This window comes from Dipteris shenzhenensis, chromosome 6 (genome assembly GCF_047967505.1).
Source record: "Dipteris shenzhenensis isolate YYH24624 ecotype China chromosome 6, Dip_SZ_1.0, whole genome shotgun sequence".
Lineage (NCBI taxonomy): Eukaryota > Viridiplantae > Streptophyta > Polypodiopsida > Gleicheniales > Dipteridaceae > Dipteris > Dipteris shenzhenensis.
The window spans coordinates 21,310,542-21,382,630 of NC_141601.1; the positions used below are offsets into that span (position 1 = coordinate 21,310,542).

General features: G+C 40.2%; 1 protein-coding gene and 1 long non-coding RNA gene across 2 annotated transcripts; both read left to right on the forward strand.

The window, feature by feature from the left end:
- Positions 1–30,743: 30,743 nt before the first annotated feature.
- Positions 30,744–31,098, forward strand: LOC147900920 (uncharacterized). The gene is made up of 2 exons (XR_015541187.1): positions 30,744–30,797; positions 30,905–31,098. It is a non-coding gene; the product is annotated as an uncharacterized LOC147900920 (long non-coding RNA).
- Positions 31,099–31,259: 161 nt separating this feature from the next.
- Positions 31,260–39,187, forward strand: LOC147900921 (protein TAB2 homolog, chloroplastic-like). The gene is made up of 5 exons (XM_087376397.1): positions 31,260–31,805; positions 32,198–32,267; positions 32,375–32,502; positions 38,390–38,595; positions 38,750–39,187. The coding sequence occupies exons 1-5, from the start codon at positions 31,264–31,266 to the stop codon at positions 39,007–39,009; spliced, it is 1,206 nt and encodes a 401-aa protein (XP_087232523.1). The 5' UTR covers positions 31,260–31,263; the 3' UTR covers positions 39,010–39,187.
- Positions 39,188–72,089: the final 32,902 nt, after the last annotated feature.

Consider the following 72,089-nt stretch of genomic DNA (forward strand, 5'->3'; position numbering starts at 1 on the left):
AAGGATGGGGGCTACAGGAGGAGGGAGCTTCTGAGATAGAGGGGGATCGCACTGGTGAGTGAGGAGACTCTTCTTGATAGAGCAAGGAGGCTTGTAGTGGAGAGGGAGGGAGTTTGAAAAGACCATAGGAAGGAGCTCCATGAGCAAGGGGGGAGGCGTGTGAACTGAAGGAGGTTCTAGGAAGCAAAAAGTCAAGGGAAGCACGCTGGGAGAAGAAGTAGACAGGGGGATCATGACTGCATGCTGAGAGGGAGGGAGAACAAGGTAGTTGGCTGGCATGGTATGTGGGATGGTGGCTATAGGAGAGTTCAGGGTGATGATGCTTTCCTTCAAGAATTTTGTTCACGGTGGATACTCGGTGGATTTTTTAGCATAGTTTCGATGCAGAGATCAGCCACCACAGTGGAGCAAGTTATAGCAGCCATAGTGGGGGTTATTTTTGGAAACACTATTGGAAGTTCAAAGAGTAAGCTACAAGACCTTACAACAACTTTATGATAGGGTTGTGCATGAGCTTGCAGTGACTTTTGAAAGTAAAGCAGTCCATCATCGTGAGAGATTTCCAAACTAGAGTGGAAGTCCTAGAAACAGCCCTTGATGTTTTTGAGCTTTTAAGCAGCTTCAAGAGATGTTGAGGGAATGAAGGAAGGAACTAGTCCCCTTCAGGAAAAGAGCAAGGAAAGGAGCAAGGAAGGCCAAGCCTACAATCAGGGAGCTCAAAAAGGTGACTTGCTCAAAGCAATGTGGAATCAGCCCCCTGAAGGAAAGGAGTCCTTGAGATGTAATATGAAGGAAAGGAGTCCTTGAGATGTAATCTGAAGGAAAGGAGTCTTTGAGATGTAATCTATGTAATCTGTGTGTAATAATCTATTGCATTATTAATTTTCTCCAGGGTCTACTTGGGCAATGTATCTATTTTAGGATAACACCAAAGTGGTGGTTTTGCTTGTATTATTATGTGGGTCAACGTTTGCTTGGGTACAACCAACCGCTACACCCAAAAATTAAGTGCCACCAGCATGGTGGTTTACTTCTATTATTACAAGGATAATAACTTAATTGCCACTAGCACAGTGGTTGGTCACCAACACGATGATTGGTTGCACACTAGGAATATAATAGCCACTAGCGCAGTGGTTTGCTTCTATTATTATTATTACAAGACAAGATGAATGGCATACAATTCATTCATTTAGGAATTTTGGATTAGTTATGGGATTTCATATTTTTCAATGTAAGTGCAGTTGTTAAGATATATACATATAATAATATATGTATATGTATATATATGCAATATTATAATATCTCCAAAGTGAGTGAAGTGATGTTTTCTCAGCTATGTGACTAGATAGTGTCCTTTGACAGGCCAAGGACCATAATGCGAGACAAAAGATTTTGATTAAACAACTAATATGAGACTAAAGACTGCGATTAGACAATCAATGTGAGATCAAAGATATCGATTATTAAACAGTCGAATGATGAGAGGTGGACATGTCAGGTTGTATGAAAGAAGAATGAGAAGGCCTGGCTCAATGAACTCTCTCCCTATTTAAGTGCAGTATAGATAAACTAAGAGCCCATTATGAAATCTAGCCCCAAAACTCTATACACCGATCCACCTACTATAAATCTATGGGATACCCAAAAGACTTTGGAATGCTCATGTTCTATCTGAGAACAATGTTGGATGACCTCCTCACAGAAACAGACCCAGAGAAGGGGGAGGAAAATAGCTTACAAGGAGGACATGCTTCACAATTGGATTTATGACTTGGAATTGGCAAAGATGGTGAATATGAATTTCACTAGCTATCATTTTTCCTACTCCTTTAAGGTACTTGTCAAGCTCATGATGTAAGTTTCTTTTGGCAGGACATGATGGCGGCACAAAGTTTTATAGAGCACCAATACCTAAATGAAGATAACCCCGAGCAAAAGGAGGAGCTACTATGGGTGTACAAGTCGACAAAACAAGCAAGCAGGAGGTTGGTGGCCTGAGTATGTAATGAGGTCTGGAATAGTTTATCATACTGGCCTAAAGAGCTCGGAGATTCTTGCTACAGAGAGGTTGATAAGATAGTCAAGGGAGTTTGATATTTCCTTGAGCCATAAAATGTCATTGTATTTTTGAAAAGTAAAAATCTTGCAGGCATTTCTTGGACTTGTGGACTTTCTCAGACTACCATCATCCATGATCTATGGTGCTCATAATACCTGATTTTGTGTCAATCTGCTTCCATGTTAATACCTAAATGTTTTAAGTAGCCCGGTGGTTGAAATTCGACAGTTAAAGATAACCAGTCTAAAGGGGACTATTTTAGTGTAGCATTGTGCAATGAATTTTAGGATAGCATGGCAGTAGTGTAGGATAAGTGGTCACCAGCACGGTGGTTGGTTGCTAACTAGAATATTAACAGCCACCAGTGTGGTGTTTTTCTTCCATTATTACAAGATGAATGAATGTGTGGATTTGTGGATTCAGTATGGGATTTAATTAAACCAAGACAATGGTTGTTTGGGATATACTAAAAACAAGCATGGGATTTATTGTTTGGGATTTACAAAAACAATTTAATAAAACTAGCGCAGTGCTTGTTTGGGATATACTAAAAACAAGCATGGGATTTGTCATTTGGGAACAAGTGTGGTGGTTAGTTTGGGATTTACTAAAAGAAACATAGTCTCAAATACATTTTCCATTTTCTAGGATCAGTGGAATATTATTTCCTTACAATGAGACTACATTAATACCAACAATGATCAATGTTTTAAGATGACCATGCAGTAGTCCCACTAGTTTGGATTCCAAATTTTCAATCCATTTTGGTTTTCAACAAATCAAAAAGAACTTATGGAGCGTGCCCTCAAATGGGTGCACATCGCTTTAGCACAGCATGGTCTATTGGTCCATGCCTAATGTTCTCAATGCTCATTTATGTGTGTCCTTGGGTTGAGGAGAATCTCACGTAGTGAACTTTTGAATATTACTTGGTTGCATGATGTACATAACAAAATTTTGATATTTTTAAATAAATTGCTATATCCTATAGTCCTCTGGATGCATGTTTCACATGCAACATAGAACTTGTAATGCTTTAATGGTCTCGTTCCAAATCCTTATTCCATAATCTTTTGGTCTCATGTTCAATTTGGAATGTGTACTATGACTTGAAGACAAATTTTGCCGAATTCCATTGAGCAATGCATAAGTTATGGGTCATGCAAGATACCTATATACAGAAAATTCTGTGAACCTCACCAAAAATGGCTACACCCAAGCAAACAATGACCCTGTACCAAATATTGTAAACACTTTATTTTGCAAAAAGCAGTTCTATTGTAGTCCTCATACCCATCGGGGTTGTTAACAATATGTTGTATTCAAGACAAATTTATGTGTAAGCACTCCTTCTTAAAGGAAACCATTTTTGTCTTGTCAAAATATAATTTTTTTAGTATATGGTTTTTCAGAATATGTAATCATCCTTATCAAAATATGGTTTTTGTCAGTATTTTCATCTGAAAGTATGAAATCTTACAGATTCTAATATTACTTCCAAATTCCACACACAAGGCATGACATATAGCACGACGATGCACATAATATAAAAGATTTAAAAGTGACATCATAATTTTAGGCTTTTAAATATGAAATGACATCCTTTGTAATCAGAAATCCTTTGCGAGATATGTGGGGTGATGTGGAGAGAGGGCGGGAGAAGCGGCAATGAGTGGCCATGCAGAAAAGCTTTAAATGTTGGGTTTACATTTCAAATGGCATGTTGTCCATGACATCTTCATCCATTTTTAAAGATATTTTGTATATTTGTGTGTCCCTGTCCATAATCTGCATAGGAATTTTAATGCTTTGCACTGGATGTAAGTACATTAGGACCTCATGTTTATGTATGAGAAGGTGCTAACTATAGTCACCAATTTTTTCATAGTACAATCCCTTGACCACATGGGAATTTGCTGCAATAGTGCCACCCCATCTGTCTTTAGTTTTGTTAATGATTTGACTCTTTACTTTGGTGCATTTAATAGCATAGAAGTCAACACCTTCTTCATTTTCTAGCTCTGAATTCATAGCAAAATTGTTATCCACACAAAAAGCATCGCTCAAGCTGTCAAAAGGTTCATTCATATACAATGATCTTCTCTACTTCGTCATCCTCACTTTCATCTACAATGGGTATGATTGTGTGATAGATCCATGTCTTCACATATGATTTGCTGATGCATGTGTTGTAGTTACCTTGCATGTAAGCATTGCAATAGCATGATAGGCTTCTTACTCTTAATGCCTTGCCATCCTCTTTTGAAAACCCTTGAACATTGTGCAAGGAGCGAGTCTTCTGAATGGCTTTATAATCCCATTTGTTGTCTCTACAGACCTCGCCATCTTTGATCTCCCAAAACACCCTTGCACCATGGGACAAGTTAGCTCTCAAGAAGGCCACAACATCTGCATCACATTGTAATTTTGTCCCATTTATCTTTAGTTGCTCATCTATTAAATCTCTCTTCACTACTGCACCCGCCTCATCAAGCTCACCCTTACCATGTCCGAAAGCAAAGAAATTGATCTTTATGTTTGTGAGTCCTACAAATCTGACAACAAAGTAAAATGACCTTTTAGCCTTGAACTAGGAGGCAGCACCATCATACCAAACTAGTGCTCTGATAATAAGAGTTCTTGCCCCTGTAGCCATCCATAATGCAACATAAAGCAATGTTGAACAAAAAGAATATCATGCACTCTATCATTTGAGATGAAGAAATGCAAGGTCTTCTACACATCTACTCCATGCCAAGTATATGTGATGTGACAAGAAACTAGTCATGTATCCAACTTGCAGATACCTACTTTGTAGCCATCTTGTTCATAGGTGGCTAGTTTGTAGCTATCTAACTAGTATGCTACATGATAGTATGCAGTTACCTAGTTTGCACTATTTGCCCTTGAGGGGTCCCGTTTCATGTTGATATGGTCCTTGAGGGGTCCCCTTTAGCGGCAAGTGTTGTATCGACATGCCATATATGTCCAATGCATGTCTATATGGCCCTTTCCCCTAGAGGGGACCCCTCAAGGGCCAAATCAACAATTGCACCACTCTATATGGGAACTTGTTGACAGGTCCAGCTACCCAACTAGTATTCAGCATAGCAGTAGGCAATTCACTAGTTTCCACTTGGCTTGTTTGAAGCTAGCTAGTTTGAAGTGAGCTAGTTTGCAGCAAGGTAGTATGCACCAATCTAGCATGGAACCCTAAACCATATCTAACGATGATCAGATATAGAAAGGAATGCGTATCAACATGCATTAGATTAAGACACCAACATGTAAACTTGGAGATACCTACTTTGCAGCCATCTTGTTCATAGGTGGCTAGTTTGCAGCTATCCAACTAATATGCAGCATGGGAGTATGCAGTTAGCTAGTTTGCACCATTTGCCCTTGAGGGGTCCCCTTTCAAGTTGATTTGGCCCTTAAGGGGTCTCCTTTAGGGGCAAGGGCCATGTCGACATGCCATATATGTCTAATGCATGTTAATATGGTCCTTGCCCCTAAAGGGGACTGCTCAAGGGCCTTTTCAACAATTAGGTAGTTTGAAGCTAGCTAGTTTGCAACAAGTAGCTAGCTAGTTTAGACCTAGTTTACAGTTAAGTAATTCATTAGCTACCTAGTTTGGACCCCTCAAGGGCCTTTTCAACAATTAGGTAGTTTGAAGCTAGCTAGTTTGGACCTAGTTTGCAGTTAGGTAATTCAAAGCTAGCTAACGACATACTAGTTTGGACTTAGTTTGCGGTTAGGTAGTTTGAGCTAGCTAACAACATACTAGTTTGGATTAGTTTGCTAGTGCCTAGATAGGTAGTTTGGAGCTAGCTAGTTTGGATCTAGCTAAATTCATACTAGTTTAGACTTAGTTTGCAGTTAGCTAGTGTAATTTGGAGCTAGCTAGTTTGCATATAGCTAGTTTGAGGGTACATAGTTTGGATCCAGCTACTTGGACAAACCTAGTTTGCAAATAGTTACTTTACATTTGCATCCAGCTAGTTTGCAAGCTAGTTTAGCTACTTTGCATTCGCATGCAGCTAGTTTAGCTAGTTTGCTAGCTAGTTAGGGGATATCTAGTTAGCAGGTGCCTAGTTTGGAGATTCCTAGTTTGTAGATGGCTAGTTTGTAGCCGGCTAGGTTGTACATAACTAGCTATTGGCAACCTATATTGCAAAGACCTGTGCAAGAGAAAGCTAGTTTACAGATAGCTAGTTTGTAGCAACCTAGTTTGTGGTTTAAAGCTACCTATTTTGGAAGCTACTTTGTGGCTACCTAGAATTGTGAAAGCTACTTTGAAGCTATCTAGATTGCAGAGACCTAGCTTGTATACTACTATGAAACAACCTAGTTTCAAGAAAGATAGTTAGTAGCTAGTAAATATGAGGACTTTGCAGTTAGCTATTATGCAACTCATAATCCATGTAAGTACTATGTAGCAAGCTAGTACGTAGTCTACAATTTGAAATAGTAGATAAGATAGTGCCAAGATGATAGGCATGAAGACTAAACCTGAGGTATTTCAAGGAGATGTACTGGATTTTTCACATATGATTTTGTTGTCACTGTTTTACCCAAGTGCAAGTTCCGAGGGTGTTGGTCACGTAGAGTCAAGTCATTGCTCGTTGTAGCATAGGTGTTCACAAGTGTAGCATAGGTCCTCGGGTTGTGTTTCAGTGAGAGGTGTAAGCATATCTCATGCACGCATGAATGAGAAAGAGGGCTCGATCATAACAATTAATGGAGGCTCTCACCTCCATGAGAGTTCAAGGGTTTTTGCGGTTCAAAAGGGGGATAGGATTGAGAGAGATAACTAGGAGTTCCAAGGTTCAGAGTGGGTTGCAGGGTTTAGGAGGAGTCCAAGGTTGAGGAGTGGAGAGCTGATAGTGTAAGAGAGAATGGATGCAATGGAGATCGATCACATGAACACAATAGTGAGCTTGAACATTGAACTCCAAAGAGTGGGAGCTTCATTCCATTGAGAGATATTTATAAATGTTGGTCTCTACACAATCCATAGGTACCTCCGTGGTGGGACCTCTTTTGTAGGAGACCTTTTGGACAGGAGTCCCTCCACTTTTGGGGGGGACCTTTTGGGTCTCTACACAAAGTGGAGGGACCTTTTGGGTCTCTACACAAAGTGGAGGGACCTTAGAAAGTGTAGGCTTTTAGTCTCTCTCTCTCTATAGATTTAGTCTTTCTCTCTCTAGATCCTGATTTTGCAAGTATAATTGGATCTTTTCTAGAGAGGATTTTGTCTATCCTCATCCTTTAAGATTTATCATACCATCTTTCAAGCTCAAGATATTACAAGCAGAGCTTTGCCACCGCTACTCTACACACACAATGCTCTCATAGTTGTTGTCATAGACTGCACTTGACCCTTGTTGCCACAGGGTTAACAACTCCCATAGACCGATTTGATTACCCATCCTTGGGTTATGGTTGGGTCTACAAATAATGTTGTGCTATGGTTATCTTTACCCAATGAGTGCCTATAGGATTGCCAAGTCATTGTCATTCTCTGGAATCTGTTCAGATTGTTGCCCATCCATGCTATCCACATTGAGAGTAGGTGGAGGGTCTAATTCCCATTCTAATGATAATATCAATGTTTCAAAGTCCTCTATATCTTGTGTTGAGAGGGGTGTAGAGTCATCCTCTTTCTCTATCGCAAACCCAATTATTATGGCCAATAGATGGGCAATGTAGCATTTGCCATTATGCGTAGTGGATACATAATTGGTTAGCAGCAGCAAGGATATGTGTTGAGCCTAGTCTTGTAGTTTTGCTCTACCAAGGAGTGTAAGATATATAGTTTTTCTCTCTTGTATGATTGAAAATGTTAGCCAAAAACTTAGCTGCCTCTTTGCATATGAAATCCAGAATCATATCATGGCGTATTCCCCCGCTTTGTGACTTTGTGTTAGGTGGGAATAAATCCTAAATTTCAGAGAATCTTGCATCCAAATGTTTCTTTGGATATTCTTCTTGTGGCTCTGGAAATGAGAAAATTCCTGCATAGTCGATCTATTGAGGTAGATCTATAAGGGCTTTTCTTTATATGTTACTATGCCATACTTATCTTTCTCCAACTCTCTGCTTTTATATGATGTTATGAATTGACAAATGTATTCTGTCATAGCAGGTGTTGGTAAGAACGATTTTAGCTTCTACCTAGTCCCTTTGGCTGCAAGAAGTTGTAAGCATCAGGTGACATGGTGAACGTTAAGACTCATGGCCATACAAGTTGTATTGTTCCATCTATTGCTAGTTCTTTGTTGGTCTAGTCATCAAGGTGTTCCGCACTTGCATCCTGCATAGTCAATTGCTCTGCCTCAATTTCTCTTGCCTCTAGGATTCTTTGGTTCTGTGGCATTTCTTATTGGCATGTTGCATTTATTTGCTCATCAGTATCACTATCTAAGACCACTAGCCTTGGTCATTTCTTCAAGTTGGTGATTTGAAAAGGGCTGTTGAGGTTGAGGCTTGGGCCGTTTGGCATGGTGTCGCTTTGTCGATGGCATTGTAGGCCTTTTTCCCATCTTATTGGATTGTCTTCACCCTAGCATTGCACACATGAATCAGGTCCCAGTTTAACAGTTGCCAATATAGTGCCATGTGCTAAGAGTGCATGTTTCTTTTGTGAGTGGCTAATGCATTTTACTCTTTTTGATGAGGGTGCCATGTGTGTGGATCAAAACGAGTATCTCTTGGGGATTTTATTTGTGCAATAATTTATTTGTGGTGCTCAAAACGTGTGGCTGCACTATGCATGACTAGTGAGGTGGGCATTCCTCCTATATGCTTAATTTGCTAAGGGAATCATAAGGCAGCTAGGACACCTATGAGCCTTAGGTTGAAATCGATTGAAACTACCTATGTGCGAAGGCGTACATATGCTAGTCCTAACTATGGAAGACTTGGGGCTCCCAAATCTTCATTATTGTTAGGAATGGCTTGCATGTTGATGTAGTAGCGCTTCAGTCGGCTCCCATTTATTGTTTTTGTGAACTAGACTCCATCCAGTGTTCTAGCAGCACATCTCCGATGGGATTCATTTTTTCGACTCTATAAGGTCCTTGACCTAGAAATTTGAGCTTGCCCTTATGGATTTTGGTATTGTACAGCAGAACCAAGTCACCTTCCTTGATGTCTTTGTCTTTGAGGTTTCTATCAAACCATTCCTTCCTTCTTCATTTTTCTATTGTCATGGCATGGTAGGCAACTAATCTAGTCTCTGTATGCTTCTCTAATTGGTAGAGTCTTCCTTTTAGCGATGCATGATCTCCCATACATTCTTGTACTGCTATGTGTAGACTAGGTATTACAAATTCTAGTGGGACCACAGCTTCAAGGCCATACACTAATTGAAAAGGTGTATTTCATGTACTGACCTTGAGTGTGGTTTTGTATGCCCATAAGGCTGCATTTAGTTTCTTTGCCCAATCAGAACGCTTTGGTTCTACTACCTTGGTGAGGAAAATACATAAAATTTTGTTGGTGGATTCGGCTTGTCCATTCCCTTGGGGGTGGTAAGGTGTGCTCTTTCTATGGATCACCATAAAGCTAGACAAGAGTTCTTGGATGACCTCATTGACAAAATGTGTGCCTCTATCTGACACAATTTCAATGGGACATCCAAATTGAGTGATTACATTCTCGTTCAAGAACCTTGTTGTGCTTCTGGCATTTGCCTTTCGAACTGCTTTAGCTTCAGCCCATTTGGTAAAGTAATCAGTGGCCATAATGATGTAGCATGCATGTGTTCCCTTTGCTCTACTGCTGGATGGGACCCACAAAATCAATCCCCCATTTTTCAAAGGGTTTTTGTGCAACAACTATTGTTAGGGAATTGAATTCTTTGTGTTGTGGTTTAGAAGCTCGTTGGCATACATCACAGCTTTTGACATATTCATAGGCATTTGACCAAAGTGTTGGCCACCAGTATCCTGTGAAAAGGACTTTTCTTGTTGTTGCTTCCCCTTGGAAATGTCCACTTGCAATGCCTTTGTGTGCTTCATTGAGGATTGGCATGATCTCATGTGGCATCACACATCTCCTTAAAACCTTGTCCTTTCCCATCTTGTATAGTTGTCCTGCAATGAGTTGATATGGTGCAGCTTTTAGAATTAGTTTCTGAGCATCCACTGCTTTCATTTCAGGAGGTGGTCTTCTTGCCATTAAGTGCCCAATGATGTTTGCACACATCAAGCATAGCATCTATTTGAAATAATGTGGCATCTGGTAGGACATCTTCTATTCCTTCCAGCTCTTCTCCTATCCTCAATCGTGACATGTGATCAGCAATGAAATGTTAAGCTCCTTTTCTCACCATGATTTTGAAATTGAATTCTTGTAGCAGTAGAAGCCATCGAGTGATCCAGCCTATGATACAAGGCCGATTCACAAGATATAATAAGGCTTGATGATCTATGTAGAAGATAAAGTGAGTAGCCAATAGATAGTGCCAAAATTTCTTCATGTTGTAGATCATTGCCAAGGCTTCTCTTTCTGTTGTGGTCTAATTCACCTCTGCATCATTTAGTTGTCTGCTTGCAAAGTATACTAGGTAGTCTTTGTTGTGTTTGCCAGGTCGACATAACACACTCCCTACTGCATAATTGGAACCATCAATATGTACATGAAATTCTATGTCCCAATTTGGTGCCATTAGAACAGGGGTTGTGATCAATCTCCACGTGAGGGTTTTGAATGCTTGTTCGCATTCATCTGTCCAGATGAAGTTGACTAGGAGCTTATATAGGGGCCTTGCAATCATGGAATACCTCAGTATGAATCTTCTATAGTATTTGGCATGTCCCATGAAGACTTGGATTCCTGGCATTTAGTAGGGGGGGAAGCTCCATGATGATCTTTATTTTGTACATGTCAATTGCAAACCCCTGTCGAGAGACTATGTGTCCCAAGACTACTCCGTGTGTGACCAAGAATTGGCATTTTAGAGGATTCAAAGAGATTCCATACTCCCTGCATTTTTTAAGGACTTCTTCAAGGCATTTCAAGTGATCCTTTTTTTTTTAGTGTATGCACAAGTCATTGAGGAAGACTTGTAGGAACTTGTAGAGAAAGTCCTCAAAGGTGGTGTACATTACCCTTTGAAAAGTAGATGGGGCATTGCATAAGCCGAATGGCATGACTTTGTATGAAAAAATGCCCCATTCTATGGCAAACGCTATCTTTTCCTGATCTTGAGGTGCAATTTGTATTGGTTGTACCTGCTGAACCCATCCAAGAACCTATACACTTTAGATCCTGCTACCCTTTCTAAACTTGTTTCAGTCAATGGTAGGGGATAATGATCTCTGATTGTTGCTGCATTGACGTTCTTGAGATTCACACATATTCTGGGCTTCTTGTTTTTCTTAGGAACAATCACAATTGGAGACACCCAATCGGTAAGCTTGATTCCTATATTCCATTAGCAATGCTTTCAATTCTTTTTCTTCTTCTAGAGTGAGCTGTTCACTGATGTATACAGGCTTTTCTTCTTCATCATCCAAGGCAAGATTCAATTTCCTTGTCTTGGCTGATCCTTCATAAACTAGGGTATCCTCAATATTCTCTATTTCTTTAAGCTCTAATTCCCTGGCTGGCCTAGGCATTGTGATTTTTGCTTCTCCTCTAGTATAGTTTTTGAAGTAATCGGTAACTTCCCTTAGGCCCTCATGGCACTTTGAGGTGCTTGCTTGGCTGCTAGCTCCACTTAAAGATATTTGGTCCAATTCACCTGTGTTCCCTTGTTCTTCTTTTTTGTTTACTACTCATCATTTCACTCTTCATTCTCACATTGGGTTTGAACTTTCTAAGCTTTTTGCTTTGTGAGACCACAGTGATGGACTTTCAATAGGAGTCGCACTCCCAAGGAGTGGTTCTTCAGCCATACAAACACCTTCAAGCCCTTTAGGATCCCATTTAAAATTTGGGGACTCAGGTGCTTTTGTGGGCTTAGTTAAGTACAATTCAACCACTCTGGTCTGCATTCTTTCGAGTTGGTTGAAGTGCTCTATCTTGGCCTTTTGGCACTGGACACCCTCCTTTTTTTTTCTGGACCAATTGCTATTGGATTGTGCTAGAGGGTCGGTCTTGGGGTATTCAATGGCCATGAGTGCCTATAGGATTTCCAAGTCCTTGTCAAATACTTGGCCTTCCAAGGTTGCATTATCAACTTCTATTTCTATATCCCACTCTATGTCAGTACCATAGCCTTCTATTATGGACTCTTCAGGGTCATTGTCCCATTTAACGCTTGTCATGAAGACTGGCATTTCCACTACTTCTAATTCATCGTCCCAGAGTGGTGCTTCTAGTTGTATCATTTTGGCATCCACATCTGGCAACATTAGGTGTGTTGTTTTACAATTATCTATTGTAGCCAACGTCTATATCCAATTATTGATGTCACTTTGTGTATCCCCTTCTATGGGCTTTAGTACATTGCTAGGTACAGGGGATGCATGACTGGTGGCTGTAGTGGAAGAAGTGTCTTCAACATTTCTAGGAATAGTGGGTTTGATTTCCCCTATTCCCAGATTTACCTTGATACCGGTTTCTCTGTTTTGGATAGTGATTCTATTAGTGCCCCAATTATGGAGTACCGACACTTCCCGAAGGCATGGTCTTCCCAACAATATCTGGTATGTTGTCACTCCCTTGGGAAGATCCAAGATAGTAAACTAGAGCATGAACCTTACTCCAGCAATTTTTATTGATGCATTGTCAATGATACCCAATGGTTTCATTTTCATGTGGTTAGCTAGGCGGATGTTAAATGTGTCCTTCTGCATTGGAGGTAGGCCCCATTCTTCATATAGCTCTCTTGCCAGAATGTTTACTCTGGCTTCGCTGTCTTCTATTGCTGGGTATTGACCAAAGGCTTTATGCTCCAGTGGGATGGTTACATTTTTAATGTCATCCCTAGCACTGAATTTTACTACAATTACCTTTTCCTCTTCTTTAGGTGGGGGGCGTATTGTGAAGATTCGATACATCCCTTGAAACTCTCCCACATTGTAGGGAAATTTCTTAGTAAGGTCCCAATTGGCATTGTGACAGGGCAGCTTATCAAGCTTGCTAGTGCGGTGCCATCTAATTGGGGATGTTTTGCATGTTGCTCTATTACCTGTGGAAGTTGTTGGGATCAATCATTGTGTCAATGCTGGGTGCTAATGGTGCTCTGACCTCTATTGTTTTGCCATCCTATCTGTCTCAAATTTTTATTGTTCTTGTTGAACCCATTGCTTCAAGGCTTGGTAGCGAGTCTTTTTAGTTTCAACATTGGGGTATGATTCCTTGGCTCCTTGGGTGGCACCCTTCGTAGATGTGCTAGGCATGGTCTCACTATGTTGTGGGATTGGCATGGCTTGCTTTGCTAGAGGGCTCTTTGCTTTTTGAGCAAAAAGGAGTTTTTGCCATGCCGCTTCTTTTTGTTGTCTTGTTATGATCAAGACTGGTTGTGATGCCACACTGTGATTTTCCACACTTATCATCCCTACGGGTACATCATGTTTTACTTCTGTGGTTGGTTGAGGCGTTGTTCTTAGTGGGCAATCCATGCAAGCATGCCCAACTCCGCATTCCCTGCACACATGTTGGAATGAAGTGGGGTTACCCTTGTGTGGGCATTCTGCTATGAGGTGGTTTTCTCCACAACCAAAACACTTGATGGGTGTTCAATATTGGTAGGCCTTACTTGATTAGCATACACCGGGATGAGTCCTTCGGCACCATCCCTGTAGTACATAGGGCATTCTGTTTCATACTCATAATGAGGTTCTAGCTCTTCAGGTTGGAGTTGTTGCAACCGAACTACTAGTGGGAGCCTGTGGGTATTGTAGAGGATAGGGATTCCTCATTAGTTGAGGCACTTGTGTTCTCACTGGGAGTGGGTTGAGACGTGGCACTTGTGCATTAGGTGCTAGTGCCCGTTGTTTGTACACTAGGATTGGTGGCTATTGGTATTGTTGGGGCCGGGGTTGTGCTACCCTCATATTGTAGAAACAAGTATTTACATCATGTCCTACAACATTGCAAATGGGACACCATAACCATGGGGGCTGAGCCACTTCTGGTGGGTTTGGTCTATTCCTTAAGATTGGGAATTCATTGGTTGTATGGTTTGCCATACAATAGTGTGGGCACCAAAGATTTTCTCTCCATGGGTACTGTGGTGGCTAAGAGACACGCAACTTTTGCTCGATGGCCTACAACATTTCATCTTTGACTCTTAGGGCCATGGCTTCCACTCTGTCCTCAGTGGTGCGATCTTTGTTGGAAGTGATGCCCTTCTTTGAAGATTTCTTGTCATGTTGACTTGACTTATAGCCATCACTGTCACTCAAAATCTGTCATGCCGTCCTCAATGTCAATTGCAGCTTCATGAGTGTCGCTGACATTCTTCCTAAGTATGTTCTAACCTTTTCTTTCTTGCACATATCTATATTGCATAGTTGTAATGTGGGGTCATCTTGTAGCCTTTCTATTTGGAATCTTCTTATGAACTGCTCAGATAGCAGTGCCCATGTGGCTCTTTCCTCTACAAGAAGGTCGAGGCACCATTTTGAAGCCTCATCGATTAGGGCCATCAGGAACCAAGCGGCTTTGGTTTCATTTTGATTGGTCGCCTCCAGCACAACTTGCTGCGTCAAAGAGTTCAAGGAACCTGGTGGAGTCCCCTTGTCCATTGTACTTTGGAATTTCTAATTTACCAAAGTGTCATCTGCCATTGTTGTTGTTGTTGTAGTTGCATTGTTCTCCAAGGGGATCTGCAGGATCCAGATTATCTTTAACTATTTATTCTTCAATTGTTAGGTCCTCAATATTGCTTGTCGATGGTGAGAGGTTGAATTCTTGAAGAGCGTCAACTCTCGAGGGTGTTAAGAGAGTGGGAGAGAAGGAAGGAGTCTCACTTGCAGCTTTCTCACATACACAATGGGGGAATATACACAAAGGTGGAGGCTAAAAAATAGTTTTCCTCTTCTTAGTTGTGAAAGCCAAAAGAACTCTTCTAGTACAAAAGAATAGGTGAACCCTATATGTGGGTCTCAAACCAAACTCAGCTACCTAAGGTGGCATACTAACCGAGCCACTAACTAGAGTACATAAAGATAGCTGTCATCTAGCTATTAAGTAAAACTTAGGTTAGGTTAGTTGACAATCGATTAGGTTAGTTGACCATAGGTTAGATTAGTTGACTCTAGGTTAGGTTAGCTTGGGGTTAGATTAACATTAACTGTTGATCAGTTAGTAACTAACTATAGTTAGTTGGACTAACTATAGTCACACTAACTTATATAGTTAGATTAACTAGGTTAGGTTAAGGACCAGTTACATTAATTGAGTCCCAAATAACTAGTAGTTAGCTCACAACCCTAGTTAGGCCAAAGGTCTAGGACCATTCACACTTGGACCTAAAGACCAAAGGGCCCCTGAATTCCCCTAACTTTGAGGGTCCATAACTTGCTTATTTGGACCCGAATTGGACCCAGATTGGACCACAAATTCACACACAGAACCATTATGCTACGAGAACTTTTTCTAGCCAATCCCATGCCATTTAGGAATCCATAAAACACGTCAAATTGTGCCCCCGTGTGGGCCCCTTTTTCACACTATTTCGCCAATAAGATTCCACCATGACCTCCGATTGACAAATTGTCTGCACCGGCACATTTTCAACACGAGGGTCCCTACTACACTAATGCATCTCTCACCCCCCTAACAATTTCTACTCCTTCTTTGGGAGCCCGTATCTTGGCCATTTGAAGACCATATCGCACCTAGTCTAACGCCAAGATTCACTCACGCAATGTCCGATCTCAAATGCTAATTTTCAAATCTTTTTACCATCATTTTCAATCTCGGTAGTCGCCAGTATGTAGGCACTTATTTTGACTCGTCGATTGCATATTTTTAGCCAATATCGGGCTATAAAGATCAATTGCGAATTTCAATGTCAAAGGCACTCACTTAAAGGATACACTTAAGCATTGTGTATGCACCTCAGAACTAGATGAAGACTATCACCTGGATACTTTCGCGAGCTTTCTTCCACCCTCTGTTGAGATGTCAAGCTCCACTCGTGATATGCCATGGTGACCATTGTGCATTTATGTCACCAACTTGTTAGCTGCAAATGCGGTTGGTACACCGCCTATGAATAATAGTTGGATGATAGCTATCTTTATGTACTCTAGTTAGTGGCTCAGTTAGTATGCCACCTTAGGTAGTTGAGTTTGGTTTGAGACCCATATATAGGGTTCACCTATTCTTTTATACTAGAAGAGTTCTTTTGGCTTTCACAACTATGAAGAGGAAAACTATTTTCTAGCCTCCACCTTTGTGTATATTCCCCCATTGTGTATGTGAGAAAGCTACAAGTGAGACTCCTTCCTTCTCTACCGCTCTCTTCACATGGTATCAGAGCTTGGTTTGTGATAAGGAGCTCAAGGAAGCAAACTAAGTTCGCAGTGTCCTAGTAAGAGGATCAATGTTGCTTTCCTTTTTTTTTGAGTTTGGGAGCAAATCTCTGCAGGTAGCACAGCCGGAAAGTACAAGAGTACACTGTCTTATATTGGGACGCCCTTCACGGTGTGGCGAGAGGGCAGTATATGCTACTTCGAGGTCATTTCGGGGCCCATTTTGGTGGCGGAAATTTTCCGCAGGCACTCAGGAAAGTGCCCTGTTTTTACTGTGTGCGACCACTGTTCTGCAGGTCAGTGAAAAGTTATCGCAAAAATTACATCGTATGCTTGTGTGCAGAGATATTGGGAGTGACAGAATCATTCTTATTTCCTGTTGATGCATAATCATCACTAGGAAGTGACTGTGTGGTCAAATACCACTCTCGTAAGTTTTGCAGATTTGCCCTTGTGAGGCAGAAGTTGTGTTTTTTTGCAATGACCGAATATTTTGCAATGTTCTGTAATGGCGTCTGATTCTCTTTCACAGATTGTCACTGAAAATCTTGACAAGAACAACTTCCAAGCATGGAAGTTTAAAATGACAAATTTCGTTAAGGGAAAAGGCTATTGGGAATTCATTACTGGAGCTGAATAAGAACCAGTTATTCCTAATGTTCCCAATCAACAGGAGTTGCAAGCATTTAAAGGCTGGCATGAGAGAACCAAAAAAGTTATGTGATAGCTGTCTATCAGTATTTCAGATTCTATGATTGTGCATATTCAGGATGCAAGCACACCGAAGGAGGCGTGGGATACTTTGACAAAAAAGTATAGCACAAATATGCAAGCCAATAAAATGTAGCTCAAGCAGGAGAGCCATAATGTGCATAGAGAAAATATGAGCATCAATGACTACCACATGAAGGTGAAGAAGATTGCATATGCACTTGCTTCTATTGGGTCGCTAGTGGAAGATGATGATTTAGTTTCTGTGACCTTGAATGGTCTAGGAAAGGATTATGCACAATTTTGGACATCCATTGCTATTCATGAGAATTTTCCTAATTTTGAGGAGTTGATTGCTCTTCTAATTTCTGAAGAATAGAGAAATGGTGGTGCATCTTCTTCAGGAGGAACTTCAAAAGAAGCTATCTTCTACTCAAATGCTCGAAGAGGTAGAGGCAGAGGTAGAGCAGGCCGATTTGGAGGCTGTGGTAGAAATCAGAATATGTAGCAAATTCAAGAAAACCAGTCCTATGGAGGAGGACGTGGTAACATTAGAGGCAGGCGGAGTCAAAGAGGTCATGGTGAATGGCAAAGAGGCCAAAATGCAAACAGTAATGTTGAATGCTACTACTGTGGTAAAATGGGTCATACGGTTAAAGACTGCTATAAAAAGCAAAATGACATCATGATTGGAAAATTGCGGTAAGGCAATTATGCATCCTCTAGTAGACAGGGTGATGATAGAAATGAGAATCTGTTTATGGTGCAGCACATGACCAATTCTATGACAAGTGAAGAAGAAAGCAATGATGTGTGGTATGTTGACTCAGGTGCGTCAAACCACATGGCAAGTCATGCAAAATGGATGTAGGACGCAAGGAAAATGGAAAGACCAGGATTTACAGAGACTCGTGATGAAAGTGCACATCCTATCATGCAAATTGGTAAAATTCCTTTGTCTATGCAGGATGGAAAAAAGAAATACCTATCTGATGTATTTCATGTCCCGAATATCACCAAGAACCTGGTTTCTGTTGGTCAAATGGTTGAGCAGGGCTTGCAGGTCATATTTAATCCTCATGGATGCTTTGTTGAGGATATGAAAAATAAAGGTTGCTTGATAGCGAAAGGGAAGAAGAAGGGTAGGATGTTTACATTGGATGTGGCAGACATGCCTGAATTGAGTGCAGCAATGTTTGCACATGGGACTAGTGTAGTTGCAAATATTGATATCTGGCATAAATGCATTGGTCATGTTAATGTACAGTGACTTAAATTAATGCAAGCCCAAAATATTATTGCAGGATTGCCTAAGTTCAAGGTTGCAGAAATGCATAAGGTATGTGAAGCTTGTCAATTTGGAAAACAGGCAAGGAAACCATTTCCTAGACATGTTCAAGAGAGTAAGAGGCCATTGGAATTAATCCACTCTGATGTGTTATTAGCCGGAAAAGAAATCAGGACCAGAGGCTAGAGGCTAAGCATGGCAACGCTCGAGGGCCATTGAGGAAAGGAGAATGTGAGGGTGAAACATTATCATGGGAGGGGAAAAGGAATTAGAAGGGGAGGGAATGAAGAGGGAGACTTTGACACAAGGGGAAAGGGAGAGGGGGGAAGATAAGCGCGTACATGATGGGAGGAGGAATGTAAACATAGAGACATCAAGGGAAGAGGACCATGCTTTATTTGAAAGGAAGGGAAGGGGGAAATCAAAGTACTAGCTAGGTGGCTTTACAAGAATGAGCGTGTCTCATCAAGGAATAGCCCCCTCCTTTTATAGCCAAGAGAGGGGCTCTCTCCCAAGAAATCCATCCTCCCACATGTATGATGTGTGTGGAAAAGTCTCCCATGTGGGCTAGGCGGTTATGCACTCTCAATTGTGTGCGAAAACCCTTTGCCTCATTTTTTCACATAAATCAAGCCCCATATCTCAAGTCTATGATACTCCCTTGGTCTCTTCCCAATTTTATAATGTGTTCAAACCTCTAGGAGGACAAGTGGAGGGTTGGCACAAGGAATCTTGCCACCTCATCCTACTTTCCCCATTATTTAACTTGCTCTCTTGGACCTTCTATACCTCCCCCACATGGGCCTATCCCATATGGAGGGAATAACCCAATATAATATCCATCTCCACCTATTTTATATTACTTCTCCCATGGACTTTGAGCCATATCTCACTAAATGTAGCCTAGGTGGAGGGGTGGCACATGGAGGAGCCATGCCACCTTACATTTTATAATACTTCCACCATCGATTATGTACAACACACCTTATGGGTCCTCTTACGTGGAAGGGTGGCACATGGTCATGCCCTGCCACCTCAACCCTGGGCCCTATGCACAGCATATTTTATTATACTATTGCCACACATACAAACACACACTCATATTTATGCCTTTTTTCCTTAGACAAATTTATCCATAACAGTTCCCCCCCAAGGCAGGGAATGCACAGCATTTCCATGCCTGGGTCCATCACGCACAAAGAAGGCTTGAGGTAATGCTTGTTGATCACCTTCTTGCCATATGGTTCATTTTCTATCCCACCACAAGATGTGTGACCTAATTGATACCATGAAAGACATTAGCATTGCTTGGAAGTTTTTTGCTAATTTAGATTTTGTGCTTTGTAAACCAAGGACGATATTCAGGGATGGATCAGACATTGCATGCCAATGTGAAATGAATACTTTTAGAATATTCATTAAAAAGGAATGGGGACATGTATGTACTATTGATAATGAAATTGTGGATGAGAATATATTAAAGGTATATATGAAGAAAGGATTAGGACATATCCCTAGGAAACATTTGAGTATTAAGGAGACACTGGATACATTGTTTATGGTTTGGAACCAATTGATTACATTAAGTCCTTTGTTTTCAAAATTGCTTAACCCAATGGAGAGGGACTTTAGATTATATTTCAATGACCATTTGAGGAGACTGACAAATAGAAAGAAACTACACATTGTGGAAAAAGGGGACCCCATGAATACCCCATCTATAATGAAGGAGGTTAGGAGACTTACAAGATCCCTTCTTGTTACTTCCACAGATAAGTCAGCTTCGACTCCAGCACATATATGTAAAAAGTTCATTTTTGATCAAGTAGTACTAAGGGTATCCAGCAGGGACTTCAAGAGAGTGGATAGCCCATACATCTTAGATTGACTGGTTGAAGATATTCAAAACTTTAACTTGAATACTACTGTGGACTCTCATTCATTACTGTATCTCATGGCTACCTTCAAAGCTCACAAGAACATTTTCAGATGGATTACTAATGCACACCTTTGTGTCTCTTCGGAATTGGCTTCATTAATGACTTTCGCACTACAAGCGTGCTTGGATCCCATCATGGAGTCATCCAAGGATCTTCAAGTATGAATTAAATCAGAGGCTGATATTATAGTAAGTGCATTCAGGTTAGTCAGTTCCATTTACAGAGTAAATTTGAATTTACCAAATGAGATTTATACTCAGTTTTCACTGTAGATATTGGAAAGTCTTATGAAAACGTCCCTCTAAAAGGGAAGTACGGACTAAAATAGATTATTTCAGAAATCATTGGAATGGCTTATGGAAGGAAAGGAAAACGTTATCTGAATTTAAACTGGAGGAGGAAAAAAGCTTCATGGAGCAATAGAAGAAGTAAGACCTTGACATCATGGTCAGAACAAGAATGTGTGAAGATCAATATGTGGCTCCTAGAAAATATGCACTTGAGACTAGCAGACCAGGTATTTAAACAAGTCTCAGGTATACCCATGGGATTTTCTTGTTCACCACTATGGTGTAACTTATATTTACATTAAGTTTGAGCGTAACTTTATTGAGAAATTATGGAGACAGAAGGATTGGGGGAGATTATCTAGATTTAAACACCCCTTTAGATATATGGATGATATATTATTAGTCAATGTTGACTCCCCAATGGAGTTCTTCCAATCATAAGAGAAGGATGAAATACACCCGCTTTGGATCTACCCCCTCTAATTCCTAGAAATCAAAGATACTACAGTGGATATACAAATTTGGGATGATGGTAACAAGTTAGGAGTCAAAGCCAACTTCTTGAACATGTCCATTACTATCACCAACAAAAATAATGGAATAGCAATGACAAACAGATTTGATAAAACTAATTCCCTGGATTACCCAGTGTGTAAGTTCATTTGGGCATGTAGTAACCAACCTATATCATTTTCTGAGAAAGTAATCCTTTCCCAAGTAATGCTCGTACTTTACACTGAAAAAGAGAATTTCAATGCCTTTGTACAAATCAAAAAATTGATCGGGAACTTTGAGAAAAATGGGTTCAAGGGAGGAAAATGTAGAAAAGTGATAAGAATATTCCTGCAACAGGAGTTCCCTGGATGCGACTTGGACCTTCAAAAATTATGGAAGTGGTTGGGCATGTACATATCCTAAACCAATATTTCCTCTGAACTTATGATTATAGATTTATTGGGTAGTAGTCTGACCCAATCCATAGTGATGGGCAGTCTACTGCTCTCACTTGGATTGTGTGTTGGACCTGTGGGAATGCGGTAGGTGGGCCTCACACACACGCACACACACACACACACACACTTCCATTAGAGGAAGTGTAAAAAAAAATCTATGTAAGTAAATTAATTGATTCCCCCTTGAGAGGACACCATCTTATGGATATTTGATCTAAGACACTCTAGAAAAGTTATTAGGATGTCTATAAGGAGATGGTATGAGTAGGGTGCACCAAGGGTAAGTTGAAATGGAAGGGAAGTAAATGGAAGGGACTGGAAATAACCCAGCAAGTAACTACTATGGGAACGATTAATTTTGTACAAAGGATAAAAAGGAGGGCTTGTTTATTCAATAGTTTCAGCTGAATATTCCAAGGCCCCAACTGATTGACCAACATGGTGACTGAAAAACGGCACGAAAATAGTTGTTTATGTTACTAAAACATTAGAGGAGATTCGAACCAGGGATTTGATCAGAAGAAGAGGTGGTTATAATGCGGCCGTGAGTAAATTGGAGCATGTATTGCCATGAAACCGTGAAAGGAATAAGGCTCTCACGAACCCCAAAAAACGTAGCATCTAATATAGGAGTTTCAATGATATGATCGAGATGCAAAAGACACTACCTCCAAGAATTCTAAGGGAGGAGCTGAGCGGGAGAGTCTTTTTTTTATAAAAAGAAACTGCCGACTTGTATTGCGGGGGGGGTCAGCCCTGGAAAATAAACTAGACCCTGAGCGGGAGAGTCTTAACGTGAAGAGCTAGTGAACGGCTCTGAAGACCTTCGTTCACGCTACAAGAACACTGAACGAACGTACCCGATACAGGGAACGGAGAATGGATATGGCACAGGTAAGTAATTACCTGGAATTACTCAACACTGTAGGAGGCAGGACGCGACCCGCGAGGTATCTAATAAACCTCTTGCTTTAGAAAACGAGAGTGAGACGCCCCACACTAGAGGGTGCGAGCATAGGAAACTGTAAAACTTGGCATCACGGCACTTTGCCAACCCAGAATATCCAAGATATGAAGAAGACCAGCAGAGCCGGAATGCTAGAAGGGAGAGGAAGCCCCAGGTCAGGAACCTGAGGGTTGATCCCTAAAAGAAGGCTAGAACTTTACGATAGTTTGGCTAGGGAGAGATTCCGTCGAATGCACTATCCTCACGAACTGCGAATGTGAGCAACATACCATATCGTTGCTATTCCTTGAAGTCAAGTTTGTAATGGTTGAGGGTGATGAGTTAGCTCCAGGACAACCAAGAACCTATGGGGTATGGAGAGCTTATAAGATAACGATGGACCGTTGGCTCCACCCTATAGCGATGATATGCCATCCAGTATTACATCCGTGAATCCTTTCTATGCTTCGGAGTCAAGAAACGTTGTGACGGTCTTTGATTTATGACTAAGATTTCAATGAGTAATAGTTTAACGTAAGGGACGCCATGCATGACTTCTGCCATGAGCGTGTATGAAGCCGCATAACGATGTACACAAAGGCACTACCTGTCGTTTGGCTGTAATACAAATTCGGGATTCATTTATACGTAGGAATGGAACTAGGAGATCCCCCTACTGTCATGCGGGTTAAGTTCTGTAAGAGGATTGACGAGATATAAAAAACAGGGAGTTTTCGGAACTCCATAAGCCTCCTTCACTATAGCGAGTTGGGAGGGACGTATCTCGGCCATAGCTTATGAAGTATTATAAGGCGTGATTATTAACATTGACAACCCACTTCAAAAGCGGTCTGAGACACCCAGACCTGCGAGGATGAGTGAGCTAACACTCTGAGCAGTATATTTGAATGTATAAATGGAAGAGGAGGTAGATAATGTGTGTTCTACAAGGAGATATGCCACGGTATATGTGACGACAGTTAACTATCTAGAGATCCCATTAGATGATGCGTTGATTGTATGCAAGTGACTCGACCTTTCTCTCGAAACGCAGTTTAGTATTTTTAGGGGATATGGCCTGTATAGGATAATACCTTCCACTCCAGCGAGGAGATCGACGAGATAATTCTACTGGCATGACGAGGAATGTATTAGCCATCGTCGGCACGTGCATGTAGCTCCAATACTTGCAAAAATGGAATAGACTGCTTTCGAAAACCGCTCGAGAAGTATCCAGGGGAGAAATAGATCTAGTTCATCTTCTTACTTTTTACTTTGAAGAGTAACGCTTTGCAATAATGGAAATAGTAAATTGTTGAGGATAGAGGAAGGGTGTATGGACCTTGGAGACTGAAGTTAACTTTTCGTATGTTGCATTATAATATTGAAATATGAGCTAGACATATATATGTCCTCTCATGGAGGAACAGTAAAAAAGAAGCTTGGGAGACGAATGTTTATATCCCTGATCACGTTTAGAGGGATTTCTTAAAAACAGTACGTAGGAACCACTCTTATTTATAGTATTTGTGATCAGGAATGTTTTTTGCCACTTAATGAAGAGGTGTATGACCATTTATGAATAGGTTTGGGAGCCAAGTGCCATAATATGAGCATACAAGGATCATTCTTGTGCATAATCTTGAATGCCAAGAACTTTTACTGCCATATGCTGAACATTATTATGACCATTTACTGAATGTTTTTCCTACCACTTATTGAATATTTTTATTGCCATTTACTAATTATTTTTGAAGTTCAAGTGCCATGATGAGATTATATGCAAATCAAGTTGGGTGACATGGATAGCAACTGTGTGCTAGCATGGAGGCCTGCAATCCCACATTAAAAGGTCCTTGTTCTAACTTGTCCTTTTTGTGGATGGATACAGGTGAGTTGGCACACTCCTCAATCAGATTTGCAGATGAAGGTTTTTGAAGGTTACATTGGCACACTATCTACTACTGGCGAGATGGATAGATACATCTACATAACTTATAATATTAGTTGTTCTGTTGCATACAAACTTTGGATAGTACTGAGAATTGTGAGAGAAGACCTTCCTATGTGTGGATGTACCATACACATAGATATTTTGAGGAAACTCAGTAATCCCTAGTTATAACCGTTAGTAAATAGTTTTTTTGGGAAGATCATATATATACCCTTGTTCACTTTTTCACCCCAATTGTATGTTTGAGGGCTTTGGAACAAGAGGAATGATGATGTTAGATTTGGAACAACTTAGACCCCCTTTCCAACTTATATATGGTTGCTTATACCACAAAAACTTCATATTTTGCAATGATAATAGACATATTTGTATTTCACTTTGGCTCCTTTGTGTGGAGATTGAGAAGACTTAGGAGTTATGTAAATTTGGAATGTTTCATATGAGTGTAAATATTGGAGTTATGAAGGGATCATTGGAGGTGATCCAATAGTTTGACAAAAGAAAGGGTTGAGGGTTCTTGGAATTAATGAAGTAATGAGATTCTGAATTTTTCAATGGCATTTGATTGAATTATGTAAAAGGAAAGTAGATATGTAGGATGAACTTACATAAGCTCTTTCCCTCTACTTTTCCTCTATATGTTTATATATATTCTTCTCTGACCATGCATATATATATTTCATTCTCCCTGTGCATATACATACATACATACATATAGTTCCTTCTCTTTATTAAACCAATATTTATATAATTTGTTTCCTCGTTTACTTTAATTGTAATACTTTTCTTTGAATTTTCTTTACCTCCCTCTTATTTCTTATTATTTCTTTCTTAGCTCCTCACTTGATTTATCTTTTTGCTTTTTATTTCTCTCATTATTTCTTTTTAGTTCTTAAATTTATATGCTTAATTTCAATATATTTATTAGGCTCTTTGTATAAAGCTCTCTTTTATTTATGTAATTATATAAGGCTCTCTTTTATATATTATTTGTATGTATGTCTTTTCTTACCTTTTCGTCTTTATGTTTCTTAATTTTATGTACAAAATTCAAGCAATTCCCCCCCCCTTTTTTCCCACATACATAATTCCCCTTTTAAGCTATCTTTAATGCTAAATTTATTTAGTAAATTTCATTGATTACTTTATTAAATTACTTGCTTTATTCATTTCTTTATATATATATATATATATATAAAGTAAGCAATAAAATAAAGAAATATATACAAAATTATATATATATGTATGGGTATGTTCTTTTGATTATTCACTTAGGTAAAAAATATATTCTATGAAGCCTCATGCTTCATATGTTGGTTAATGGACTCATTTAAAAAATGTGGACTACAAGTGGACTTAACTTTTCTTCCTTCTCTTTAATCGGGCATAACAAAAAGGTTCTCCACCTTCTATACCAAAAATGTTAATCATGGGTGTGGATTACTCCCCATGGGTGTGGGATAACCCCCTTGTATCTTTTTTAAAGAAAAGAATCTAACTATCTTTTTTATGGATACAGGATCCCCCCTTGTTAATTGTAATTTTTGATGCCTCATCTTTTGTAATTATTGTAGAATCTTGATAGGTGCCTTGATCTATGGCATAAGTTATAACAAGATGGGAATTACATGCATTACCTGTCTTCCCTCACAAAACTGTAATGTTTTAACATATTGTTTTTTCTAGATGGGGGCAGCTAAGTGGACCCTGACCTCGAAGCCTAGACTACCTAACAGATTTGACACTTTTGTACCAATTTTTATCTTACGTATAGCCATATAATATTTTAAAAAAAGTATCCACCCTTATTGGAGCTTTGTGTGCCATGTTGTTCAAAGGTTTTATTTTTTACACACACACACACACACACACACACACACACACACAAGCAAACAAAGAAAAATCACCAACTTGACATAATGAAGAAGGCATAAGGGAGATCTTGGTGGTGCAAAGAGCCACTGTGTCGACAATTGGATGGGAGTCCCTACAATAAAACAACCAAAGAAAGAAACAAAAGATTATGTTTTGTGTGCTTTTATATTCCATGTTGCGCTTCTGCATAGTACTCGGACAGTGGTAGAAGTTGTAAACCAGTTTGAATTGTGTGTGTTCACATGTACTTATACAAAGCAACAGGGATACAATGTTTATTAAAAAAAACCATCAGGCTCATGTTTTGAGTAGCATGCAGGTCTTGGGCAACTTTTCAATTATAAATTCGCAGCTTTATTTTTGTAGAAATGAGGATATGTATTGAAAACCATGTTGGATCATGGCTAAGGAGCAAGATGGGAGTGGAACAACCAAAACAACTCTTGAACTTTATTCATGAGAGAAGGCCAATATATAGGCACTTGATACATACATGAGAGCCAAGCTCCACTAATTTCTCCATTGAATTCTCAATCAGCATCTCTCAATCACACCACACTCCTAGATTCACTCAATCACAACCTACTCCTAACACATCATTAGTCACACCTACACACACACGTGTTCACACACTCACTCATGTGATCACACTCACAACCAGACCTTGTAATCCTTGGTATTGACCCAATACATCAATTCGTCCCATCAAAGCATAGAGCAAGACCTATTAATTTGAGTGGGAAACTTTTAATAAATTAAAGTAATTGGACAATGAAGAGCTCAGAGCTAAAAAAACATTAGCTTCTTATCATCTCGAGATCAAGCATTTCCATTCTAATCCAAGCAACAAATGTTTTGGCATATGAGATGATTGTATTCATCGAGATCAAATTTGCATGCACAACAACTTTTTAGATTAGCAAGATTACCCTCAGATTGGGCGCTCTTAAGCCATGGTCTTGAACCCATATTTAGCTTATAGTCTCGAATGTGCTCAAGAGGATTATCAAGGCTTACATGGTTTCTTTATCTTTGAACATTGCACATGGATAAGGCCTATCTTTGCTCAGATTCACCATTCTCTATTTCATCAAGCCGTCTTGATGCTTGGCCATCAAACATAATGGTAGGCTTGCTGATCTTAGAGGTAGCAATGAGCACATGGGCATTGTCCATATGATCCAAGCTCTTCCTATGTGAAAGAGGTACTCCCTGAAGGTGGCTATTCAACAGCAAATGGCAGATTGTAAAGTAGGCACTAGCAGGCAACACGGTGCACTGCAACCTCCAGCCAAGAAGATGAACTATTCTAAATTTGGTATCCTGATTTCTTTCAAAGGTGGCTATTCAACAAATGGTCGATTGTAAAGCTTGCACTAGCAGGAAGCATCGTGCATCGCAAAATCTAGCCAAGAAGAAGAACTATTCTAAATTTGGTATCCTAATTTCTTCCAAAGGTACAAATATCTCATGCTATTTACCTTAAGAGTTTTAATTTCACAAAAAGGGCAATTTAGGACTTGTACATCTTTAATTAGAGTTTCCAATTACTTCTGGTACTCATTCATTTTGCAATTTTCATTCTGACTCTTCAGATTCTAGCATAATATGGGAGTCTTGGAGATTTCATAACTTAATATGTGGACTTATGATGCCCTACTTAACGTGATGATAAGGAGAAAAAACCATCTCACAGCTCAGCAATTCTATAGCCAAGTTAGAAGCATTCCAACTTGACAATGGCCACAATACCTTTGGTTCTTGGGATGATAGGACTAGGTTTGAAATACTAGGCTTTCATTATGTGTTGTAGAGCATGTTAGATGCGAAACATCATAATGTGTGAAATCCTATGATAGTAATTCTTGTATTGTTTAGTATGATGTGAGAGCATGTTGAAATGACACATAGCCTTTTCGTGCCGAGTTCACACCATGGCTTCAAATGGAGATGGTGTTCTTAAGATTAGGAGATTGCGAGTTGAAATGGGATTCTTAATATGTAGAGGAGCAACGCTAATTAAACGGCCTATCTTGCATGCACTTGGAGATGGATGGGATTCTAGGGAGCTTTGTGGATGGTGGAATTGAAAAGTGCTCGAAGTGGTGGGTAGTCTAGAATTAAATCGCTTAGGTCACGGTGACACGTTTGAGTAATAAAAACATAATTTGCTTCCAAGAATCACCATCAGGGCGTTGTCTTGATAATGGACATCAAGCCTCCTAGGAGCCACCATCTTGATAACGGACATCAAGCCTCTTGCGTCTAAGAGCTCATCTAAGAGAGAACCAACTTTTGCTTGCTAAGCTCATGAATCTACATTGTTGTTCCTCATATGCTCTTAGCCATGTGTTGGCATGGAGTTTGCCCCACACAGTATCGGATGTTAGCAGGTGGCGAGGGGACCAAACCTCAAACTGCACCTATAGAATGAAAGTCACTTTTGTCGTTGGCTTGTAGAAAACGCTTTGTTCTAAGAGCACTCCAAATGGATGACAACTTGCAAGTATGGGCAATGATCCCTGACAATTTGTGGATGATGACTTGCAAGTGTGGGTAGGGATATTTTTAAAGTCCGAGTGCAAGCGTGGAAGCAACTGGTTGGGATCTTTGAGAGTCTTAGGATAAATGTGGGCAGGGATCTCTGAGAGTCTGAGTGCAAGCTTGGAAGCAATTGGATGGGATCTCTAAAGTTCTCTTTCGAATGCTGAGAGTGCATTACCATGTCATGGAAAATCACACACTATTTCTATGGATGGAGAAGTCGAGAAGGGAGAGCAAGCAGCTTGGCGGACTAAATTATTTAGGCTAGACTTTCATGTGGGGCTAAGGTCATGACTTTTGAAATCGGTGAGTCATGTGGAGGAGTGAGAGTGCAAGGAGAGGTTTATCCTTTGCTCGCCATGTGCCAACTTTTCTTTAAGAAAATATAGAAGGGCCATGTCTAAGGGCCTCACACACTTTGCCCCTCTTGGCCATCGCCAATGAGTCCCCTTGCCATATCTCCCCTCATTGCTCTCTGAGAGCACCTCCTCCCTCTCCTCCCCTCATTTTCTCCCTCTCCCTCCTATCGCCCCTCCTCCCACTTAGCCCCTTGCCTCGCCATTGCCTTCCCCTCCCCTCTTTGCTGTATCCTTCCTAGCACCTGCCCGCCCCTTCCTTCCTCTCCCATTGCTTCTCCCTTCTCCTCCTCTTAGCCTCCTCCCCTTTTTCCATCTCGCCTTCCCTCGTGCTCACCTCCTTGCCTCTCGCTCCTAGTTAGCCCCTCCTCGCCTTCCCTCCCATCACCTCCCCCTCCCTCCCACTTAGCCCCTCCCCTCTTTCCCTCCCGCCATCATCTCCCCCTCCCTCCCACTTAGCCCCTCCTCTCCTTTCCACTCAACCCCTCCCTCCCATTCAACCCCCTCCTTGACATGGCCTCCCCTTCTCCTTTTGTCCTACCTTCCCTCCCCTTGCCTGTGGCAGCGTCGTTGATGTTAGGTCATGTTTGTGTAGTCTAGTTAGTTTAGTTTAGTTTAGGTATTGGAGTTAGTTTAACTTCACCTAATATGTTCTAAAAATTAATATTGGAGTTAGCTTAACTTCGTCTAATATGTACTAAAAATTCATGTGAATTTTCAAGTTCTGTAGATTGATTTCTTTTTTTAGCATGTGATTTTTATAAGCATTTTAAAAAAAATGTGGGCATTGGAATCGTGCTCTTCACACTTCATTTTAGAAGTAAGATGAGCCCAAATTGAGCACTGCATTACCGCATTGGAGACTGATTTTTCTCTCTCTACTCAAGCATTTCAGCATTACAAGGATCCCACCCAATCCTATTGTTGCTTTTTTCAGGTTTCTTACTGATTGTGAGCTTGTTGCAAAATTTTTTCATTAGAGATGGGGTACGACTAGAGAGCTTGAGCAATCGTGGGAACGTAGTCGCACCACGGCGGCCCACAAATGCTACTTGAGCAATCTGTAGGGTGAGTGGGAACGGCCTCTTAGAACACATTCCCACGTATAAGCAATGAAGTAGGAGCCTTCCATAGTCGAGGCAACGAAGGAACAAAAGTGTGAAGAGAGAGCCTCCACCTACATCATGTGGTCTTGGAGTAGGAGCAGCTCTATCAGAGTTGTCTCGATCTTCCCATTTGCTCAAATCATGCAAAGGTTCAGGCTACTTTATTGATGTGCGTAAAATCGAGCAAGTTCATGATGGTAGTAGAGGGCAAGTGCTTGAGCCCGTAGATTTTAAGCCTTTCACGTGTGGAAAGGTGGTGGGGATTTTCCGGTTGCTCGTCCAAAAGAGACGGTTAAAAGAATGGGAAATGGAAAATTCAAATGGATACTGAAAAGTAAGGAGAAATGAGAGAATTTGCACGCACAAAACAAAAAAAACAGAGTGAAACAGTTTCATTCTCTCTCACTCTCACTGTTTACTCACGCCATTGTTGATGAACAGGAAGAGTATCTGTAATCCGTTTCGAAACATTGGCATTCGCGGAGCAAGACGTTCGCCAGCTTTCTGGTCCGAGGATGCAGCAGAGAGAATCAGCAAGGATTGATTTATTTGCAGATGATTGGCTCCATCGATGGACAAGTACCGGCTATCTTCCGCCCCTGCAGCAGCGTTTCGACGGGAATGTGAGCGCCTGAAAGTCTTTCAGCTCGTGAATAACAGAGAGCTGCCTAGACGGGAATGTGAGCCCCTGAAAGTCTTTCAGCTCGTGAATAACAGAGAGCAGCTGCCTAGCATTGGAGCACGTGAGTGCCCTCGCGCCTAAAGTTAGGGGGCGACGACAGCCCACCGTTGGAAAAATCATGTGTATTGTCGTCAGTGCAAGAGCGGCATTGGGTCCTTCTTGTAATGCCGCTTCAGCATGTCTTCCCACCACTTCTTCTTCTACAACTCCGTTGCTCCAGCATGTCTCTCGGATTGGCAGAGCTCACTTTGCACCCTGTAATCGATCCACCCAGACGTCCCGCTGGCCATCCTGTGCAGTTGATTCAGCTGGGGAACCTACCAGAGAGAGTTTGGCGGAAATCTCTTCCAAAGAGGGAGGAGGGCTACGTGTGAGTCAGAGTTTCTTGGCGTCACAGGAAGATGTTTTGGGACCCGTTCTTACTCCCGGAACCGATCCAAATTCCATCAGGGAATGGGAGCTGGACTTTTGCTCTCGTCCCATCTTTGATGCACGAGGCAAGAGAATTTGGGAGCTGATAGTCTGTGACAGTAAGCGGAGGCTACAGTTTGCCAAATTTTATCCCAACAATGCAATTAACAGCGTTACTCTGAAGGAGGCGCTAGTTTGCATCATGCAGACGCTAGGACTTCGGAAACCTCAGAAGATCCGTTTTTTCAGGTAGCTCTGCTACCCTTTTGTCTTTCTATGCAGACACCCGGCATACGAGTCAGAGTATTTTTGAGGCAAAAATTAGATTAAGTTTGAGCACAGTACAACCGGCAGTTTCTGTGTAATGTATGAACCACTTCTAAGTCTGGATGTCTGCATTTTTGTTTTACGTTTATGTCCAAATTGGTCTTGCAATTTGAGGTGCATTGCATGCCTTCGACGAGATTTCTTCCTATGTTAGCTTCACTAGTTAATGTATGTGTTGTGCTGTTTTAACTAAGTTTGTTTTTGAGCCATTATAAAAATTATCCATTTTTGGCCAATGTCTGTGCACAGAGAGAGAGAGAGAGAGAGAGAGAGAGAGAGAGAGAGAGAGATCATTTTTGTCTTGCTTGTCGCAGGTCTCAAATGCAGATCATTGTCTCAAAGGCTTGTGCTGACCTTGATATCCAGCCTGTTCCCAGTCGGAGGGTATGCTTATTGGTGATGCTTCATGAGCTAGGCTTCTTTTAATCCCTGATAAACTACCTATTATTTTTGCCTGACTAATTGTATCGAAAATTTTCCTGTTATTGCAGTGCTTTTCATTAATAAGATGGCTGAATGAGCGGTATGAGTCTGTTTATTCTCAACACCTTGGATTCCGAGAGGGTGCAGCACCCCTTCTACAGCTAGAGCAATCGCTGCCTCTTGAACTCTCATGGGAGTCCTAAAATGCAAAAATAGAAGTTCAGAAGAGTGCCCTTGGGTTGTATATATCATGTGATGAAAGTTGCTGCCATGTAGTGCCACTCGCAGAAGAAAATTGTGGTGCACTTAAGAAGACTGAACAAAGTCATGAATGGGATGCCAAATTCATTAACTACTGGCCATCAAGGTCGAATATGAAAATGCTTGCAGTTCATGGCCATTTAGCACACAGGCAGAAACTCTTTTAGCAAAACACCTTTGACGTGAACCAGCAACACGAGTCAGTGTAAGCTGCTATGACTACAGTGCTAGTAGAGGATGTGGATGAGGTTGTAGGCCTGCAACCTTTAGCACAGTTATCAGTAAAGCATTGCGTTTCATTTAATTCTTTTTATATGTTTGCATTTCAATACATCAATGTAGTTCGAGAGTTGGAGCTTTCATCTGTATAATGGGATTTATGATGATACATCGGATTGACAATTTATGGAAGCTAGCATTACACGGGTGTGGAACAAATGCAAGCATGGAATCAAAAGCCGATCAAGAACACTACTATGTGTTAGTACTCGTAATACTAGAGAGTGGGCACAGAGACAGGACATCCCAACAAGAGGAAGGTTCTCAACTGTAGCTGTTCCAAGCAAAAAGACAATAATGAGTATGGTCTCATGATCACCAGCATAGTCACTATCATAGTATCCATGCAACCCTGGATGACTTCCTTTGTATTCTATTCCAAACTCTCTTGTATCTCTGATATACCTCAAGACTCTCTTGGCTACATTCTAGTGAGACTGTCTTTGATTTGTCATAAACTGTGCAAGTGAGCTAACTGCATAACAAATATCTAGCCTGTGATAGTTAGATATATAAGAGGTCTGATGAGTTGCCAATAGTACTTGTCATTGACTATAGGCTTTTCTGGATCTTTGGTAAGTTTCAAACTGTACTCCATGGGAGTGGCTGCAATCTTGCAATCTGCCATATAAAACTTCTTTATGAGATTATCCACATATTTCTATTGGCTCATGAAGGCGCTATTTGAGTTTCTCTAGAACTCAATACCAAGACTTTCATGTTGAATTTTATAAATTAGTCTTGTTTTAACTTGTTGATGAAGCTCTCATTACTTCCTGTCCACAATTAGATCATCTACATAAAAAAGTGCAATAGTAATGTCTTACCCTTGAACTTTGTAGTAGCAGAGAGTATGATCTGCATTAGACTTGATGTATCACAAATCATCAAAATACTTATCAATTCTATTGTACCAACTTCTAGGTGCTTGCTTTAGACCGTGAGACTTTTCCTAAGATGAGAAATTTGATTCTTTTTTCCTTGTTCAACATACCCTACTGGTTGTTTCATGTACACTTCCTCACAAAGAAATGGGTTTGAATCAAGAAGGTGAAAGTGGCTGCAGCTCGGAAAACAGTCAAAGATATACACTTTGGGATTTTCGAGTTTCTTTTTACTCTAGGATCAATTATCAGCCCACATGATGTAAATGCAGACCTTATAATGTGTTACGAAGTCAGCCTTCTAGCAGATTAAAAACTTTCTAGGTTTCTGGCTGCATATGTTTATCCTATGGTCTACAACCACTATTGGGTGTTGATGACATCAGTGGGGATGTCATAGCAGCTAGTCCCTGCTATGCGTGATGGAGTTTATGGTTTTCAACCTTGTAAGTGACTATCATGAGATTGAAACTGCACTATGTTGTGTTTTTAGAGGATGAGTTTGGGCATGTTCCTGGACTCACGGTATATGCATGGTTTGTTTAAATGATTGCGCGATGGGAACTTGTGAAGGACAGCCAAAATTATAAAGACAAGGGACATCAAAAGGACTATGGCTGCGATGAGAGCTTCAAACCTCCATACATTGTGTAAGATGATGACATTGTAGGTGGACATTGCAATAATGACGTTGAACAGCTGTTGCACACATATTTTGGTGTTGCTAGCTACCTTTTCCATCAATATATTTGTGCACAGCAGCAGGAGAAAGAATATTTGCAGGATGATGTAATAGATGCACATCAAGTGCCATTGAGCTCGTCGTAATAAGAAAAGCTTTCGATAAATCTTGTAGCAGCCCATATTGCTGCCCACATGGTTGAGCCTCAGCCTCAGCACCTACCTTCTCCATAGCAGCCCTTCGGGCTGCTTTTTCTGGATCCATGTGTTGCCCATGTGGCAGGTTTGCTTGCTGCTCACATGAAAGCCACTTCTATCCTATTCTTTCCCTCAGTTGAGACCCGATGGTGTGCTTTTCTTCTGTCCATGTGGCCTCTCTCTTATCCCTTTCCATGCTTCTGGTCCTCTCCCTCATGTCCTTCTCTTATGGGGGCTCACAAGTGGGAAGGTGACCCTGAGATACCAACACAATGGACTGAAGACATGCTTTGATAAACACAAAGCATGGCTTTGGTCAATTGTATTGAGCGACCCTAGCTCTATGAGGGACCTTAGCCAAGGCCCCTCTCTATAATTGATCAAAGCCATGCTTTGTGCTTATTGAAACATGTCTTCAGTCCCCTTTGGTTCATTGTTGGATGAGCAACCTTAGTTGAGGCGATGACCCTTAGTATAGTAATTTTGGTAACAAGTTGCTGTAGATGATTAGTGTTATAGGTGGATGTTAAGGCTAGAATCTTGAAAAGAGATCTCTCTGAGATGAAGGAATGTTGAGAGCTGAAGACAAAATCAACTGAACTGTTAAAACTACTAGAACTAGCCTAAAGCACTGGACTAGCCTACAAAGCCATACCAAGGGACTACATCAAGGACTCAATCTAACAAAGCCCCCTCCACGGTATGGGTAGCGTACTATGGAAACATATCAGAGATACTTGGAGCTAATGCCATGGCTGCACATGTTCATTTCAAAGGACATAGGAACTACAACATACTAATTTGGCCGTGTGTGACACAAATATATCAAGCATCCAAGCCTGTTGATAAAGAGTGGCATCAAAGGGCGTAGTAGTGTCATCCAAGAAGACTCCACAGGTGTAGAAACTGGTTTACAACCCTCAAAGTGAAGTCAGTGTAGGAGCTGTCCAATGTACTTGGAATGACTCATCATAACCCCCCTCAACATGAGCAAACTGAATGTCAAGATAGCAATGAAGCTGGCCCAAATCTATCGTTGCAAAAGACTGCCTTAAATCAGCCTTAAAGGCTGTGATGTATTGAGTGGAACGTCTAGTCAAAAGCTTATAATCAACATATAGAATTAAAATCAGCGAGTTGGCATCACGCTTGCGGACATAAGGAGTGCTCTCCTAAAATGGTTTTGAAAACTGGGGCTGATGAGATGAGTATGTGTCTTGGCATACGAAGCCTAGGGCTCCTGCTTCAAACTTTAAAGTGCTTTGTGCAACTGGCATCCTATATGTTTAGAACCTTTGATTTCAAAACTAGGAGGCTGAGTGACATACACCTCCTCATGCAAGTCTTCACGAAGGAAAGACACTTTCATATGCAGCAATGCACTTGCCAATGATGATGGGCTGCAACAGCAATGACACACCTGATGGTAGTAATGTGTGAAGTGGGTGCAAATGTCTCCTCAAAATCAATGCTTTGTTGTTGAGCATCACCTTTTGCAACAAGGTGGGCTTTGTAGCGGTCAACACTGCCTTCAGCTTTCCTCTTGAGTTTATATACCACTTGGTACCAATACGCAAATCACACAGCTCCCAAGTGCCATTGTGTTGAATTCAGTCTAGCTTGGACTTCGTAGCTTCGATCCAATCCTTGCTATTAAAGGCATCCTTGTGACATAGTGGCTCTTCATTGCAAGCTGTAGCAATCAATGCCAGGGCTGCTCTTGTGTGACGAGACAAAGGCTCTGCTTGTTTGCTGTCCTTCAATGTGTCCAGCAGCCATATGGGGACATTTTTATATACAAAGAATATGGGGACTTTTTTGTTGTCATATGCTTAGTTGCAGGAAACGTCCAAAAAAGTTAGGAAATCCCGTTTCCTAATGTTTCCAAAATTGGGGTGTTTTCAAAACTTGGAAACGTTTTGGAAACGCCTAATCTACAAGTGCACCATAAGAAAAGCCAACAAGGGCAGGTATTGACAAGAGATGATGGCAGGTGCTTGCATTGTCATGGTGGGTGCATAGCGAAGGCTTGAGAAGTAACATGTGACAATCTACATGGGTGACGATTAATCCATCAATGCACTATATGAATTCCATCTTAAGGATAATTTGCTCCATGCCCTCCAAGAATCCAATTGCTTGACCATTGATTGGTTGGTGCTCTCCAATTATTGCATTTCTAATAGATTGGAGTCTCAATCCATCCACAATTGGATGGCTTATGCTTTCTACGATTGCTTGGTGACCCTACACTCACCTTGTGTGCACACGTCTAATTGCTAGCTTCTGTACGTGAGCAGAAATATACTTTATTCAGCCTACCCTTGCAGTTTCCTACTAATTCAAATGCCATTTCAGAAACGTTTCAAACTACCACGTTTCCTGCATGGAAACATTTCGTGCAACTTTGGTCCTATGACAGCCCTCTCTTCGGTCACTGCTTGATTTGTAGTAGCCTGATCAATGTGAGGGCTTTCAGGATGGATATCAGATTTTGTTTGTGGCTGTAAATCACCTACTACTGGCTGAGTTGGAGCTTCCACGGACTAATCAAAGTTTGAAGCAGACTCAACAATGGCAGCTATGTATCAACAAAGACACAGAAGCAACAATAGTTGGCTGTTTTGACAATCCAACAACGGCATACCAGAAATCTCAGCAAAGGCAACATAGATCCAGTCGAATGATCTCCTTCATCTCTCTTGCATCGATAGGCATATGGCTGAGGCACCAAGGTGTATGTAAAGGTGGATAGTATTGAGAAACCCATGTCTCTGAAATATTGTATGAAACATCTCCTGTCCCCTTCTCTCGTGAGTTGAATGGAAAGACAAATCTAATGCTGAAAGTATGTTGCTGTCTGGCTTCTAAATTCTTTGTACATTTGTGATGATCTTAAAAGCTGCATTTGACTGCAAGGTGATGCGTTAAAATTTGTAGTATGATTGGTGGGGACTGAGGGCGCTTTGATTGATATGTGAGACCATCATGTCTTGTAACGGCTCCATTCTGTCCCAATCAGTGGCATGGAGATTTGCAGCCACATACATAGCTATACAGGCACCACAGGGTTGGCCCTGGCAGGCAGGTGGCCCAACTCTGTTGTCCAGGTCTGGCACATGTTCGATGTCTTACAGAGTAACACTCAGTGTGTCCAGGTTGGTCAGCAAGAGGGTGTCCAATCATCCAAAGGACAACGGCATTTCAGACTTCAACAGCTGCCGTTCAGTCCTCACCAGCCTCTTCAGTTTTCGACAGTTTATGTCTTGAGTCTTCAATAGCCCCTAGTCAGCAGTGGATGTGGGTTTCAGCCCCCAGGCCCCCAGGCCAAGCAGCCTACAGTCTCTGCATGAAGGATTAGTCAGATGTCCAGGTGAACAAAACTGATATGAAGCTTATGAGACCTGGTTTACTCTGCTCGTCTCATGGAGCTTAGAGAACTAGTTAGCTTTTGGCCTGCACAGAGACCAACCGGGTCTATGGTGCCCAGACATAAATATAAGAAATCTCTGTTAGCTGTGGAGGATTTCTCGTTCATGATTGGATCTACTACTTGTAGGGAAGGTTATTCATGGTGAATACTAATCCCTTGTATAGTATCATAATGAAAAGAATGGTGGAAAAACCAACTAGACTTGCATCAATTCCGAACACACACACACACACACACACGTGTGTTATGCGCTGAAGCATGCATTACACGCCCCCCTCCCCCCAGTGCGCACCCACGCAGGCACACATGCATGCACGCACACACACTCCTGTGTGTTTGTGGGAGAGAGAGAGAGGTGTGTGCAAAGTTCTTCGGATTTTCAATCCTGATGTGATCGGAGGTATGGCAGGTGTTCTCGAGGAAGTTGCAGCTGTTGAACGTGGCTCCACGTTTGGGAGTCCTTTGTCTCTAGATGTCTTGGGCTTAGATCTTCCACACAATGCAGTCATTCCTGGCGTGGCTGTGGCTTCAAGTCGTGCTACTCCTCTCGCAGGTGAACCAAATGTTCTGGTTTAGTTACCCTTCAGGGACTGCATGGGCTCTTCTTACCAGATTCCTCTCTGTGTTCTTTGTGTCCAATTGCGAACTGGCATGCATATCAAAATTTTGAAGTACTTTCCTATATTTATTTCGTTTTTGTGGAGCAGCATGGACAAATGCATTAGAATTGGCATCACTGGAGGTGGACAGGAGGAAGGCATGTGTGGTTCTTTCGACTGGGGTTTCTGATCGATGGCTCTATGCATTTTATCGGAAAAAACGTAAGGCAGAGCAAGAAGCTGAGGCTTGGGAGGCCACCAAAAGAGCCTGTGGGGGTCTCCATTTCCTTGCAGTTCAGCAAGCTTTGGACTCAGATCTTTGTACAGGATTCTGGCTTCTTTTTGATAGCCCTCTATCTCGCGTGTAAAGAAGCTGCAGTGTCCATCTGAATATTTTAGCAGCATGTGACCTTGAATATACGCCATGAAATTGCATGTGAGGTTGGTTTTTGCAAAATCAACACAGTTCCTTCACTTAATAGTCAAGACTGTGCTGCTATTGATTTTCGGATGCTCCGATCCGTTTCTTTGCAAACATGAATCTCAGACCCAAAAAAAAGGTTTTACTTGCACAAAAATTAGATCCCCAAGTTTGAAAAAATTCAAACAAGGTTCATGTGGCCTCCCCTTTGGTAGATTTGGCAATCCTTTTTAAATAGAAAATAAATTTTGGTTGTTTTCGTGCTTAGTGCATGGAAGTATAAATTATGGAGTGGTCCGACCAATACGTTGTTCTTGCCCATATGTGGTCAATAGTGGAGCCATAGATTGTTGTGGGTTCTGTGATGAGTTGGTGCGTACTGTTTTGTTGCATGAATCGTAATAAGGTTGACTTGTTTTTGCTGTTTGAGTTGTAATCGATATTGAAGTCGCCGATAGTGTATGTTTCTATGTGCGCTACAAGTCTTGCAAGATTTTTATTAGAGTTTTAGTTTTTGTGTGTGTTGGCTTGTAAATGTTTATGACAATGACTTGTTCTCCTGTTTCTTCCTTCAATGTTGTGACCTGGCATTCACATGCTTGTGTGACCATGTTGGTGGTGGCAATAGCTTGGTTTTTTTTTTTGAAATATGTGGTCGCCCTTGGCCTTGCGTTGTGTTGTTGTTGTCAAAGCTTGGTAAGCTAATACCAACATTGTTCAGTGTGAACTCCCCGGAAGGTCTCCTCTCATATAGCATGTTTGGAGTAGCGACAATACTACGATTGTGGTACTGAACAAAGGGACAATGTAGCTTTAGGACTTCATCGACATGCACTCCACGGATCTGCAAAGCAACCTGGAACCCGTCATGATCAACAACACAACCTTTCAAAGATGGTACGAGAAGAATGGGTGAGCATTGTCGCAAGTGTAACAAAACGGCTTCGCTGGGTCTCTGGTAACTCGCGGTCCTCCGTAGTTGCTGCATTGGTGTTCGACTAGTGATCTCTTTAGGCCAACGAAATGCAATACTCCAGCAACCTACAAGAAGTTATGGTTATAGTAGTTATGTTCAATTACGAAAGCAAATGTGGAATGACTAATTGAATTTACCTTTTTCCCATAGTCTCGTTGGGAGACTTGTCGTATGAAACTATCATGCAATGTCATTCATAGGTTCCCTTGTGGTGCAGCCCCCAAAATCGTGAAACTCCTAGTACATGCCGGGCTCGCATGAACGAAATATTTTTAGCGACATACATCACAATGCCTTCATCAATGAACTCTTGCACTAGGTGGGCTAGTGTGTGTCTACGTTCAGCCATGAACGTCGACTGTTTCAAACCAATGAAAAGTTTGTTATATAAAACCCTAAAGTGTGGCTGACTTGCATTTGGGCCGGTCTTTCGGGTTTGGGCCATCCGCAACAATGATTTGGTCTGTTGGTGGCCCATCCAAGTGAACTTTGATAACCATAAAAGCTATGGTGTCCATTAGTGCCGCGAAAGAAGACCTTGTTGTTTCCACTTGATTAGCTGCCCAAGGTGCATAGATTCGATTGGATTTCTCAGGCACGAAGGAAATGTCACCGTCGAATGGTTCTCCCTTTAGTATTGTTGTTGTGGCATCTATCCTCAGTGACACAAATAAAGTCCCACCCTCACCAACAACTCTTTTAGCAATTGTGGGGCCCTCAATCCTGAAGAACTCGTCCACTTGTAAAACTTCTTTCATAAAACATAGGCATGAGGGACATGGAGAGTGATGGTCTCACAACACTCTTCATCAGTTAGGTCGACCTGCATGAAGATGGGGTAAGAGACATCCCTTGCTTTGAAGGTGCCATATTTTGCAAGGGCTTTACCTTGGAAAACGAACTTGTAAGGAATGTACTCTGACAACGATCTTATAGGCAAGACTGGTAGACTATTTGCAAGAGCGAGACTTGGGTCTACATAGGCTACTGGATTTGAATTGTGAGGCTCTAGAATATCATTGCTTATTGCATCAGCCTTTGCAATTTCGCTTTCTTTCACAAAGTGTGAAGGGGCGGCTGATCTAGTTGGAATGAATAAACAATGGAGGTTGTAAGCAATTTATTGGTTCCATGCTTGTAATGTGGAGTGCATTACTACTACTAGCAAGTGAAGTAAAGCTTTGCAATTTTTTAAAAATTCGCACAAGTTAAGAGAACATGTGTATTTATGTTAGTTGTTGCTTGGTGATTCTTTTTCGTAAAATGCGTAAGTACAAATTCGAAGTTGCTATGCTTAATTGTTTAAGAAAACCTAAACGCCATAAAATTTTAGGCAACAAGCTGCGTGAAAATGTAAAATTGATTAGCTCATATTTAATGTTTTGTGAGCTTCTAAATTCACTACGCATTGCAAGAAAAGCAAATTGTGAAAGTGCAATGTTTGATGTGGAAGGTAAAATATGCTAAGTGAAATGAATTAAGTGTATTGGTTAACATATTAACATATTTTTGACAAAGCAACTGTAAACGTAAAACTGTAATGTTCGATGGGGATAACAAAATATGCTAAGAACAAGCGATTTCTAAATCAGACTCATCCTCAACAAATGGTGGCTCAATATCCATGTCTATCCTGCATCGCATTGTCAAGAGACATCCCTTGCTTCATACCTCTTACCGAACTGGGAGAGAACAATATAAGCATATTGATTAACATGTTGACAACTTTTGGAAAAAAAATTACAAACGTAAAAAGAGATTTCACCTTCTGCATAAGCTTGCTCTGCAGCGGCATGAAAAACACTCTTCAAAGTTTTCTTTGAACTTTTTTGAATTGGGGAATTCTTTAACAAAGAACCATATTTTCTTGTTGTATTAGTGGGCACCAAAACAAGAGGGACATGCAAAGTTAGAAGAGGAGTAGACGATGTAGTTTCAATTTGGCACTCGCCAGAGATTACAACAAAACCTTTCTCGGCTAGAGCACGAACGTCCTTCGTGAAAGAGATCATGCACAATTTCATTCTCTATAGCCTGGGCAATGCTAGCTAGCCCTGCAATAGCTATAATACTATGTAGCGGACCGAATCATGTGTTTGAGAACAAAAATAAAGCTACATTACGCCTAATCAGAACAACACAATCAGTAGTAGGACGGATGGGCCTCATCTTCACCATCCGACTGAGGACCTTGAACTTCATGATGTTCATCTTTCCATCTGGCGATAATTGTCGATGGAACACCAAAATGTGTTGAACCAATCTGTTGATGTAGTGGTCGATCGATGCCAATCCCCCACAAGAAGACCCTCTAGTTCCACCCTTGCGCTTGGTATACTCATCAACCCATAAGATATCTTGCAACCAACATATTACATAAAAACCCAAAGATTATATAAATTAATAAAATATCAATTTTCAAGAATTAATAAGAATAAGGATTTTCACAGATGAAAAATCATATCTTTAAGAAATTTGATTTGCGAAAACTAGGCTTTGGTCGCATGATGTCAGATTTTGGGCTTATAGGGGTTTTTTTGGCATAAAATTGATGGGCATGGTTGCTAGGGTCCTAGTGGCCTTCCAAATCAAATTTCTTAAAGATATGATTTTTCATTTGTGAAAAAACCATAACCCTAATTGTTTACACAAATGGAGTGGGAGGGGCAAGTGGTAGGGGCATGTGTGAGGGGCAAGTGGCAGGGCAAGTGGCAAGGGCAAGTGGCAGGGCAAGTGACAATGGTAGGATGTCCTAGGTTTAAAATCATAACATTTGGTTGGGTTTTGTACCCTAAACCCTCAACCTTATATTCTATTCCCTAAATCAAATTTGGGAGGCCACTAACACCCTAGCAACCATGTGCATCATTTTCAAGCCAAAAACCCCCTGAAAACCCTAAATCCAACATCATGCGACCAGAGTCCAAAATGATGCGGGGTTTTTGGCTTGAAAATGATGCACATGGTCTCTAAGGTGTCAGTGGCCTCCCAAATTTGATTTTTTAAAAATATTTTTTTCTTAAACTACAAAATCATAATCCTAATTGTTTCCAAAAATGGAGTGGCAGGGGCAAGTGGCAGTGGCGGGATCTCTTGGGCTTAAAATCATAAAGTTTGGTTGGGTTTTCTACTCTAAACCCTAAACCCTATTTTTTATTCCCTACTAGTTGAAGAAAAAGCAATGATTTTTGTTGCTAAACCTAGAATTGTACTGACGATTTTGAATCACATGATGAAGTTGGCAAAGCTACATACCTTTTCTACCTCATCGCGGAGTGCGTTAGCTATAGTGTTCAATTGGACTCCCTTTTATGGTTGGTCTTGAACTTCATGTTGGCTTGAGGTGCCGGCTTCTTCAACTCTCTCCCCGAACAATTCCCTCTGCAAATTCATGAATTGCTCATTGGACATGTCGTACTCTGGTGCAGCATCCTTGATTGCCTTCTGTGTTAGTTGGATTGCCTCCAGATCGGTGAGGCTCGAGTCATCAATGCATGCAATCTCATTGATTGATGGATTGACTGGAGTATCAAAGTCAATGACATCATCAAAAGTGTCATTCGAGAGCTGACATAGCACCTCATCCTCTCAGAGACCGGTTTCTTCCATCACTTCCAATAGGGTAAGGTATTCCTCACCCTCAATCTTGATTGGATCAACCAAAGGAAGGTGCGGCTTAGTAGCTTCCTTATGTGGATTATAGGTAGATGATGGATATGCACGAGTCGAATATGAAGATAAGATGACCTTGCTTTCAACTTGCTCCTCAGCTAGGCTAATAGTATGCTCCTCAGGCTCCAGGTCTAGGTTTAGGTCATCTGCTCCACCACTTGTGGATGCAGGACCCTCGAGCTGCTCGCCAACATCCTCATCAAACTTGCTAGTCGTAATAAGGAGAACGGTGAGGGCTACATCTCTCTCGATCAAATGAATTGGGGAAGGTGAATCATCCCTGATGGGAATACTCACGGAGAGAGATAGGGAAATTATCCATGGCCCTACCTAGTGTCTTCTTGAAGTTAGCACTTTGGACAAAAGAGCTCAAAATATCCAATGAAAACCATTGGTGAGGGGAGTTAGCAATCGCGACAGATTGGCCATGGATAAGTCTATTAAAAAATTGAAGAGAGGGACTATCAGCAGGAAGGAGAGCTCTCAAGTGTGACTCAAGATGGAATGCCTTGCAGAAGATAGGATAAACCTGATCTGTAGAGGCATGGGAATCAGTGGGTGAAATCCACTCATCAAAAGCCTCTCTAGGGGAAGCCATGAGTGTAGGAGGATGCTCGGGAAGACAAAAGAGGAGGATGTGGAATGCAAGGTTACTCAAGAGTGGGAAACTGAAAATGTGAAAATGACCTTAGAAGTGTACTTTATAAATGGGCATTGCCCTAAAAAATGCTCTTAATTACAATATTTTTTATATTTATTGTTTTTTCTTTGGAAACTCTCTCTCTCTCCCCTTAGCTATCTCCCTCTCCTCCCTCCCTCTCTCTCTCTCTCTCTTTCTCTCTCTCTCTCTCTCATAGACCTGCAAGGTCTTCCAAGGATGTTAATATATCTTTTCATTCTTTCCCTTCCTTTGTGTCCCTCATTGCTCTGTCTCTCTCTCTCTCTCTCTTTCTCTATATCTCTCTCTCTCTTTGTGTCTCTCTCTTGCTCCCCCTCTCTCCCTTGCTCTCTCTCTGTCTCTCTATCTCTTTCCCTCCCTTTGTGTCCCTATTTGCTCTCTCTCTCTCTCTCTCTCTCTCTCTTTCTCTCTCTCTCTCTCTTTGTGACACCCGATGATCATCTTGTTGCCATGTTGCCCTTAGCTATCTATGTCATGGACATTGATTTTACATATACACTTTTTATTTTTTGTTAGTGGCTCCACCCTTTGGATTAGTTGTATCTGGGTTTTTTTTCAATCTCATAGTCTCTCAAAGACCTTAATTAATTTTCTTATTTTTCTCTTTCTCAACTTAGAGGTGCAAATGAATAAATGCAATCTTAACTTTGTCTCTCTTCCCATTCTCTACCTCTCTCTCTCTCTCTCTCTCTCTCTCTCTCTCTCTCTCTATCCCACTCTCCATCTCCCTCTTTCTATCCCCATATCCATTGTCATGAACATTGATTTTACATATACACTTTTGGTATTTTGTTAGTGGATCCATTGTTTGGATTAGTTGTATCTGGGTTTTTTCTCAATCTCATAGTCTCTCAAAGACCTTAATCAACTTTCGTATTTTCTCAACTTAGAGGTGCAAATGAATAAATGCAATCTTAACTCTCTCTGTCTCCCTTTGTGTCCCTCCCCCTTCCTCTATCTCTTTCCCTCCCTATGTGTCCCTAACTGCTCTCTCTCTCTCTCTCTCTTTATACATCTAACTCTATCTCATGGCCAGGTGCATTATTTGTGTCGCTTATTGTACTCTCAACTTCTCTCTCTCTCTCTCTCTCTCTCTCTCTCTCTCTCTCTCTCTCTCTCTCTCTCGCTCTCTCTCTCTCTCTCTCTCTCTCGCATGCTCTAATTGCTATCTATCTCTCTCACACACACCTTCTCTTGCACAATACATATATATACAAATACCCACACAAATTTAAAATTACAAATATTTATCGCTTTAAATATCATTCATAAACCATAGAGAGCCATCAATCTAGAGGTGCAAACTTAATTAAAAAAACCTTAACAATAAATGAAACAACACTTTGTATTATATATGATTTCTGTTCATACATGTAACAATGCCTCATTGCCAAGTGCATTGTTGAAGCACTAAGGATCCAAGAAACTGGATATCATATGAAATACCTACTATCATGTCTCTACTATCTCTAGAGTATGGGGGGGGCAACAATTCTTACAAAGGATACTTGTATCATCCCTATATCTAACTTTGCGATTATCAAGTCTAAAATAATAGTCTTGGGGAGGGCTTGCTGTTGCCAACAACAATTCTTCCCTAATAAATCGCATGGTCCACTCCTGTTCCAATTGCAACATTAGATCAGGATGTCCTTGCTGATAAATTGATACCAGTGACAACAAGACTGTGAGTCCCATCGCACAGATCATCATCCATTGCTTCCCACTCGGGGGGGTCACTATGCATAAACCCTCTATATCACGTGCGTTCAAGGCCTATATTTAAAATCCCTTATATGTAATTTTTTCATTAATAAAATGTACCCCTTTTCTATACAAATTTGTAAATTTTTTCCAAAACTATTTAAAATAGTCCCTTATGTATATTTATTTCTGTAAATTTTAGAATAAAAAATATCCTTTTGTTGAACTCACGTGATAGGGTTACATATGACGAGTGACCCCCCCGAGGCTTCCCATTGAAGGTTCTTTCATCTAAACCTTCTATATGTGAAAGTCATGTAGAGATTTCGCCTTCCAATGAAATACCTACAAAATTTGGAATCTGTTAATGCATAGTATCCTAATCATTTTTTATACAAACAAGAATTGTAAGATTTGCTCACCAAAATGTCACATCTGAAGTGTTCAATCCACATTGTACTAAATCTATAGCATGACATGTTCTTGTTGTCCATCCATGGTCAAATAGCTCAGATAGCTAGTTCATTTCTAAGCTCTTGCAAGTGTAAGTAATCTTTGTTTTCCTTAATTGCCTACAACTTGCAAAGAAATCAACAAAGCATGGAAATGGAAGAAACTAGCTCAACCTAGAATTTCTTCCACCAGTAGTTGGCTTCATAGCATTTCTCACATAATTAAATATTCTATTTCTATATGATTCACTTATCTCTGTGCTTGGAAGTGGCCATTATGGACTATCAAAAGAGGGTAAGGGAAGAGATTCTAATCTACCATACTATCCTTCTTCATCTGGCACAATGAGCATTGAGTCATAGAAGAAGATCCCGTCCTTTTTAATTTTGATGGTGTGCGACCTTCATAAGGAATACTCCCGATCTCAACATGGAGGACATGCAACACCCTAGTTACACATGCTACAGGCTCCCACTCTTTGTAAGTAGATGGATATAAGTCTGTAAAACAAATACAAGGCATAAGACAGTAGTGTCAATGCCCCCAAATAAATGCAAATACTTAAAAAAGCAAATGAAGTACTAGTACAGTTTGAAAAACTTACAATTGGGCCTATGATATGGAGGTCCTGCATTTGGATGCACATATATGTTTGCATGGGTAAAGACATGTTGAATATATACATGTGTCACTGTGTTACTGCCAGGAGAAATTTCAAAATCTAAGATCTGTCCCTCCCAATGTTTGGAGATGTCCATTGAATTCTTCCGACCCACTTTGTAGCACCCATGATTTGTGGGTTGCATTGTGATCCAAGAATATTTCCTGTAGAGCTGAGGAATCCATTCCCCATGCTCATCCTTAACATTCTTCAATACAATAGACTGTAAACTACTTCTGTATCTATCATTTTCTACTTCCATAGTTTCTGCCCCTGTATCATATGATTAAAATTAGCTCTTTCTACTTCCAAAGACCCTCCAAATTTATGTCTTCTATTCTCTCTTTCTCTATCTCTCTCTTTCTCTTTCTTTGCAACTCTCTCTCTCTCTCTCTCTCTCTCTCTCTCTCCCCCTCCCTCCCCCTCCTTCCCTCTCTCCCTTAACTAAACCTCTCTCTCTCTCTCTCTCTCTCTCTCTCTCTTTCCCTTCCTATATCTATCCCTCCTATACTAATGAAGAGAAAAATGACTATTTTATGTCTCTCTCTCCCTCACTCATCCCCTCAAATAGAAAACAACATAGTAGTTTGAAATAATCTCTCTCTCTCTCTCTCTCTCTCTCTTTCCCTTCCTCTATCTATCCCTCCTATACTAGTGAAGAAAAAATTGTCAAAAATCATCTTGTAGTTTTACATATCATCTACTTCAATCTCTCCCTCTTCCCTGTCTCTTGTAACAAACATATAGACAAAGTGTTATACAAAAACGAATCTACTTATTAATACAAACAAAATTTTCAAGGCAAAATCACTTCATTACCTGGAAAGTATGTGTTCCTTCTTCTGGAGTTGACTCTATATACTCCAAAAAGGTAGAGAAAGAGCCGAAAATGATAGAACACTCGTTTTCCTCACTCCTTCCAAGTAGATTTAGGTCGCAACTTCAGGAGGTGACTCTCTATACTCCAAAAAAGTGAGGAAAGAACCGAAAATGAGAGAACACCCATTTTTCTCACTCCTTCCAAGTAGATTTAGGTCGCAACTTTGGTTTCTAAGAGAGAGTGAAATAAGTAGAGAATGAATGGAAGAGAAGAAGGATGAATAGAGCTTGGATAGAAGTTTCTCTGAGAGATTTTCAAATGTGGAAGAAAAACGTAAGCAAAGAGGAGAGAGAATGACTAAGCAAGAGTGGAAAGAAGATATTTTGAAACCAGCTACTAGAAAGTGGCGGGAATGAATGTTTGAAACATTTTGGAAGAGAGAGAATAGGGGGAGAGCTGGTTAGGAAGTCAAAGTTTGGGCCAAATAGTTGAACCAAATGGAAAACGTGAGCATAGTTCTAGCTAGGGGATAGTTTGCCCTGGGAGGAATACAAGGAGGCCTAACATGGTAAGGGCAGGCCTACCAAAGATAATTTTTTATTGTGAACCACCAATGATGTTTTTTGGGGTATTTTGAAAAAAAACTAAAAATTCCCCTAGATTTGGGGAGCCTCTATTATAGAGAAGTCCACATGGCATAATCTCCTTCATGGATACCATATTCCCTTATCCAAGCCTCTAATATTTTAGTAATTCTCCAAAGGGCCCCTTTTTGAGTCCAAAATTTTGGTAATGGCATCCAGCTCCAAGTCTTTCATGCGAGCAACCCAAGAGAAATTCTATTTGTTGCAGGCACCTTCTACTTTGAATGCATCTTGCATAAGTAATCAAGGCCTAGAAGGTCTTTGTTGGTCTACGCTAATAGCTACAGTGTTGACTCATGCATACGAGAAATATACATGAAAAAAAAAGGTGACTTCCACTAGAACAAACAGCCTTGGACGACAATGTGACCAGAACTATTGCTCACAGTTCCTTCTTGGCTCAATCTCCCATGTAAAACCTCAAAGATGCAAGGTTTGAGCGATCGAGGGAAACAGAAGCGGGAAGGAATGAGGCAATGGGGAGGGAGGGGAAGCAACATGAAAGATTTGTAGCTTCTGTAGAGAAAGGGTGAAATTTGAGATAGAGAGAGAGTGAGAGAGAGGACCAAAGCGCACACTCCATGCACACTCGTAGTTTTGGACGAACAATGTCACACATTGCCCATGTGGAATCTACCAATGGCTTGGTGACAATTGGTGGTCGAGCAAAATGAGCGGGAGCTTTAATGGACACATGGTCGACCAACCACACTTTACTACATAGCTAGCATACTAAACTAAGAAGCCCTAAACCAACTAATCAAAATTTAACAAACCCCAAAAATGAAACAAATTTTTTTAAAAAATAGTTTTTGTTTCTCTGATCACCCCAAAGACTTGCACGATGGTAGTCCAAAAGACACTTAAGAAGTCTATGGGTCTAAGTTGATGGATGTAAGGTTGTAGGGAGTTCTTTGGTTTCTTATTCATAGAAGTTTTTGATTGTGTCACTTCACTATTCTACATATCTTGTGTGGTTGCTTCATCTATCATCGTCAAGGGCTACAGTCGACTGGAATTTAATTCCAGAAGTCCAATCCTTTGCACTTCCTACAAGGAAGTTGAAATCTGTGCACTCGCAGGTCAAATCAATGTTAGAATTTTGGCTTTGCTTCGTTGGCTGCTGGAAGTCCCATCAGAGGTCACTGTCATGCTGGAAAATCAACGAGGTGAGTTCACATGTCATTTTCAAGGCCTCCCACGGGGCCCTTGATGTACGGGAAAAGCTTGAAATTGGCTTTTTCCCAAAATGAAAGTGGCTCGCGGCTGCACCGCTCACCACTTTCATTTTGGGAAAAAGCCTCCTTCAGGCTTTTCCCTTATACTTCTTTGCCAATGAACTTTACAAGAGTACTTTGTCTTTTCCATCCCTCTGATTATTGAATCACCACTTATCTTGAACAATACTTTCATTTTGCATGGTCCTACTCTCAGACTACACAAAGTCCAGACTTTGGCAAACGATTTGAGACTTGTGGACTTACACAATCAAAATCTCAAATGCAATTCAATGTTCTATCACCTAAAGAGTATCACTTAAGAATATTGTCTCAAAAAGGTGGGCATGGATAAATTTTTGCAAATTAGCTTAAAACTTGTCAAACTTGTCATGTTTAGAACCTACTCTCTGAGAGGTTTGCAATGGTATATGCCATGATGTGGTTTGGACATGGGGATGGAAAGATATTGGGAAGTTTCTTTCTTGCAGGAATGTGTTGGATCCTTTTCACACTATTGCAATGATGGACAGTTGCTTTGTCATAAATTAATTAACAAGTCCAACTGTATAGCAAAAGTCAGGCCATGTGGATGTGATGAGCTTATCAATTACATGAGAATAGAAGGTATGATTTGAAAATGTAGTGCTCGTCACAAGAGAATACCATCCTCATCCTCAAGACCCAAATATTTGTATAGTATGTTGAGATCATGCATTTCAAATTGCATGTATGACCTATCCATACATAATACTAATGTAGATGATTAATGGATATAATGGAGATTGTCTTGGTCAAGTATTGTTCTAATTAGTCATCATATGCTATGGAGTCAAATCCATATTGGATGTGATGGATCTATGTTACTAAAGTCATACTATGTTGATGTGGATGGAAGAGCCTTGCTTTGAGGGCTTACATACAAATATGCATGATTAGTAAATGGAGGCTCAAGACGTATGAGATTCGAATCGATGTTGTAAATTGTTGCATACCTTTGGCAACAAAAGTTCAAAATAGTATTTTCTTTCACTCTCGGACTCATTATTCAAATATCATCACTATTATAAAAATGTCTCTAAGTCTGGTGCTTTGTGGTAGAGGATTTATCATGTGCTGACATGAGTGTCTATCCATGAGAACTCTTTGAACTGCCCACCACTGTGGGGATTATGTTCAACCTACTCAATCTATAATACTCTCTCTCAAAACAAACTATGTTGTAAACATAATCCAACTGTGTGGAGGTGAGAGGAGTAGTTGGAAAATGTATGATCCAACATGATGGAAAAATATATGCCAAAGATCAAGCCTATAATATGTGCAATCGTTTTGAATCCAAAGAGAGATCACTCTGTTAAGTGTACCATTGATGTGATGAAGTGCCCATCACCAACATAATGAGGTGATATGTTAGATGTATGAATGTGAACAACGATGATAGATATGAGGGGGCTTGTGTAGATGGGAGGGTGGTTTGGGCAATGGCTTACTTGGATTGGTGGATTTGGATCTTCTATAAGGCTATGGAGTATGCATTGATACGTAAAATGCGGCAAAAGATTTTATCTTCATTCACAAGTTGAAGAGGTTTTATCTTCATTCACAGGTTGAAGAGATTTTATCTTCATTCACAAGTTGAAGAGGCTTCAGTAGATCGAGGTGTGGGCTTGATGATGATGTTGACTGGTTCTAAATTGTGTATACATTAAAATGCTATGACCACTCTATAGAGCATGATTTGTTGAGCATTTGTACTTGCTCTAGCACCTCGGGGGGTTCACTATATAGAAATTACCCATAACACGTGCGTTCAAGGGGTGATTAAAAAACCCCTACTCACATATGGTTTTTCAAAAAAATTACATAAGAAAATGTGATTTTTTTCTCAATGTGAATAAATAGACCCCTTATGTATGTAACTTTTTGTAATTAGTACCATTAAAAAAAACCCTCTTGTTGAACCCACGTGCTAGGGTTACATATTTTTTAGTGACCCCCCCGAGTTATAGCACTACAAAATTCCTTAAGGTTCAAAAGTTATAGCCATTTAAATTTTTTCTAGACTTTATGTGAGAGAGGGTGGTCAAAATGACGATGTGGCATGTATGATGATGCAATATTATGTGTGCATATGTTGAATGCAAATGTATGCTCATGTGACACATTGCTTAGATGGCTCATGATGATGTGGTACTCATGATTGTGCATGATGAAATGGAAATTTCACATATCATTTATGACATGGTAGTTTGAGGACCCTGTCGACATGGTAGGATAAAGTGACATGGAAATTTTACCACGTACCACTCCCATCTACCACGTGGCCCTATCTACCATCACTTGTGTGAAGATGGTGAGGCTACTGATCTATGATGTGTGGTTGAGCAAGAGCAAGAGCTCTAGAGGAGATGGCGATGGAATCAGCAAAACGAATGAAGAAGAATGCTGTGGATGAGTTTGGACAGCGGTAGCTACGACGACATCTTCAAGAGGTGAAATGTTGCACTACTTTATTATCCATTATTGTTGCCAATGTAGGTCACCTAGAAGTGCCTACTTTGTGTTGTTTCTATGATTTTGTAGAGGTCACCTAGGTTGTAGTCTTTGCTTATTACAACTCATGTGGCATTGTTGTCTTGTGCTATAGTTGTAGTTATGCATAGTTGGTTGTAGGCATTGTAGTGTCATGGCTATTGCCTTTGCACCGCTTATCTACATTGGACCTACTATTGAATAATTGCTTACATCTAGGTTGTGGTAGTTGTAGTTTTTGCACTGTTGGCTCTACATGTTGTGAGTCCATCATTGATGTGTATTGAGCCATTGATAATTTGCATGTATCTTTTCTTGTGTCATTGATCATTTTCTTTGAGTCTATGCTTTCTTTGTTGGAGTGAGGTGGTAGGGCTTGTGTGTTGTTGTTGCAGCTAGCTGTAGTAATGTCTTACATCAAGGATGAGGTGAGAAGACTTGAGCTATGTTGGATCCTATTGCAAAATTTGATTGTGCATTGAGTCTTTACTATCTTGCTATCGCTAAGTCGTTTGGCCTATAATTGTCTTTGTTATTGTCATTGTAGTTTGCTTGTGGTATTTGGCTAAGCATTGATAGTTGTGGTCTTTGGCTGAGCATTGATAATTGTGATTGGGAGTTTCCTTAAACATTCTTGTAGTTGCAATCATGTGCTTCTTTACAGTAGGTCATTCATGTTGAAAAGACCATCATGCCCAAGAGCTGAGGAAATTCAAGCCTAAAGCCTAGAAAAGTCCCAAAGTGTCATTTGAAGAATTTCTCTAAGAAGTATAAAGTAGGAGGGCACTACAGAGTGCAAGAATTGCCTTCCACTCCTCTTCATAAAATTTTGACAAGAAAAACTCACAAAGAACTCTAGAAAAAATCTCAATAATAAAATGAACATAACTCTATCTCCATAGCTTAGAATGATCAAATTTTTGAAGCATAGTAAAAAGGACAAAAATCTCTACAATTAAGCTAAAAAATGACGAAGAGCCTCTAGAAGAGGGATTGTTCCCTTGATGGCACCAAGGGATTACACCTTGATGAAGCAAGAGCTTGTGCCTTGACAAAACAAGGAGTTGCTTTTTCTCACAATGGAGGGAGCACAAGTAGCTTTGATACCATGTTGGAGGACCGGGGGGGGGGGGGGGGGGGGAGAGAGTTGAGTTCACAAAAGATGAGTAACTGTAGACTAGATAGTATTGAACAAGATGTTGAATACACACATGTTTTACCTTTAGGATTAGGGCTAGAATTCAAGCTAACCCTATGCCTTGCCTTTATGGTACAATTTACACCATCCTTAATACCCCTTTTATATAATCTTTGTAATCCTTAGGATGAAGGGTAAGATTCCCCTTGATGTGGATGATGTAAATTGTGTCTGCAATAATCTTTCTAATCCTTAGGATGAAGGGTGAGATTCCCCTCTTTATATAATCTTTGTAATCCTTAGGATGAAGGGTAAGATTCCCCTTGATGTGGATGATGTAAATTGTGTCTGCAATAATCTTTCTAATCCTTAGGATGAAGGGTGAGATTCCCCTCTTTATATAATCTTTCTAATCCTTAAGATGAAGGGTAAGATTCCCCTCAATGTGAATGTGCTGTAAATTGTGTCGGCAATAAGTTGATCCACCTAAAAATCTGGTGTTGGACTTAAGGATTGAGTTTTGAATTTGGGCATATGAGATGTGATATCCAAATCAAGGATTTAAATATTGAACTCTAGATTTGGTCATTGAAAAATGATGCTAACATCTAGGGCAAACAACGTGCTGACGAGTCTAGGGACATTGGATTTGGGGTGGATGATCACCAAATTTGGGACAAATAACCATCAAGCTTGGACTTTGAAGTTTGGAAATCAATGCTTGATAACTGGATCTAGGCTCCTAAAACTCCCTAATGCATGCAAATTGGGAATCTTTAGAGCTACCATTGATATCGGTTTTGCTAAGTTTGTGGTATTCCTGGATGTCATGTGCTTCAATTTCCTTGAACCACTAGCGTATAGGTCCAACTTTTAAGGCAATATATAGAAACTCCTACTAGCCAAGCTCATGTTGAGCTTTGAACCCCTAAATTTGCTGGCCAATCATGACCACTTGCTCTTTGATTTGGTCTTCAATACTTACACAATAATATTTTTACATAAAAGAAAATAATGTAGCGTACATACATCTTTGCTATGAATGCATACTATGGATGTTCTTTTGTCATGCGATATGTAGCCTAGTGTAAATCACTCTTTGAGTGAGCACTCCAATGTGTTGAAAGGAACAACCCTAGCTTAGATAAAGATTATGAGTTTGCAATTGCAATGTGAATGCATCTCTCAACTATAGAATTAGTTTTTGTTTTTCATCATTTAGCTCTAGCTCAACATGCATGATGACTATTTATAAAGAAGTAACTAGTTGACAGCAAAATGATTACTTTGGGATGATTATTCAAAAAGGGCTTTAAGGGACTTGAGTTTGACTTGAATTATAACTCTATATCTTACTTTAGTTGAAACAAAATATCAGCTATGTTCTAATAGATTTCTCTTCAAGGAAGGCCAAGCATGGTATGAGGTTGAGCCTCTTGAAATTGTATGGACTATGGGTTGAATGCCTTGGGTGATGAGGCCAAATTAAGATCCAAGTAATCCAGACATGGCATTCCTATGTCAATGGACATACTCACCTTCAGCATATCCAAATTTTTTGATGAGCTTAGAATCTTGAAGGTGATGATAAATCATAACCCAGTTGATGATTTAATATTCATTCCTTGGACTCAATCCCAAAGTTTTAAACTCACATTTTCTAGAGAATTGATGTAAACACCTTGTTTTTCTAGAGTAGACCTGCCCATTTTCCTTTGGATTATATGGAGTGCGTACTTGAGTTTGCATTCTATATCATTGTCTTTTCTTTAGTACCTCGACTAGGGTAGGGCTCAGTTACATAGTCTTTCTTCAATGTTGCAAACCATTGCCTTTCAGTACCTCAACTAAGGGCATGGTTATTCTACATAGTTTCTAATAAGACTTTGAAAGTATCCTACCCCATTCAAGACACTTCATAGTAGCTACTAAATGTTAAATGGGGCCAGGATGTCTTTACCCTTTTCTAAATCAATAGAAGCCCCTAAATAACTTATAGCAACACTCCACATGTACTCTAAATATCCATTTTTTGGGGTTTAAAGTAATGGAATGAATTGAACAACTCATAAAAATGCTCTTAGTTGTCCTACATGAGGTATTGAGGTACTTAATGTTACATCATCTATAGAGAGCTTGAGGTCCTTATAAAGAAGACATCCAAATGAATTCATGAATCATTCGTAAGTTCCTAATGCATCATGTAGGCAAAAAAGAATGATGTGCCTTCCAAAAGCCTCAAAAATTAATATAAATGTCGTTCTGAGCTTGTCTTTATGTGTTACTTTGATCCAATTGTATATTCAAAGCACTCCATAAAAATGTACAACTTTTCCTTGAGATGTGATTAAATATTTGATTTATGAAGGGTAAATAGCATGCATGAGTCTGTTGGGATAGTTGTTTTGTTTCTCTCTCTCTTGATACAAAAAGGTAGAGAAAGCACTGAGGGTCTTCATTTCAAGAGATAAGGAACTGAACTTGTAGTACATTATACAAGAAGATGGAGAGATTTAGTGATCTTAAAATGCTATCACATATCTCCTTGGGCTAAAGAACCACGTCCTCTAGAAATATTGAGCAATGGGGAACTCACTTTCTTTGAACAACGTGAGAACAATGTTTTTAGCTATCTTGAAACTTGTACGATTGTTTCCATTTCATTGAAAAGATATAGAATGATGGTGGAGACACAAAGAGGTAATTGTAGTCCAATCAAAGGAATGATGATGGAAAATTGGTATAGTATAATGCTCAGTCGAATAAATCAACATTTCAATATCACCATAGGGCATGCTACATCAAAATTTCCCCATTTGTATGCATGGTATGATGTGTAACGTGTCAGTAAAACCATACAAGCATTGAGTGATGTGCCCTTGACCATGGCTCTATTATGCTCCTTGTATGAGGTTAGGAATCATAAGACTACACAACCTAAACTCTAATAGATATTGCAAGGGTATAAACTTTCCTTCATGGAGTACCAAGTGCTGGCCTTGGCACAAATGGTGGAAAACCATCAAAAAGTCATATTTAGGGCCCCAGACTACCACTACACCCATCAATAATGCTGCCATAGTCACCACCATTAAGAGCCACTCACATTAAACAAGTGATGATGGAAGAGGTGTAGGAGAATATAGAGGGTATTACAAGAAATAAAATTTACATGATTATCCACAATGCACCATTACTAGGACAAGCTAGATGCTCATGTAAGATGATTATCCAATCCACTTGCTTTAAGCCATAGCTCAAGGGAGAGACCATGACATGAAAAATACCATCAAAATACCTCCCTTTCGATGTTATCATTGCTTAAGGACCTCACTATGTGCTACAATGCCTTGTGCAAAATACCATGGTAATGCCAAAAAAGCCCCTTTAGTGCGATTGTGCAATCTATATGGAGTCACCTTTACAAGGACTGTCCTTTGTGAAGAAGATCTAGATCTCCAACTACATACAAAAAACTTTAATTTGCAAAGTTCTCATTCACTAAGTATAAATAAGTATTACAACTATCCCCCTCAATGCTTACAAAGTAGAGTAATACAAAAGGAAACCCACATGATCCTTGTCCAAAGCACAAACAAAATGTCCCAAATGACTCAACAAATGTAGAAAGTCTAGACATGGGTTATAAAGAGGATAGAGTCATCACCCAAAGTGGGATAGTAAAAGACATTGCTATCAACTCATTCTGAAGTACATCACATCAAGGTTCATTAGAGGAGAATTTAATCAAACCTCCCTAGAACGGGAATTGAGAAGCATTTAGAAAAAAGAAAGCCTCCCTTTAAAGGGAATTGAGCATCATGGAAAGTGATCTACATACACCACAAGGCTTTGGTGATTTGAGTACCCAATCTATGCAAGAGAAGAATAGGCTTCAAGAGACCTAGAACTTAGTCTACAAATGCTATTGAATAGTTCAGCAAAGATTCAAAGCAAGTAAGGAGACAAAACCATCCATTTGGACTTAATCTTGATAAATCTTCAAGCAAGACAATGGATACACTAGAATTGGTGGAGGAAGTTTCTACCAAAACTTTATGATTCAATGCCATGCCCAATCTACCAGCAAGAATGTTTGAAGAAGACCTGACCAATCAATAATTGGAAGAGGGTAACTTATACTCATATGTTGTTTTAGAACCAATACCAACAAGGACCAATCAATTAGAAATTAGGAGTTTGCTAGACTCTATTCCTTCTTGTCCTAAAACAATTGGATGCCCATCCTATTTGAGATTTATACATCAATGTGACAGGAATGGTTGAGTCTACATCTCTGTGATTAGAGGATGTAGATATTGGGTAGGAATGGGATGTGGATGATGGAGACTTGTTTTCTATGTAATGGGTCATCACACCCCTAGCATGGTGTTGATCATTCTACCCTTCCATTTGATGAAGATGATAGCTAATATCATCTTATATGTTGGCTCCTATTGGGTGGTCCTCCATTTCCATCTCTCCTCCCCCTCTTAAGAGATTCTCCTCCACTGAGTATTCCCTTCATGTTTCATAACATGGAATCAGAGACATAACACTTCTCCCACTTCCTCTCTTGTCATTTTGTAGCATCCTAGTCTATTTTTTGAGCTAGCTAGTCATTTGTGAAGATTCCTCTAATGGAAACTCAAAATTTCCCTAGAAGTTCAACCCAATTGATTCAAAAATATTACAAGGAGCTACTTAGAATTGCAAATAGCTGGTGTCCATAAGGCTTTATGTGTTTCCATCATGGGAGATTATATTTTTGCAAAATTTTTTTGTTGCTCATCTCCTTGCTATGCATTGTTTGATAGAAGGGAGTTCTTCTATGTCTGATCTCTATATAGTTGTAGTCGATTTTGTCATAGTGAAAGTGCTTCTTGTTTGAGCATTATTAGGACAATTGTAGAATTTTCTTACAAAAGTATTACTAGTCTCACAATAATTGAGTTTTTTGGTCACCAAAATTTACCTACAACTACTCTCATTCATCAAATATTGGATAGGGGGTTGTTTGTAGGAAGTGTTGATGCTCTCCATCTCAAAATCTTTGAGTGTGCTTATTTGACTTTCTCTGACTTCATTCTTAGCATGCTTCTCTTGGTGTGGTACTAATAATGGACTATTGAAGGAGCTTGATATGCTACAAAGTGATGAGACTCTCTTTGTTTTGTTGGTGTCCACCTCCATCTACCTAGTGACTCTAAGTTCTACTATGTATTTTTTAGTGACAAACTTTGCTAGCTGTTAGCTGCTTTTCCATTTCTTACTAGAAGAGTCTCTTAGCCTTAAAACCTTACTGTATCGCTGTCAAAACTCTATAGTATCTAAGGATTTCCTCTCAGACTATCCTTGGCATGATGTCGTGATGATTCCACTAACTTTCTTTGTAGAAAGAAGTTCTTTGTTATGAAAAAGTTCAAAAGTATTCTTTAATGCTAACACATGGTGGCTTAATATTTTGGCTCCTTCTTAAGGATTTAACAGAAAGCTCTTATTGTGGGCCAACCATTGTGTTGAATAGTGTATTTTTAATGGTTCCTTTCCATAAGGGGCTCATTTTATGCTTTGTCTTGAGGTTCTATTCAATAATATTTATGTAATTGTTGCTGTTACAACTTGCTTGCAAAGGACTCTCACACAGAAGATGGTTATAGATTTTGTTCCAAGGATGGAGGTGATTTTATATAGCAAAAGAGAAGTTGTTGCATTTGCTAGAATCCATGATAGTTACCCAAATTCTCTTTGTCACTTTAAAAGACTTGGCGAAGATAAGGTGGCATTTATTGTATCAAAGATTCTTAATGTGCATGTTGAGCTAAAGCATAAGTAAGGAGATATGGAAATACTTGCAGATGTTATGCTTTAATGTGTTTGACAAATCATTTATTGCATGGGATGGAGATGAGACTTATCCAACACATATCATCAAGAATACAAAGTGCATTTCTTTGGATTTCAGTGTGGGAGATATTTTCCAAATGATAGATCATTTGCAAATAAGAATATAGTGGAAGGTCAAGTTTTGGGGAACTTGAACAAGTGGATCAATGGTCATTTGTGCATATGAGGACTGTGAAAGTTACCAATGATGGTGTGGATGATAACATAGTGTCATTGGATGGCCCCTATTATGAGGAAGGAAAATATTTGAGATGGAGCATGCAACTTTTGAGTATTAAAAAAGGACATAGTTTTCAATGATAAGGATAAGGTATACTACAAGTTTCAAAGAACTTAAAGAATATGCCAATGAGCCAAGATTTGTCCCTTTAGACGTGGATGATTTCAATGGATGCAAGTATAGAAGTGACATCTTATCAAGAATGGATGAGTTCATTGGTATTGAGAAAGATAAAGAATTCAAAAGAAATGCCTTATTGTCCCTTTAGACATGGATGATTTCAATATTTACATCAATTGTTTCATCTTGAGCCAAGTCTAAGGCGCCAAACAAGTCTATCTCCAACTCTATACCGAGTTGATCTCCTATATCATCATCGTACTCTAGCATCGTATGTTCACCTAAAAGTATTTGATCATCTTCTTTAATAAAGTGTGGTGATTCTTGATGATCGTTGTCTTCTTCCTCAATATCGTGATCTCTATCTCCCTCCCGTGCGATGTCATTATGTGCATCTTCCTCTTGGCTCATATGATGATCTACATCTTCTTCGCTAGATTCATCAATTGGATCCAGCATTGGTAGTGGCATCTCCATATCCACATCTCTATCTTCAAAAATTTGCTTACTTCATGGTGCAACTTGGATCACATACGACCATCTTGGATCAGAACCATCCGGATGAAAAACCACCTATATTGAAGATGGGTGCCAAATTTCGTTAATTATATATATGAAATTATGCTCAAGTACATGTATCAATGGATCTTTAAAAACGAAAGCTTCGATTAATTAAATCATTAGTATGCACCTGCTCACAGTGCTTGGGAAGAACAAAAGTATCACTTTCATCGGTCCAATCTTTGGTGGAGTCTATTGCAAAGAAATCACTACTATCTTTTCTCACTGTCGCATGGGGACCGTTGTAAATAGTTCTAAACCATTTTACATCAAGAATGAAAATACTAAATCGTCTGAAATCAACTTCATAGATGTTGCGTATGGTCTCACAATAATCCAACTGTGAGGAGAGAAGATTGGTATCCGAAGCACTTGCTCAGCTATCTTGTGTGAAGTTCGCCATGACTCCACAATCATATGTGACTCTCTTTGAATCGATGCGTTCCACGCGAAAATGTCATCCATATGACCATAATGCATTGTACTTTTTGTACTGTAGAAGAGCATCATTAAAACAATGAAGATGCATCTATTTTATAGCATATATTGCCACAAATAATTACTTAATTACGTTAAGAGGTAAGAAACTTACATGCACCCTACATCCAGATGATAACTCTTGCTCGCGCTCATTTATTGTCTCTCCATTAGGTTTGGCTTTACGTAGAGCCAGTTGTAGCCAATCAAGTGACATGTGAGTAGGGAGAAGAGCCAGATCCCGTGGATATGGTTGTGATCGCTTGTAAATTACTCTGAATCTCATCCTTGCATTTATTCTTTCTGCTTTGGCCACTTCATATCTCTCAATCCACTTCTGCATCTCAGGGCTATTGAGGATACAAAACTTATTGAATTTCTCCATTTGCTCTTTGCTCATCTTTCTTTCAATCCCTTTTCCTTGGGGAACCTCGCCAACAATGCGATCAACATCCTTGTTATGCCAAGCTTGCAGCATATTGGGATCCGTGGATGCAAGAAACTCTGTGATATATACTAATGACTCTTGCACAAGCCATCCCTTTGCCATGCTTGCTTCTGGTCTTGCTCTTTATATCACAAATCCCTTTAAAGTTTTCATAAACCACTCGAGAAAAAACATCCATCGACTATGAACGGTACCTGCTATAGCCACCTCATCAACTATGTGCACAAGCAAGTGGACTTGAGTTGTCATAATGCTCGAGGGAAAGTGCTTCTCAAGAAAGCATACGGCTTCGATGGATTCCACCCTAGCCTTCTCGATGCTTGATATGGAGATCTCTTTTTGAGATATCCACCTATTTCACATGTCCATGTAAGATATTTTCATAATCAGTCTTCAGATTAATCAGCTTAAATTGAAGAAAATACAATCAATGCGATTTAATAGTAAGCATACCTCACAATACCATAGATCTTGAATATAGCATTTCTAACATCTTCTTGTAAGCACCCTTTTACTGTAATTGGGAGGATGAACTATCAAAGCAACAAGAAGTCATTTCAATAATATAACATAATCATAATTACACTAATGCATCACGATTATTGGTACACTAATTCTACTTAGAATACTTGTAAGACCTTGTGCCAATCATGGGACTTGAGCACACTAAGCTTATTGTCCTTTGAAAATGCTCCTTTCAAGCAACGCATGTACCCTATCGGTGTTTGAAAAGAGGCAATGTCTGCCTTGACCACTGCCTCCTCCCTCGTCGAGAGGATCCATGTTGCTTTCGGGACGACAACTTTTCCCGAAGCATGCACTTGGGGCCACAAACGAGACATCCTATTCATAGAATGCAAGTCTTCTCGCACTCCTCTCGAGTTTTTGGAACCAACCAAGTGTGCCCAAATAGTAGCCCCCACATTCTTGAAGATATGCATGGGATCCAAGAGATGATTGATTTGTAACTGACCCCAATAAGGAAGCTCGTGAAAGATTGATAGCCTCTTCATACCAGGAGGAGGTCCCTTTCCATTCACCCTCCAAGCTTGAATCCAGTCACTTGCCTTCAAATATGTTGGTGGTGGATCAAGTTGACCTCCATGTGCGAGATGGTTGAGCAGAAGGTATCGAGCATGACCTTCATAAACATTTTTCCTCATATGTTTGGAGTAGCGTGCAAGCGATTTCAGAGCTGGTCCACAAACAGGACAAGCATGGTACCCACTTGTAACAAGTCCTGCACGCATGCATGAATGTGTGAGTACAAGACATGTGTGCGAAAGAGAGTCATAAAAGCATAATCCTCATTATACATGTAAAGACACAACCACGTACCTGCGCACTCTCTATATCCTGGGTAGTCATGCATGGTCCACATCAAGATACCCCTGACCAAAATATCATTGGTATGTCTAGGAGCTCTGGAAATATCAAAGACCTGCACTCCTCTCCATAATATCTATAACTCCTCTATCAAAGGTGCCATGTACATGTCCATATTTTTTGCCTTGTACTTTCCTGGCACAAGTAGTGCAAGCATGAGGTGTCCCTTTTTTATTGTTAGCCATGGTGGGATATTGTAATTCACCATGACTATGGGCCATGTCGACCAAGATGTCGAGTGTAACCCGAAAGGATTCACACCGTCCATGGTGAGCCCAAGATGTAAGTTGCGTGGCTCCCTCGCAAAGTCCGGCCACTAATTATCTATTTGCTTCCGAGATGCACAATCTGTAGGAATCCTCAATGTGTCATCAGTGGATCGATGAGATGCATGCATGCCATGTCATCAACTCCGCTATGGATTTGCATTGGAACATGTGTTGTATTCTTGCAATGATGGGAAAGTGTCTCAAGACATTTATCAGTATCCGCTCACCCTGCAAGTCATCTCTATATCGTTGTTCCCCACACTTTGGACAACTAGCCAAATCTCCATGCTCACGATGAAAGAGAATACAATCATTACGACAAGCATGGATGGTATCATAATCCATACCCACTATTGTTAGCATCTTTTTCACTTCATCTCTTAATGCGGGCATGGTATTTGGTACAGACAACATCTTCTGGAGCAACCTATGACAATTCAAACATACATCAGCTTTGAACAATGATGATTCGGTATACACTATCCAAATGATGATTCTCAAAACAAACATGATGATTCTCAAAACAAACAATATCCAAATAATGAGTCAAATTAATGCAAGAGCTAACCTCATTAAGGCCGAAACACTTGTATCTGACCACCCATACTTTACTTGCAGATTCAAGATTGAGAGACAAGCACGTAGTTTAGACATCCTAGCACCCTCGTACAATTGTGTTGATTGCAACTCTCGCATTTTGACCTCAGAATCTAACATCACATGTACATGGGATGTAGTGCCGCTAAAAATGGAATCCATCATGTCGACCATACCCTTGTCATCATTCGGGAGACTATAGTCTTGCTCAAAGTGAGAAGGTACATGCGTACCCTCATCACCCTCCTCATCCTATTTTAAGATTTCGTGTAAATATAAGATCTTGTATTTCTTGATATCCAATAAGACTGTGAACTTAAATAGCTTTGACTTATCGATGGTCCATCAACACGTGCAACACCAACGGTGGGTACTGGTTCGGGCTCCTCCCCATACATCTGCAAGTGGCGCATGATAATACGACGTTGATGTCGTACTTCTCGCTTGCAATGAGTGCAATGATAGTATAACCTCTCCATTAGCCACTTCGTGCTCCCAGGCGTTGGCACATCATCGGACGAGCTTTCACTCGTTCCTTCCATCTACACTTATAAAATCACAACATAAGTTGCAAGACTTTATATTAATAGTTATAAAATAGCATCTATGAGCTTCCCTTCATGCTAGAATAAAAAGTGACTTAAAGCGTCCCTATTTAGCGACGTTTTGCTTTGTTCCATCGCTATATAGCAACGCTTTTAATTAAAAATGTCACTATATAGCGACAAAAAAGTGTCGCTATATAGCGATGCTGTGGGTTAAAACCCAAGTCTCCTGCCACACGGTAACCGAGTCTCTTTAGCAATCTTCCTAATCTCTCAAGTAACCAAGGCAATCTCTCCTCCCACCTATTTTCGACGACCTCCCACCTATTTCTGACAACCTCCCACACTATTCTCCACTCCTCACCCTTCTCCTAGCTCTTGTACTCCCTCTCTACCCTTTTCCCTCTTTGGTTTCTTGAAAGGAAGTTCTTCAAGAGGTGAGTTTGTTTCAACAATGTAGGTTATTTGTTTGTTAGCTTTAGTTTTGTGAGTGCTTCTCCTTGTATTGCTAAACCTATAAACTAGTTTTCATGCTTGTTTTCAAAGGATTGAAACAAAAAATGAGATTTCAAGAAAGAAAGAAGACTCACCTCTTTTTTGTATTTCTCTTCCTTCTCTTTCTCCTTGTCTCCTCAATCTCCTCCTTTCAAGAAGTTACTTTTGTAATCTCCTCCTTCCTCTAACATCTTATTTGAAAAATGGTATGTTTCCTCTCTTTTGTAGGTTATTTGTTTGTTAGCTTTAGTTTTGTGAGTGCTTCTCCTTGTATTGCTAAACCTATAAACTAGTTTTCATGCTTGCTTTCAAAGGATTGAAACAAAAAAATGAGATTTAAAGAAAGAAAGAAGACTCACCTCTTTTTTGTATTTCTCTTCCTTCTCTTTCTCCTTGTCTCCTCAATCTCCTTCTTTCAAGAAGTTACTTTTGTAATCTTCTCCTTTCTCTAACATCTTATTTGAAAAATGGTATGTTTCCTCTCTTTTGTAGGGCTAATCCACAACACCGAGTGGGACGTACTATTTCAGGTAAGTGCTTCCTCTTTTTTCCATTTATTATTTTTGTTATTTGCATTGGCCTGCAGCTAGCACCTTAAGCGTTAGCTGCAGTGATGGGCGTAGGAACCCTCTCTTCTACTCAATTTCTTTCCTTCTTCTCTCCTTTAATCTCTTTCCTCCTCTTTTTCCCTCTTTCCTTTTCCAATCTCTCTTCTCTCTTTTCCCCCTCTTTTCTCTTTCCCTCTTCTTCTCTCTTTCTCTCCCTCTTTCCTCTTTTCCAATCTCTCTTTCCTTTTCCTCTTCTTGTCTCTTTCTTTCCCTCTTTTTCTCTCTTTTCTTTCCCTCTTCTTCTCTCTTTCCCCCTTCTCTTATGCTCATGCATAAACATAAGCATGAGCATATGTCTTCTTTTCTTATGCTTATGCTTATGCTTAAGCATAAGCATAAGCATATGCTCATGCTTATGCTTTTCCAATCTCTCTTTTCCCTCTTTTCCTTTCCCTCTTCTTCTCTCTTCTCTCTTTATTGCCCTCTTTTTCCCTCTTTTTCCCTCTTTCCTTTCCCTCTTCTTCTCTCTTTCCCCCTTCTCTTATGCTCATGCATAAACATAAGCATGAGCATAAGAGAAGGAGACATATGCTCATGCTTATGCTTATGCATGAGCATAAGAGAAGTACACATATTTTCTTTTTCTCTTTCCCTCTTCTTCTCTCTTTCTCTCCCTCTTTCCTCTTTTCCAATCTCTCTTTTCTTTTCCTCTTATTCTCTCTTTCTTTTCCTCTTTTCCCCTCTTTCCTTTCCCTTATCTTCTCTCTTTCCCCCTTCTCTTATGCTCATGCATAAACATAAGCATGAGCATATGTCTCCTTTTCTTATGCTCACGAAGTTAATCATTCATAAGCATGACGAATGTAGCCAGAGCATTGGTAAGTCCAAAGGGCATTACCAAAAACTCATAATGTCCAAACCTGCTGCTTATGCTTTTCCAATCTCTCTTTTCCCTCTTCTCCTCTTTTCCCCTCTTTTCTCTTCCACTTCCTCTTTTCCCTCTTCTTCCTCTTCTCTCCCTCTTCTTCCTCTTTCCTTTCCCTCTTTACTTTCACTCTTCTTCCTCTTCTCGTCCACTTCCTCTTTTCCCTCTTCCTCTTCTTCCTCTTCTCATTTCCCTCTTCTCTCCCTCTTCTCTCTCCCTCTTCTTCAGATTCCTCTTCCTCTTCTTCCTCCTCCTCTCCCTCTTCTTCCTCTTTCCTTTCCCTTGTCTTTGCCCCTTCTCTTATTCTCTCTTTCCCCCTTCTCTTTCCCTCTTTCCTTTCCCTCTTCTTCCTCTTCTTGTCCACTTCCTCTTTTCCATCTTCTTCCTCTTCTCTCCCTCTCCTTTCCCTCTTCTTTCTCTCTTCTTTCTCTCTTCTTCCTCTTCTCTCCCTCTTCTTCCTCTTCCTTTCCCTCTTTCCTTTCCCTCTTCTTCCTCTTCTCGTCCACTTCCTCTTTTCCCTCTTCTTCCTCTTCTTTCCCTCTTTCCTTTCCCTCTTCTTCCTCTTCTCCTCCACTTTCTCATTTCCCTCTTCTCTCCCTCTTCTTTCCCTCTTCTCTCCCTCTTCTTCTCTCTTTCCTTTCTCTCTTTCCTTTCCCTCTTTCCTTTCCCTCATCTTCTCTCTTTCCCCCTTCTTGTCCACTTCCTCTTTTCCCTCTTCTTCCTCTTCTCTCCGTCTCCTTTCCCTCTCCTTTCCCTCTTCTTTCTCTCTTCTTTCTCTCTTCTTCCTCTTCTCTCCCTCATCTTCTCTCTTTCCTTTCCCTCTTTCCTTTCCCTCTTCTTCCTCTTCTCGTCCACTTCCTCTTTTCCCTCTTCTTCCTCTTCTTTCCCTCTTTCCTTTCCCTCTTCTTTCTCATTTCCCTCTTCTCTCCCTCTTCTTCAGATTCCTCTTTCCTCTTCATCCTCCTTCTCTCCCTCTTCTTCCTCTTCCTTTTCCTCTTTCCTTTCCCTCTTCTTCCTCTTCTCGTCCACTTCCTCTTTTCCCTCTTCTTCCTCTTCTTTCCCTCTTTCCTTTCCCTCTTCTTCCTCTTCTCCTCCACTTTCTCATTTCTCTCTTCTCTCCCTCTTCTCTCCTCTTCTTCTCTCTTTCCTTTCTCTCTTTCCTTTCCCTCTTTCCTTTCCCTCATCTTCTCTCTTTCCCCCTTCTCGTCCACATCCTCTTTTCCCTCTTCTTCCTCTTCTCTCCCTCTCCTTTCCCTCTTCTTTCTCTCTTCTCTCTCTTCTTCCTCTTCTCTCCCTCATCTTCTCTCTTTCCTTTCCCTCTTTCCTTTCCCTCTTCTTTCTCTTCTCGTCCACTTTCTCTTTTCCCTCTTCTTCCTCTTCTTTCCCTCTTTCCTTTCCCTCTTCTTTCTCATTTTCCTCTTCTTCAGATTCCTCTTTCCTCTTTGTCCTCCTTCTCTCCCTCTTGTTCCTCTTCCTTTCCCTCTTTCCTTTCCCTCTTCTTCCTCTTCTCGTCCACTTCCTCTTTTCCCTCTTCTTCCTCTTCTCCTCCACTTTCTCATTTCCCTCTTTGCTGCAGGCGGACGGTTGGGGTTCAAGGCAACCGTGGTAAGTCTACTTCTTCTCATTTAATGTATTGTTCTATTTGTTTTACTACATATTACATGCACTTTAGCTAACTCTAACTCTCGTAAATTGGATCCACAACAAGCTGCGATGGGTCGTCTTCCTACATATGTAGAGACGCGACATGCATTTCGTATAGAAACAAAGCCATGGTTTATTGAGTAAGAGGCAATGGGAGTGACGGTCGATTGGGCTGAGGTGGCTACTCGCACGGTATAAGTCTACTCCTCCTTGTAATCTCACTTTTTAAATTGATTTATTCTTTAAGTTCTAATCTAATTTTCAATTTATATGGTTCACTTTTAGGGTCAAAGCTCAAGCGTCCCATCATTGGAGGTGAGCGATCACTAGGGCCAGGGGTTAGACGCACATGAGGAGGATCAGGGAGAAGGCGCAGCTCACGAGGACCAAGGAACAGGCCAACAAGACGAGGACGATTCGGATTCGGATGAGTAGTAGTAGTAGTAGTGGTAGTAGCAGTTTGCATTTTCTTCGCCCTGTATGTCATTTTGTATATCCGCTCATTTGAGAAATTTTGTATCGCCCTTTTGAAAGGGTAATTTTATAACAAACAACGTTGTATATGCTCGACATGTATATGCTTTTGTTGCTCGATCATTTCATTTGAGCGATTTTGTATCACCCTTTTCGCAAGGGAAATTTTATTATAAAAAAACTTTGTTTTGTAATTATAAAAAAAAAAGGATTAGTAGGGCTAAACAGGGCCATAGGAAGCCCTGTTTAGTCCCACTAATCCTTCTTTTTTAGTTTTGTTAATCATCGCTATATAGCGACGTTTACCAGTGTCGCTATATAGCGACGATTAACAATGTCGTGATATAGCGAAGTTTAGATCGTCGCTATATAGCGACGTTTATGATCATCGCTATATAGTGACGATTTATAGCAACGGTTCTTTTCTAATGCTTTTAGTGGCTTTTATAGTGACGTTTGCGCCCGTGATAAAAAAAATTTAAATGTAAAAAGCATCAGTATTTTCATTGGAAAATGGCCTATGCCTTGTAGTGGTATAGAGAACAGGTGTGGCAAAGGAGAGGGAGCAAAAGAAATGAATACTACTTATGAGGTTCTCTTGATTTCTGGTAAATGACAAGAAAAAACAAAGTTTTGGAAAACATATAAAGCCTCTCATAAATGGAAAAAGTATTTGCAATAATGCATATCCCATTACTACATGATTATCACATGACACATACTGGTATTTGGCTAATAAAGCAAAGTATGGAGTAAAATTTAACATTCATGGAAACACAGGAAGGTCCAAAACAAGAGCCTCAACAGTCTCAACAACAACGATTTTCAAAGATTACATTCATGAAAATGCTTTACCTCAGCCCCATCTATCTGGAATGCATCTTCTGATAGGTTTGACAAAAAAAGAAGTATTTAAGTCTATTAGAGAAACATAGAGGCAAAGAGGGCATGCTCTGACATCTTTTCACAATTTGTATGCTCTTTGGAAGAAGAGCTTTGGATATGTTAAAATCCCAAAGAGGCAAAAAATGTCAAGTGCAGTGACTGTGATAATCTAATTAAGCGAGCACTTGAGAGTGCAACATCTCCAAATCAAAGAGAAGCGTACATAAACAATAGAGAATTTTATCATGGACTTGTTTGGCATTCTAGAATAAAATATGCATTTGGAAGGAGCAAGCTATTTCTCATCCAAATGAGTACATGTGCATTATTGTAGATGGTATGGATCAGAATACAACAACATTACCTAGATTCATTAACACTCCACCTAAGCTATAAGGAAAGTACTTTTTGAAGACACATTTATGTGGAGTGTTAGTACCGCTGGATATAAGTTTTCTGTAGGTATATGGATTGATTCCTTGCATCCACATGATAGCAATCAAGTTGTGACATCCATTATGAAGGCAATTCACAGTGTACATGTAGAAAAAGGTCTCCTACCAGCAAAGTTGAGAATACAAGCAGACAATTGCAGGTGAGAGAATAAGGTGTACTCTTCTTTGCATTTTACTCAATGCTAATTGCTCATTGAATCTTCAATGATATTGAAGTTGGGTTTTTGTTGGTTGGACATACACATGAGGATATCCATCAGGTACTAGCACAGTCTCATGAGAGCTAAAACATAAGGACATGGAGACAATGGATGACTTGATAAGAAAATGTGGGAGGCAAGTTGGTAGCCGCAAGAAAGGTACAGTATGCTCCATGGTTGAAAGGATGTATGATTGGAAAAGATTTATTCTACCTTTCATACAAAATGAGAAAAAAAATCATTCAACATGGGCTTCTATAAAAGAATTCAGCAAGAAATCCAAAGGTGAAATAGAACGCTTAAAAGCTTTTATTACATACAAAGAGGAAATGTTGAAGACATTTCTTGATTAGAAGCCCTCTTGGAAGGAACACACTGCTGTTGTAATTAGGAATACCTACCAATTGACAAAGGACCTTGAGAAAATGCGAGAAGATGATAATAAGAGAGAACGGCCTTTATTTTGGCCAAATATTGGTAACGACTTACACCTAGCTTGTTGTCTCTTTGAAAATGAGTTTGAATCGCTGCTGCCACGTCCATATTGTGGACTGAAGAAGAGAGAGTTTATGCCACAAATAGACATAGACGTCCACTGTTTTATTGCAGTTCGAACATTGGACGATGAACATGAGAACGTGAAGTGTTGGGTTGCAAAAGTGGTGGACGTGAGCATGGACGACTAGGGGAGAGATACAACATTTACATTGGTATGGTATTAAAAGTTGTAGAACACAAGCTATTAAGTACCTCTATACTATAGTCTAATGTATATATATGTTTAAAAGATATACACTCTCATGTTTACATAGGCTAAACATCCAAGTTGAGAACATAACACAATACTTTATAGATTAACATGGGTCTACACTTAGTAATGTTGTTAGTACATAAGGTTTCAATCGAAAACCCTTATACAATTTGTCCCCCACTACAAGGCATAGGCCCTTTTCCGACGAAAATACTGACATTTTTTATACTAATTTTATTTTTTTTTGACAAGCGCAAAGGTCGTTATTTATGTCATTATAAGCATAAAAAAAGAACGGTTGCTATAGAAGCGTCGCTATATAGCGACTCTAATAAATGTCGCTATATAGTGATACTAGTAAATGTTGCTGTATAACGACACTGGTCAATGTCGCTATATAGCAACGATTAATAGAACTAAAAAAAAAATTAGTGGGGCTAAACAAGGCCACATCAAGCCCTGTTTTGCCCCGCTAATGTTTTCTTTTTACTAATTATAAAAAAAAGTTTTTTATTACAAAATTTTCCATGCAAAAAGGGTGATACAAAATCGCTCAAATGAACTGATCGAGTGGCAGAAGCATATACATGTCGAAGATATACAACATAGTTTGTTTCAAAATTACCCTTCGAAAAGGGTGATACAAAATTGCTCAAATGAGCCGATATACAAAAGGATATACATGGCGAAGTATATGCAAACTACTACTACTGCTCATTCGAATCATCGTCGTCCTTCTCGTCCTCGTCTTGTTGGCTTAATCCTTGGCCCTCGTGAGTTGCAGTTGATCCCTGACCCTCGTGAGCTGCACCTGATCCCTGGCCCTCGTCACCACTCGCCTCCGATGATGGGACGCTCAAGCTTTGACTCTAAGAGTGAAACCATATTAATTGGAAATTAAAGAATAAAACAATTTAAAAAGTGAGATCACAAGTAGGAGTAGACTTATACCGTGTGAGTAGCCACCTTAGCCTAATCGACCGTCACTCCCATTGCCTCCTGCTCAATAAACCACGGCTTTGTTTTTATGAGAAACACGTGTCTTGTCTCTGCATCTGTAGGAAGGTGACCCATCACAGCTTGACGTGGACCCAATTTATGAGAGTTAGAGAAAGTGTTGAGATATCGAGCTCATGCCAGGGTGACCATTGTGCATTTATGTCACCGACTTGTTAGCTACAGATGCGGTTGGTACACCACCCATGAATAATAGCTGGATGACAGCTATCCTTATCTACACTAGTTCGTGGCTCAGTTAGTATGCCACCTTAGTTAGTTGAGTTTGGTTTGAGACCCACATATAGGGTTCTTCTATTTCTTTGTACTAGAGTTCTTTTGGCTTACACAACTAAGAAGAGGAAAACTGTTTTTAGCCTCCACCTTTGTGTGTATTCCCCCATTGTGTATGTGAGAAAGCTGCAAGTGAGACTCCTTCCCTCTCTCCCACTATCTTCACATGGTATCAGAGCCTTGTTCGTGGTAAGGAGCTCAAGAAAGCAAACCAAGTTCACAGTGTCCTGGTAAGAGGACTAGTGTCGCTTTCCTTTTTCGAGTTTGGGAGCAAATCTCTGCAGGTAGCACAGCCGGAAGTGCAAGAGTGCACTGTCTCAGATTGAGACGC

What these genes read in the sequence shown, in the direction of transcription:
- LOC147900921 (XM_087376397.1), top strand. Translation starts at nt 31,264, where the DNA reads ATGTGTATTGTCGTCAGTGCAAGAGCGGCATTGGGTCCTTCTTGTAAT. An exon ending in CCTCTTGAACTCTCATGGGA is followed by an intron (nt 32,503 to 38,389) that starts GTCCTAAAATGC and finishes TTTGTGGGAGAG; the next exon opens with AGAGAGAGGTGTGTGCAAAG. An exon ending in TCGTGCTACTCCTCTCGCAG is followed by an intron (nt 38,596 to 38,749) that starts GTGAACCAAATG and finishes TTTGTGGAGCAG; the next exon opens with CATGGACAAATGCATTAGAA.